General features: G+C 38.5%; 1 protein-coding gene and 1 long non-coding RNA gene across 3 annotated transcripts; both read left to right on the top strand.

Moving 5' to 3' along the window:
* The first annotated feature begins 16,155 nt into the window (after positions 1–16,155).
* LOC113741679 (uncharacterized) lies at positions 16,156–18,037 on the top strand. 2 transcript variants are annotated; one of them, XR_003460685.2, is made up of 3 exons: positions 16,156–16,213; positions 16,677–16,748; positions 17,973–18,037. It is a non-coding gene; the product is annotated as an uncharacterized lncRNA (long non-coding RNA). The 2 variants fall into 2 exon arrangements; XR_003460684.2 differs by having other exon boundaries at positions 17,976–18,014.
* Positions 18,038–18,328: 291 nt separating this feature from the next.
* LOC113740896 (uncharacterized) lies at positions 18,329–40,732 on the top strand. Its single transcript, XM_072047801.1, has 11 exons — positions 18,329–20,804; positions 20,895–21,203; positions 21,295–21,382; positions 21,461–21,721; positions 22,458–22,626; positions 22,736–22,806; positions 22,938–23,114; positions 39,709–39,930; positions 40,021–40,113; positions 40,206–40,292; positions 40,411–40,732. The coding sequence occupies exons 1-11, from the start codon at positions 18,532–18,534 to the stop codon at positions 40,717–40,719; spliced, it is 4,059 nt and encodes a 1,352-aa protein (XP_071903902.1). The 5' UTR covers positions 18,329–18,531; the 3' UTR covers positions 40,720–40,732.
* The last annotated feature ends 31,357 nt before the right edge of the window (positions 40,733–72,089 follow it).

The raw sequence follows: 72,089 nt of genomic DNA, 5'->3' as shown, positions 1-72,089 counted from the left end.
CCGAGGATGATAACACGACTGATGTAAATCAACCATCAAGTGCTCATTAAAGGTTTCTGGGACCTTGGTTTCAAAAATGGATAGAATTGGAGTTGATTTCATTGGGTAAAATGTCTGAAAAAGGAAAAGAAAGCAAGAAGACAGATTTGCTCTAAGAATTTCCTAAATTTGGTAGTTTTGTTAACTACCTTTCCGCGCGAGTTTTTACGTGAAATTTGATAGACGAGTAGTCCTCATGTGGAAGTCGAATTGTAACAAAGTTGGTGTTATTTCGATGACCTTTCGATATCCAAATAACACTCCAAAGTTTGCTTTCCAAATCTGAAAATTTATGAACAGTGTACAGATTTCACCCAACTTTGAGCTACTATATCTTTACGTTCAAAACACAAAATTTAGTTCTGTTTGCCCTGTTTAAAACTCTGGTAGAAAATCGTAATATGTGAGGAATTTCAAAGGCTAGTTCACTTTTTGTGAATTTTGCAGAATTTTTAAAAATTGCCAAAAAACATGACTAAAACTACCTTGCTTGCTCAGATTAGCCACTTTGAGATAAAAATTGAATGCCTTCCGTTTGGAATCGTGGGAAAATGTCTTCCAAGAACTTTTAGTACTTTGAAACACGATTTCAACGGTATAGAGTTTTCCATTTTTGGACATGCTGAACTCAAGATCTGATTTTTCAAAAATTGTCGTGAAAACTGAAATTTTCCGAATTCATAAGAAATGAGTTTTAAAGAACTTGTTACTCTCGCTCGATATTGATAAACTGTTTTAAACTTGATTTCACGAGACTTTAATTCTTCACTTTTGACCTTCGATTTACGAGAAATTTAGGTTATCTTTTAAGACATTGACTTAGTCTAAACAAGTGTACATTCTTTCTTGGTTAATGACACTTTATTTTATACTTGAACCATGGAACATTAGTTTCGACATTTTTCTATCAAATGAGTGGAGTTTTGGATATGTTTGACTCCATTAGTTTGGAAAAAAATATGAATACTCTTTATCTCCCAGAATTTGGACATGAGCTTTAAAGTTTTAGGAAACGATAACCATTTACTCTTTTCTCGATTTTCGTGTTGAAAGTGAATATAGTACTTTCTTTTAGAATTGAAATTTACTTACCACGACTTGAATCGAAAAATGACTTTTGAGTTCTCTTCGAACACTATTCCAATATTTTAGATAGAAAAACTTCTTTAACTTGACTTGGCTTGAAATAATGCATTCTTAGATATTTTCAAATGCTACCCTCGTGGATTGAGTAGTAAGTGATATTTGCATTCGAATTGAACGTGTTATCTCTTGTGTGGGGGTAACGGGAATATTACTCGACCTTGGCTGAATACCTAGGTGATTTGTGATTGTGCATGTCTCAGGTGATCAAGTGGATCCCGAGGAGCTCGTTTGATTTTGCCTGGCCTTGCTTTACACTCTTGATTTTGGTGAGTGTCAAGTGTATAACTGGTTGCCTAATACTTGAAATGCATCTAGTTGAATACGTGAATGTAACTTGTCGAGACGAGTGTGTACTTTATCGAACTTGCTCTCTTTACTTGACGTGTTACTTGATTTACTTGACTCGTTACTCGTTTTACTCGACTCGCTACTTGACTTGTTCGTACTTGAAAATATACTTGTACTCATTGTTGTGTTGTCGAGCGGAGTGAACCTCCTCGACTTATACTCATACTCGGGGGACGCCCAAACTCATCGGCTAACTCTGCGAATCGAGCCAGCTGGTGCGTGGTCGAGGAGCTTAGTAAACCATGAGCAAACATGAAACTTGATCAATTCGAGAGATCTTGCTTGGCATACTCGCGTAGTATTGCCATGATATACTCGAGTAATATCAAACCCTTGACGAGCGGGCCCGATAAGGGGTGTAAAGGAGACGGGTTATGAAGTAAGTGGTGATTCTACGGATTTGTTACTTATGCGGTTGACGGAGTGTCAACATGGAAGTTGATCAAGACAGTGACTCGACTACGTGGAATTTAGTTCCTGAGAGCTACGGTATCCTTGAATTGTTTCTGGTTGCTTTTCCTACTTGAAATGTTAATTACTTGAACTCTATAGCCTCTCTTGCTGTATAATTGTTGTGACTACTTGGACTACGTGCTTGGATACGTGTTTCTTGGCCTCACGAGCATCCGCTCACCCCGTTAGATTTGTTTTCCTTACAGGAGATTGAAATGGAAAGAATGTTGGATAAGATGGTTTGATTACTTTTGATTACTATTTTGGGTTGTATTTGATTAGTCGACTTCTAGTGATTGTACTTTTGGGTAAAATGATGTATTTTGAGAACATGTGATGTAAGATTGAACACTGGTGTATGGAAGCGACTTTGTTCTTCTGTTCGACTTTTATTATTTGGTTATTATACTTTAAGTTTGAATTGGAATTATATCGAGTCCGGGCGAGAGTTGGGCAGGCGTTCTGCTGATACCCTTGGGTTCGCCCTTGGGAGAAGTGGGGGCGTCGCAGTTGGTATCAGAGCTTAGTCATCAGATCTTTGTAGTGTATCTTAGGCTAAAAGTTTAGGATACCGGACTGTGGGACTGGTTTGAAAGTTGAGTGATTGCTTGTAGGGATGAAAATTAGAGCCTAGGTTTGAATTAGTGGACAATTAGGAGTCTTAATCTTGTGAGATGATATGTGGGATAGTACAAAATGATCAAATCTAGTTTATTTAGTATACATGGATCCATCTAATCTTTTAACTTTAAATGTAAGTTATGGAGGGTAATGGTGGTATTGAGCCGTCACGGGGACGCCTTTCGGTGGTCCATTATCGAGAAGAGGCTTGGGAAGTTTGTTTGAGATATAACTCAACACGCCGAACTAGGACTCCATATGACTACTAGAGGACTTACTCGTACCCAAATAACGTTGTGTTAGCGGTAATCGATGACCGGAGGTAGTTATCCGAGGAAATTAGGGTAGTTCGAGGGGATAATCTGTGAGAACCCAGAAAAAAAAAAAAATTTATTTATTTATTTATTATTTTATTCCTGTGCACCCGTTTTTTTTTATTTTCTTTATTATATTACTTTTATCAACATTTTATCAGTAAATATAGTTTTAAAATCATTTTTCTAGTATAAGGTAGTTCGTGAGAAATTTGGAACGTATTTTGGACGTGGGACCCGCTAGTGCATTAAGTGAGAGAAATTCGGCCGATTCGGTTAAATATTGCATATAGGGATTTAAGTACTAGGTGTTAGGAGATAATTGGAGGTTACCTAGATGAATTAATACTGAGGAGACAAGAAGATAACTCTAGCAAGACAAAGTGCCAAGTGTCCAATTTTGGTTGGACCAACCTTGCCTAACTTTTGACCAAACTTACCTTACTTGATTTAAAGTGTAATTTTGACCAAGAGCTCTTCATTTCAGCCTTGTCTTGGCCGAAACTTCTTGGGAGCAAAGGAGAAAAACTCTTCAACCTTTCATCTACAAATTCTTGCCAAATCTTGAAAACTAACCGATTAATTCCCAAAGTAGTCCATAAAATCATCTTCCTAGGAGTGTTTGAAGAACTTAGTGGTGTTGGTTTGGAAGAAAACCTCACAAGCTACAACCTTTCTTGAAGAACTAAGGTATCTTGCTTGGAACTCATCTTTTGGTTTTAATTTTGGCCAATTGGTGCCTTATAGTAGTTATATACGTGATTTTCCGGAAGATTTGGTGGATTGGAGTGAAGTTTCCTAATTTTCTGATTTTTCTTGGAATTTTTCTGTTTTCCATGATTGATTATGATTGAGCTTGAATTGATGGTTCCAAATGGTGTTGTATAGCTCTCTTGTGCGTTAATTGGAGTTAATTGCGGGAAATTTCCGCTTGTGCGGAAAATTTCAGATTTAGGGTTTCAATTTGGGGGTTTTCTAGAGTTGATTGTTGAACTTCTAATTGGCTATCATTGAAGGGTATTGTGACCCTAATGAAGTATATTGAATGGCTTATGACTTGTTTGGGTGCTTGTGGTTGTGTTGGATAGTTTTATTGGTTGTCTTGCAGGTTGGAAAAGCTGAAATTTTAGGGGAAATGCTGTCCGAGTGTCTAGGGTATTAGATTCTTGTGAGTTGGGTTGAGATGGATTAGAAATGAACGGTTTTGGGTTTGTTTCTCCTTTTAACCCTAAATGTTATGTATTTTTCATTTCCAAGCTATATTTGGGTCTTGCCTTAAAAGTTCCGAGAAAAAGGTATTCGACTTGTGTTTGAGTTTTCATTGTACTTTCTTGATTGTTATAGGGCGTGCCGGTGATCCGAGGCTCACGTCGGGCGAAAACTTGTGAAATTTCTTTGTTAAACTTGGTGAGTGTACTACTCACATGTTTGTTATTCCGTGGCTTTCTTGTACTTGAATTCTGTGGTTTGGACTAGTTGTGATGATTGTTTGAGCTAGGTGAGGCGAGGGTGTACTTTACCACTCTCGTACTCTCTAGCCTCCTTGACTGGTTATTATACTAAGCTTACTTGACTGTTTATGATATTACTTGAATATTATTGACTGTACTGGATTTGGTATCGCTTGGATACCAACTTTACTGTTCACTCTGAGCTCTACCTCATTGGAAGTCAATGGACTCGAGCCAGTAAGGACTTGGTCGGGGACATTTGACAAGCCATGGGGACTGTATTTGGGAATCTTTGGGTATGAGACCCTTGATTCCGGTATACTCGAGTAATACCAACTCTGTACTGTCTGGTGTTCGGGCCCGGTAAGGGGAAAGTGAGGTGGACGGATAAATGGAGTAAAGAGGAGTCTACGGTCATGATTACCTGGTATACGTTGACGGAGAGTCAATGAGATGAGATCAAGCATGGCAAAAGAGGAAAAGGGCTCTTGAGAGCCATCCGTATCCTTTTATTCCTGATACTTGGGTGTTGTTGCTTTTGCTTACTAGACGTATGTATTTGGATTGAATATTCTTGTGTTTATGTGATCCCGATCTACTTACGTGACGGTACCTCATTGGGCGAAAGCTCACTCCGTGAATTTTGTTTTCCTTACAGGGATTTACCTTTTGGACTTTTGAGTTTGAAGATGAGTTGCGTAGAGCTAGTTGAAAGATTTTGTATAGCTCCTCAATAGTTGGAAACTTTATTTGTACTTGGATTTTAAATGTTTCCTTTTGGCTTGTAAACCCACGCATGTGGTTTGTAACAATGTGTGTGTACTCCTATTCTATGTAATATATTTGGCTTGTATATATACCTTTTGGGGATTGTTGAAAGTTACCTGTTTTTAGTTGGGCCTTGGTGGTTTGTGACGTGGCAATGCTCTATTTGCTTTACGTTTTGGATTTCCAATTTTTCCGTTTCTCGTTTGTTGGTTTGGTTAAGCGCGCTAGTAGATTCCCGAACGCCTTGAGTTACTGTTTTACCGTTTTAGTAGTCCTGGCGAGAGCTGGACAGGCAGTCCGCTAACCCCTTTGGTACGCCTTAGGGGAAGGTGGGGCTGTCACATAATCGAGAACTGAGGGCAACGGTGGATGCCATACTACTAGAGTCCATGAATTAGAGACGGAGATACTTGAGGGGCGAAAAGAGACTGAGGCTCCTTGTGAGTAGCTTCGGGAGGTTGAGAGCCGACTTACTAGGGTAGTACATGAAGTTAGAGACCAGACGGATGAGTCGATGGCTGGGTATGTTACCTTGGTCGAATAAGTGGTGGATGGCAAGATACTTGATGGGGAAAGTGAGGAAGAAATTCCTAGTGCTGAAAATGCAAATAATTCTACTAAAGTAGTAGAGATTTCTGACTCCGCTAATCACTAAGCTAGTGATCTAGTTTACTTTAGTGGTTCTTGTGTAAGATAGTCGGGGTGATGCTTGTTCAAAGGACATTGTATTTTGTTTAACCGTATTATCTATCTTTTGGAGCAATTGAATGTTACTTATGAGATACTTGACTTTATTGCTCTATGATTTCAAATCTATGCTATGGGTTGTACACATTTGCGATTATTTCGGTGTCTCTCTTGTTATTTTCGTTTTACATGATCAAAATGTCATTTTTAAACTTCGTTTATATGTACTTGAATTACGTCATACCTTTATAAATGTTAAATTCATGGACGGCCAAAAAGGTGAAAGGGGCCGAGAACGAGGGATTAAACAACCCCAAACTCAAGGGGATGATTAGGGAACGACTGTTGGACCAAACCAAAACCCTAGAGATGAAGGGGATAACCAAGGATGATAACACGACTGATGTAAATCAACAATCAATTGCTCATTAAAGGTTTCTGGGACCTTGGTTTCAAAAATGGATAGAATTGGAGTTGATTTCATTGGGTAAAATGTCTGAAAAAGGAAAAGAAAACAAGAAGACAGATTTGCTCTAAGAATTTCCTAAACTTTGGTAGTTTTGTTAACTACCTTTCCGTACGAGTTTATACGTGAAATTTGATAGACGAGTAGTCCTCATATGGAAGTTGAATTGTAGCAAATTTGGTGTTATTTCGATGACCTTTCGATATCCAAATAACGCTCCAAAGTTTGCTTTCCAAATCTGAAAATTTATGAACTGTGTACAGATTTCACCCAACTTTGAGCTACTATATCTTTACGTTCAAAACTCAAAATTTAGTTCCGTTTGTCCTGTTTAAAACTCTGGTAGAAAATCGTAATATGTGAGGAATTTCAAAGGCTAGTTCACTTTCTGTGAATTTTGCCGAATTTTTAAAAATTGCCAAAAAACATGACGAAAACTACCTTGCTTGCTCAAATTAGCCACTTTGAGCTAAAAATTGAATCCCTTCCGTTTGTAATCGTGGGAAAATGTCTTCCAAGAACTTTTAGTACTTTGAAACAAGATTTCAACGGTATAAAGTTTTCCATTTTTGGACATGCTGAACTCAAGATCTGATTTTTCCAAAATTGTCGTGCAAAACTGAAATTTTCCGAATTCATAAGAAATGAGTTTTAAAGAACTTGTTACTCTCGTTCGATATTGATAAACTGTTTTAAACTTGATTTTACGAGACTTTAATTCTTCACTTTTGAACTTCGATTTTCAAGAAATTTATGTTCATTTTTAAGACATTGACTTAGTCTAAACAAGTGTACATTCTTTCTTGGTTAATGACACTTTATTTTATACTTGAACCATGGAACATTAGTTTCGACATTTTTCTATCAAATGAGTGGAGTTTTGGATATGCTTGACTCCATTAGTTTGGGAAAAAAATATGAATACTCTTTATCTCCCAGAATTTGGACATGAGCTTTAAAGTTTTAGGAAACGAGAACCATTTACTCTTTTCTCGATTTTCATGCTGAAAGTGAATATAGTACTTTCTTTTAGAATTGTAATTTACTTACCATGACTTGAATCGAAAAATGACTTTGGAGTTCTCTCCGAACATTATTCCAATATTTTAGCTAGAAAAGCTTCTTTAACTTGACTTGACTTGAAATAATGCATTCTTAGATATTTTCAAATGCTACCCTCGTGGATTGAGTAGTAAGTGATATTTGCATTCGATTTGAACGTGTTATCTCTTGTGTGAGGGTAACGGGAAATATTACTCGACCTTGGCTGAATACCTAGGTGATTTGTGATTGTGCATTTCTTAGGTGATCAAGTGGATCTCGAGGAGCTCGTTTGATTTTGCCTTGCTCTTGCTTGACATTCTTGATTTTGGTGAGTGTCAAGTGTATGACTGGTTGCCTAATACTTGAAATGCATCTAGTTGAATACGTGAATGCAACTTGTCAAGACGAGTGTGTACTTTATCGCACTCGCTCTCTTTACTTGACGGGTTACTTGATTTACTTGACTCGTTACTCGTTTTACTCGACTCGCTACTTGACTTGTTCGTACTTGAAAATATACTTGTACTCATTGTTGTGTTGTCGAGCGGAGTGAACCTCCTCGACTTATACTCATACTCGGGGGACGCCCAAACTCATCGGCTAACTCTGCGAATCGAGCCAGCATGGGCTTGGTCGAGGAGCTTTGTAAACCATGAGCAAAGATGAAGCTTGATCTATTGGAGAGATCTGGCTTGGCATGCGACACCCCCACTTCTCCGAAGAGCGAACCCAATGGTATCCGCGGAACGCCTGCCTAGCTCTCGCCAGGACTCGAGACAGATCGATTCAAGCTTAACGATATATAACAATTAATACTAGTCAAATAAGAAAAAGTCGCTTCCATAATCGAATTTTCAAGTCTTACACCACGAGTTCAAAATACATCAATTACCCAAAATATACAACAGCCAAAATGTCTTGTCGATTACGTTTGAAACCCTAATACAAAAGTATATCCAAAGGGTTCCATCGAGTTTCACTCCTTCCATTCCTGTTAAGGAAAACAAATCTACAGGATGAGCAATTGCTCGTGAGGCCAAGAAAACACACATGAAAACACGTTGTTCGAGTAACAATCCCAATATTCAAGTAAATTACAATTCAAGCGAGAAAAGTAAACAGAAACAATTCAAGGATATAGGAGCTCTCAAGAGCTATTTTCCACTTGCTTCGCCATAGCTCGATCCGGTACCCCCTCGTGATGACACTCCGTCATCCGGGTAGGTATTATATCCGTAGAAACTTCACTTATTACTTCCTCTGTCCAACATTCCGCCCTCTCGGATCCGTAACCAAACACGCACGAAAAAGGTGATACTCGTCGAGTATGCCGAACGAGATCTCAAGAGATCAAGTTTTGATTTTTAGAACACGCACGAAAAGGGCAATACTCCACGAGTATGCCGAACAAGATCTCAAAAGATCAAGTTGTGTTTTGTTATTCTCTTCATTTATCAAGCTTCTTGACCAAGCTCATGTCGACTCGAGTTGCAAGATTGGCTAAGAGAATTGGGCGTCCCCATAAGTCGAGGAGGTTCACTCTACCCGACAACACGACACGCACGACATGCATGACACGCACGTCAACACGACATGCACACGAAATCAAGTATATTTTAGTCGACGAGATTTACTCAAATCGACTTTGAAAACCAAGTTAATGCAAGTAAAGTTCGAGTAAAGGAGAGCGAGTGCGATAAAGTACACACTCGTCTCATCAAGTGATATTAACGTATATAAACAGGTAAATCAAGTAAACACGACAAGTCATGCACTTGACACTCACCAATTCAAAGTAATTCGAGCCAGTAAAATCTTTAGTTGTCCCCTTCAGGATTCTCTTCAAAACTCGATTGAGTACCTGAAGCAATTAACAAGCATTTTCACTCATAATCATGCATTAATCAAGAAAGGAGTTACACTCATCTAGACTAGTCAATACCTCAAACCAAGAATCTTAGCCACTCAAAATAAAGGTTCAAAAGTGAGGTTTTATTAACACAAGGAAAACTGATTTCCTTCATGAAATCGAGTTTAAAGCGACCAATTATCATCAAGAAGGAATAATGAGTTCTCAAATTTTCATTTTCTAAGAAATCGGTAAATTTCAGCTTTGCGTGTCAAACTTAGAAAAATCAGATCTTGCACTCAGTAGGTCCAAAATTGGAAAACTTGGTACCGTTGGAAACTTCTTCCAAAGTAATAAAAGTTCCTAGAATACACTTTTCCATGATTCCAAACGGAAAGTATTCAAAATTTAGCTCAAAGTTGCTGTTTTGGGGCACTTGAGACAGGTTTAGGTCGGTTTTTGGCCAACTTTGAAAATTCGGAAAAATTCACTTGATTTGAACTAACCTCTAAAATTTGGAACTCTATTAGGGTTGTAATCCAAGTTTAAGACAAAACAAATGGAACAAGAGTCGGAGTGTTGAGCACCAAGATATGATAGCTCAAAGTTGGTGAAAAACCGAAACTGTTAAACAAAATTCCAGATTTAAACTTCAAACTTTGGTACTTTGGTTAGGTATCGAAACGAACTCGGAACGGCACCAAATTTGGTATGAATACAATAACATATAAGGGCTACTCCTATACCAAAATTAATATAAAAATATGTATGAGAACTCGGTTAACGAAACCACTAAAATCCCAAGAAGTTCCAAGGCAAATCTGCCTTGGACTTCCGTTTTTCCGTTTTCAAGCATTTGGCCAAGGAAATTCCTTCAAACATGGTTCATTGGTGTAGAAAAGGTCTAATAAACATTCCAAGATAGGTTTGGTAGGTGATTAGCGCCAAGAATCTCGAATTAACAAGTCTCAATCACGTTTAGTAACAATGCTGCCCAAAAGGAGGGTTTTCCTTCAAGAAGTCAGTTTCAAAATACGGCCATAAATCACTCAATTCAACTCGGAATTGGACATAGTTGGTGGCGTTGGAAAACACATTCATAAAGATACAATTTCTCAGAAGAAACCATTTTCAAAATCTGTCCACAACTAGTCCACATTGGAACCTCAAGTTGTAGTTCATGTTCTGCCTTCCAGGGAACTAACGAAACAGGGCAGCCAAGTTCAAACGGCTGGGATGGATTACTCATGTGGAATCCAGATGTGTATTTTATACCATTGGAAAGCTGGGAATGTCTAGTTTCCAGTGCCACAAACGGCACTCAATTTTGACATCGGAGTAAAACGTTATGGCCAAAAGAAATGGACTGCCTGGACAATCCGGGAAAATTTTCCAGTTTTGCTAAACCTTTGAAATCACTACAATTGACCAACCAAATCATGTTATTTTCCAATAAAACTTTCTACACCATTCATATAACATGTATACATCACAAACAAGTCATTAGAACCTCAAAATTTCGCACCTAAGTACGCGAACATGGCAGGGGTAAAATGGTCACTTTTGTTCATTGCACCTTCCTTGAATTTCTACCAACAAGCCAACATTATTCCACTAATTTAAGCACTAAACCAACATTAATAGCATCATCATTCATCAAATCAGTCCATCCAATCCAAGTGGGAGTTCATAGAGCCCACACATCAATTTTCCAACATGAATCAAGCTACCCACATGAATATATATATGCTTATACGTGCAATATAACTTCCATAATGCAAGATTTGATGGGTTGATCGTCCATTACCTTCTTAGATGATCAAGACAGAAATTTTTGGTCCTCCTTAGCCCAAGAAAAACCTTGGAAGGCAAGCTCTTTTGTAGCTTAAGATGTTCTCCAAGTGCTTAGCAAAGTGTGGTTGAATTTTGGTGTGATTTGGTGAAGATTTAGTGGTGAAATAGAGAAGAATTTGGAGCTGTTTTTCTTCCTCCTTGGTTTGGCTGTCTTGAGCAAGAGAGAGAGAGTTGTGTGCCGAGGAAAAAGCTTCTTGAGGAAGTTTAAGTGTGTGGTTAAAGTGGCCTCAAAAATCAACTCTCTCCTCGCGCGCACACGCGCGTTTCGTGCTCGATTCCTCTCAAGTTTGTTGCACTAGTGCACTAAACCTCTAATGCACTTTCATTCATATTATTATTATTCACTCTAAGTCGTCCCAAAATAATGGTCTAAGGTCCCTCAAATAATCGCGTGCGTAAAAACGCTAACTTCCAATTTGTGCGCGATAGAGTGGAATTTTCAAGAAATTCTTATAACGATAGTATAACTATTTAACACTTGAATACTTAAACATAAAAATACCTATTTCAAGACTAATGTATAAGTCTTCAAATCTCCAAGTCACTGTACTCTCAAATCAAATATTATCTCCAAATGCTTATTCACTAAATCTCACTAAACGAGCTTCCGAAACTTAAATTTATTAACGGGACATTTTAAGAATATATGCAAGTCATAGTTCCATATAAAATGGTTCAAAAAGGGTTGAAATTAATTATTCAGAGAAAATGGGTGAATAAATAATTAATTAAGCCATTAAAATGGAATTATAAGTGAGGAAAATTCGGGTCCTCACAACCTTCCCTGCTTAAAAGAATTTCGTCCTCGAAATTCACACTTAGGATAATATCGTTTCCCCTTAATAGTCACGCTTATCAAAATTTTCGAACTCAATTGTCCAAAACCATTTACTAGAATTTGATTTTCAAATTTAACAATTTTGGAAATGGCCTGGTTTCTTTTGTCCCAAACGACCAATCAAATTTTTGTCCAAATCAAGTCAATCATAATATACAAGATAAAATCGAGGGTTTTAAATGTTTTTTTTTCATGATCCGAAACTAAATTTTCTTAGTAAGAAACTTCAAATAGTGTGTTTTGCAACCATCATCAATACATATTGCAAATTCCTCAAATTCGTTTAAGAAGATTACTCATGCAACTCAATGCATGGCATTAAAACACATTTATAATAAAATAACATATACATGGAGGATATTTCAAAAATTCTCTCAAAGTTTCGAGCTAAGAGTTGCGCTTGAGTAAGCGTATATTCTAGAAAACACTTTTAAGAAATATGGTAAACATGCAAGTTCATATATGCATAAACTTCGATCCAACACTTTTATCACTCTTCACCTCTAATTCGAGAGCTAATTCTAACGTTGCATAAATCTCGGTCATTTTACTCTCCAATTCACAACAAATTTTCATTCTTAGTCCTAATAAAAGATTCGAAATTAAGCTCTACCTCATTTTCGATTCTCACGCAGGTTCAAGATGTATATACAAGTTACAAATACATTCAGAATTAAAGTATAATTCTTTGAATATATCAAAGGTCATAGTACAAGTCAAGAGATCACAAACAAGTCAAGTATGCCAAATATAGGACATAGACAACTAAATGTCACAAAAACAAAAGTACATACAGGCAAATTACAAAAGACCTCACGGCGTGCACCACCCTTACTATCATAGGCAGAATCAAAAGGAGAAAAATCATAAACCTAGTTAGGGTAAAACTAGAAAAATCCACGATACCAAGCCACATCATTCAAATAATTATAAATTCCAAATTCCATCCAAAACCTAAGCCACTTTCTAAATTCTTAGTCTAAAACTTCCAACGAATACGAGCTTTCCTTACTAAATTCAAGATGAAAATCCTTATACAGGCTAAGGTAATGAGGCAAACCAAAAGAAATGCAAAAGTGTCTCATTTCAAGCTCAACTACATTCCACTTCTCTCTGGTCAATATTGTCCCACACTCGGTTAAAATATTTTTCATCCGATATCCCACTTCTCTTACTACACGAACTAGACGTCCGTTGACCTCTTGCACTTGCTCTCGCAAAACATTAGTCCGTTCTTATTTTTCATAATGGAGATCTCAAGTCCAATACAAGAATCCTTCGTGCTCTGACCTTTGCCATCAGAACTCATCTCAAAACCACTTATGATTTCTATTCACATTATAATACACGAGGCTATATCCCTTCCGAAGTCACAAGCATTCCCTCAGGAAAAGCATTTAGTACTCAAGTACAAGAATCCAAAACTAAGAGAATTTGCAACTCAGGCCGTACACTCCCAAGTGCAAATCCATAAAGTTTAAGATCCCTACCTGACGTACATATCGATCTACCTCAAGTAGCATGATAAAGGTTTTACGCTTACCACTTTCATAGTTCACAACTTATGCACAAGAAGAACACTTAGTCCTTTATACATATTCACATAATTGGGACCATATCACCACTTGGCCCAAGCTCACTCCGCGCAGAGACCACGCGAAACTGCTCTGATTTTTATCTCTACAAGTAGTCACTTAACTTTCAAACCAGTCCCACAGTCCGGCATCTTAAACTTTTAGCCTAAGATACACTACAAAGATCTGAAGCCTAAACTCTGAAACCAACTGTGACACCCCCACTTCTCCCAAGGGCGAACCCAAGGGTATCCGCGGAATGCCTGCCCAGCTCTCGCCAGGACTCGAGACAAATCGATTCAAGCTTAACAATATATAACAATTAATACTAGTCTAATAAGGAAAAGTCGCTTCCATAATCGAATATCCAAGTCTTACACCACGATTTCAAAATACATCAGTTACCCAAAATATACAACAGCCAAAATGTCTAGTCGATTACATTTGAAACCCTAATACAAAAGTATATCCAAAGGGTTCCACCGAGTTTCACTCCATCCATTCCTGTTAAGGAAAACAAATCTACGGGGTGAGCAATTGCTCGTGAGGCCAAGAAAACACACATGCAAGCATGTTGTCCAAGTAACAATCCCAATATTCAAGTAAATTACAATTCGAGCAAGAAAAGTAAACAGAAACAATTCAAGGATATAGGAGCTCTCAGAAGCTATTTTTCACTTGCTTCGTCACAGCTCGATCCGGTACCCCCTCGTGATGACACTCCGTCATCCGGGGAGGTATTATATCCGTAGAAACTTCAGTTATTACTTCCTCCGGCCAACATTCCACCCTCTCGGATCCGTAACCAAACACACACGAAAAAGGCGATACTCGTCGAGTATGCCGAACGAGATCTCAAGAGATCAAGTTTTGATTTTTAGAACACGCACGAAAAGGGCAATGCTCCACGAGTATGCCGAACAAGATCTCAAAAGATCAAGTTGTGTTTTGTTATTCTCTTGATTTATCAAACTTCTCAACCAAGCCCATGCCGGCTCGAGTTGCAAGATTGGCTAAGAGAATTGGGCGTCCCCATAAGTCGAGGAGGTTCACTCTACCAGACAACACGACACCCACGACAACAACAGGTTTAGGTCGGTTTTTGGCCAACTTTGAAAATTCGGAAAAATTCACTTAATTTGAACTAACCTCTAAAATTTGGAACTCTATTAGGGTTGTAATCCAAGTTTAAGACAAAACAAACGGAACAAGATTCGGAGTGTTGAGCACCAAGATATGATAGCTCAAAGTTGGTGAAAAATCGAAACTGTTAAACAAAATTCCAGATTTAAACTTCAAACTTTGGTACTTTGGTTAGGTATCGAAACGAACTCGGAACGGCACCAAATTTGGTATGAATACACTACCATATAAGGGCTACTCCTATACCAAAATTAATATAAAAATATTTATGAGAACTCGGTTAACGAAACCACTAAAATCCCAAGAAGTTCCAAGGCAAATCTGCCTTGGACTTCCGTTTATCCGTTTTCAAGCATTTGGCCAAGGAAATTCCTTCAAACATGGTTCATTGGTGTAGAAAAGGTCTAATAAACATTCCAAGATAGGTTTGGTAGGTGATTAGCGCCAAGAATCTCGAATTAACAAGTCTCAATCACGTTTAGTAACAATTCTGGCCAAAAGGAGGGTTTTCCTTCAAGAAGTCAGTTTCAAAATACGGCCATAAATCACTCAATTCAACTCGGAATTGGACATAGTTGGTGGCGTTGGAAAACACATTCATAAAGATACAATTTCTCAGAAGAAACCATTTTCAAAATCTGTCCACAACTAGTCCACATTGGAACCTCAAGTTGTAGTTCATGTTCTGCCTTCCAGGGAACTAACACTACAAAAAATTATTTCTTTCGTGACAAATTTTTCATGACAAGAAACCTTTTCGTTAGGAAAACCATGCTTTTTATGACAACCCGTCAAGCAAATATCCTTCAAAAGGTGCTGCTACTTTAAACGTGTTTTTCTATTTATTTCATTGTCTAAAATTACTTTCCCCACATCAATTTGTCAGGAAAAGTTTTCATTCTCCCTCCATTTTTTTCCCACCAATTTTTTTCCCCTCTTGGACCGAAAAGGAATTTAGAAGGACATCTTGTCCTTATGACATAGACACCGGGAAATTCAAGAAGCACTTTTCCCAAATCTCTACTTTTGGAACAACAACAACAACAAAGTACACTTTCTCCAAATCTTCAGCTTGTCTTCATCTCCAACAACAGAGAACACCAACGAACTCCTCCGAACTTGTCTTCATCTCTTTCAACAAGAGAGACAACACGATGGTCTAAGGTGATGTAAAAATCAAATAATCCTTCAATTTTGTCTTGAATCAGCTCCCTTTCTCCGAATCCCCCTTCAATTTTGTCCTTAATTGACTGTGAAATGACGGTCCTACAGATCATCAGTTCAAGTTCGGTGTCAAATATTTTCTCTGCATAAAAATTGACTCATTTGTGATCTAAGTTTTCAGAAATTGTTTTGGAGAACCTCATTTGGCCCCTTAAAGTTTCAAATTTGATTATTTTCATTATTTTGGTTGAGAATGAGGAATTTAGTGCAAATTTGATAGGCTCCCATCTCCCTGATGTTCACAAAGGAACGGTTCTTGGAAAACTTGTTCTTGCGTGTGAAGAGTTGAGAATTCTGCACATGTACATATAAAATTGATTTGCCAGTTCGTTTTTGGCAGTCTGGTGCATCAGCTTTCGGAAAATTCAGGGTCAAGGATTGACTATTCTTGGAGGTGAGTCCTTGACAGGTTCAGTTCCCATTGGGCAGATATGACTTGTAAATTGCAAAATGAAATATTACTATATGAGCAAAATGGGTCCTATATTTTGGATTAACTCCAGAGTAGATCCAAACTTATGGTGCAATGTTCACATCTAGGTGTGCTAGACGCTTGTCTTGTGTCGAACATTTTTCCTGATTTATCCTTGTTATTTGTCTTTCAGTTTTTTGTCATACATGTGATGGGCAACCGGCTTTCAACAATTTTATCTACTACAATTTTCTTTGATTTTTCAATGTCTGAAACCTTGTTAAGGATTCATCTCTGATTGATCATTTAGTATGAGCCTTCAATGTGATGGCAGAGATACATGTTCAGTGTTTCTGGTTTGTCCTCTTGTTTTGTCATGAAAGTGTCTGAATGAAACTGGAATTTGTTTCCTATTTTTCTTCATTATTTGTTTCCTTTCATGCAGACCTTGTTCTGAAAGACAAGATTGTTGTTTATGATTTGGCTGGCCAAAGGATTGGATGGGCTAACTATGACTGTAAGTTCCCATATCAAGAGCATTTTCCAGCCGTTGGCTTGATTTTTACAGTGCCTTCTATTCATCATTTATCTGATTGGATTAAAAGGGGAAACTTGGATTAAAAGTGAAATTGTTTTCTCTGATACAGATACACTTGAAATTCAGTTTTTAGTTCAAGATTCGCAGAATTTGGGGTTATGTATGACATCTGTTTATACATGTACAAACACGAAAATGGGCCAAATGGGAGAGGAAAAAGTGGTGTTGCCGGAAGGGAAGAGTAGGTGCGGTGCGGTATCAAGTGGGGAAGGTAGTGGAATTTTGAGAGGTTTGGGTTTTAATATGGGAATAGTCACATTGACAGATTGGCACAGGTCTAATTTAATATAGGACGTGGGAGCAATTCACGCAATAATGCGACACAGTCAAGTGTATTTTAGATATTTTGGCTAAGGGCCCCTACTTATAAATTTGGAGCTGATCTCATGGATAAATATTTATGGTGAAGTTGGCTAGTTTGATATTATGTCATGGGGAGCATTAAAAATTTGTACCAAACGAAAAATGCATCAGCAACTAGCCTATATTGTTAGGGGCTTTTATCTATTGGTTTGGGTATTTGGAGTCTATGGTGAAAATGGACCATCTGGTTTTAGAGGTTTGGTTGGAATGGGAGCTTTTGGTTCTTTTTGTTAAGAGGACGGCTATACATCCATCGTGTCCAACTAAATCCATGCAAGAAATGTAGGAAGTAACATAAAAAAAAAATAGTTTCACAATCATTAGCTCTTTCTGGTTTTCTGAAGTACTATAATATCCTTGCAAGTTTTATACCATAGGTTTTTTATGCCAGTTTTCAGTTAGCATTAGTAGGCAGGAAAAAGAAGGGAAACGTAAAGAAGTGCAGCACTTGTAAATTCTTTATCTAGTGTGACAACTTGATTATTACTCCTATTGGACAAAAAGTGATAGAATGTGACTGAACCACTACTGTTTGTCTTCCTTGCTATAGTTCCTGATCCATAACTTGACATGTTCCAAAAAAAACTAGCCCGCCATCAATTGCTGAACCTAAGTAACCTAGCTAGCTAGTTGGAATGGATCTTTGAATGTTCTAAGTTTCAGAAGAAATCTTGATGATTTAATGTGGATCCTTATCCAAAGTCAATCCTGTTCACAATAAAATAGTTTTCAGTCTACCTTAGCAGAGAAATATCTAATTTCGCATTTCTTCATATTCAGCAGAACAGACCTGCATTCTCACTACCTTGATAGAGAAGATAAAGAACAACCAGAGAAAAGATTGCATAATTTGAGGTATGTGGTTATTTGGTAGCTTACCATAAAGAATGAAAAGTGTTTATCATGACTGCTAGTTTCTTGCAAATTATGTTATGGTTTACATCCTTATTTGTGTAAATCAAGTTATGGGTTATGATGTTTAATGTTTTCTATATACTATACAAGAGCATATACAATTAAACAATAGGAGAATAGTACAATCAGGAATGTGTTTTTAGTTTTATTGAGTAGTATACCATTTGGTGTAATCAGTGAATAATCTAATGTGTTTTCAGTTTTATTGAGTAGTATCGCATTTGATGTAATCAGTGAATAATCTAAGTAGCTTGGAATTCATAACTAAGCCATAAAAAGTAGGTAAATTGTGAATAATTCTATGTCTTTTTGCCTCCTTTATCTTTTTATAGCTAGAAATTGTCTTTCCTCCTTTTTGAGTTATTCATCTTAACAATGCCTTGAGTTTAGTAAGTTAAGACTTTTCTTATTCTAGGTATCGGAAATGGATAAGAGCTGGATAAATGATCCAAATATTTTGTCAAGTCATTATAAGTCTGGTCTTAAGGATTTTATTGAATTTGCTAAGACCAATGGTATGGGATTGGATGGAAAATTATTTTGTCCCTGTAGGAGATGTAGGAATTCAAAGAGAAAAAGCATTTCTCAAGTTGAATCAGATTTGTCAGAAAAAGGCTTTTGTATGTATTATAAAAATTGGGTCTTCCATGGGGAACCATTTTCTGCACACTCTTATATGTCAAGTGGAAAGAACAATAGCCTTGATGAGAATGGTGTTGGAGGTGAGACAGATTTCATCAATGAAACAGAATATAATGACTTTGATATGAATGAAAATGGTGAATCTGATGAGTTACCTGATTTATTGGATGAGATAAGAAATGCACATGAATCAGGGACATCGAGTGAATGGGATTCAAAAAATTTTGACAAATTGTTAAATGATGCACAAAGAGAACTTTACCCGGGATGCAAAAAATACTCCCTGCTGCGTTTCATTGTTTCCTTTCTCCATATCAAAGTGATGAACCATATGACTAACAAGGCATTTGACATGATGCTAGAATTTTTAAAAGATGTGTTACCAGAAGGAGAAATACTTCCATCTAGTTTTTATGGGGCCATGAAAATTCTATCTGGTATAGGTTTGGGGTATCAAAAAATTGATGTCTGCAAATTTGATTGTGCATTGTTTTGGAAAGAAAATGAAAAGATGGACAAGTGTCCTATTTGTAAAGAATCACGATGGAAAGTCAATAATGGCAAGAAAAAAAAAGTTCCACAGAAGGTGATGTGGTACTTTCCATTAAAAGCTAGGTTGCAAAGACTTTTTATGTCTTCTAAAACTGCTGAAGACATGAGATGGCATGAGGAGAAACGGGTTAAAGAGGAAGGTATCATGAGACATCCGGCTGATTCTATTGCTTGGAAGGATTTTGATAAGCAATATCCTGATTTTGCTAAAGATTCTCGAAATGTAAGACTTGGATTGGCCACGGACGGATTCAATCCATTTGGTAACATGAGCAACTCATATAGCATGTGGCCAGTTATTCTTGTACCTTACAATTTGCCTGCATATAAGTTTATGAGAAAGGAATTTCTTATACTATCACTTCTTATTCCTGGTCCACGTGCCCCTGGAAAGGAGTTAGATGTGTTCTTAAGGCCAGCAATAGATGATTTGAAAGATTTATTTCATGGAATCAGCACTTATGATGCATATAGTGGACAAAACTTTCAAATGCGTGCAGCAATTTTATGGACTATATCAGATTTCCCTGCATATGGCTATTTGTCTGGATGGAGCACCAGTGGGTATAAAGCATGTCCATGTTGTCTTGATGATACTGCTTCACAAAGACTAAGAGGCAAAATATGTTTCATGGGACATCGTCGCTTTTTGAACCATGACCACCGTTGGCGAAAGCAAAAAGCTCATTTTGATGGAACTATTGAAACACGCTCCAAGCCAAAGGAATTTTCTGGAGAACAGGTTTTAAGACATTTAAATTCCTTGGCTGGTGTCTTTGGTGAGTTTGGTAAGAACCCAGTTACTCGGAAAAAAGGAGTTGATAAAATTCAGGGTAATTGGAGGAAAAAAAGTATATTTTTTGAGTTACCATATTGGGAAAAACTCTCCATGAGACATTGTCTGGATGTGATGCATATCCTTAAAAATACATGTGAAAGTTTAGTAGCAACATTGTTGAACATTCCTGATAAGACAAAAGATACTAATAAAGCTCGTGATGATCTACTTGACATGGGAATAAGGCACGAACTACACTTACATGATGATGGTACAAGGAAAACAAAGCCTCCAGCCTTGTATGTGATGTCTTCAAGTGAGAGAAAAGGATTTTGTAATTTTTTGAGTTCAATTAAGTTTCCTGATGGGTATGCTGCCAACATTTCCAAGTGTGTTAAAGATGGTAAACTGATGGGACTTAAAACACATGACTACCATGTCCTCTTGCAACGACTTATTCCAGCCGGCATTCGTGGGTATTTGTGCAAAGAAGTCAATGAGGCAATTTTTGAGTTAAGTGAGTTTTTTCGAGATTTGTGTTCTAAAACCCTTAAGATGGATGACTTGGAAAGGTTGGAGAAAAATGCTCCATTAATATTATGTAAGTTGGAAAAAATCTTTCCTCCTGCCTTCTTTGACATTATGATCCATTTGATTGTTCACTTGCCAAAGGAAGCAAAACTTGGTGGGCCAGTACATCCTAGGTGGATGTTTCCATTTGAAAGGTACTTCTTCCTTATTTGTTTGATTACAAATTTTGTTATTTTACTTAACATTCTGTTTTGGATAGAAAATTAACTCATGCTTTTGAAAAGGTATCTTGGATCCCTTAAAAAGTATGTCCGTAATCGTGCTCGTCCTGAAGGCTCGATTGCAGAAGGATATATTGCAAATGAGTGCCTAACATTCATGTCCAAATATCTCCATGGCATTGAAACAAAATTCACCCGCAAGAGACGCAACTATGACTATAATCAGGATAAGGCAGAGGAGCTGGTGGTTTTCTCACTAAGTGTTCGCCCATTTGGACTTGTTACACCTCCTACTAAATTATCTCAAGTTGAACTAGATGTGGCTCATAAATTTATATTGAATAACTGTGATGAAATAGAAGAGTACAGAATGTAAGTGCAATATGTATTTCAATTTTATATTTTCGATATTACTTCTTGTGGTTTATTTTACTTTATATTGGTAATACAATCTGAATTTCAGTAAGCATAAAGAGATGCTGCAAAGGATTCATCCTGAAAATGTTGATAGCAGACATGAAGATCAATTCACAAAGTGGTTCAAAGATCATGTAAGTTATACATATTATAAAAATAAGTTTATTAGTTATTGAAAACTGACTAATAGAGTCTCGTTTTCTATTTTATAGATAAATCAGTTACACATTGATAAATCATTGGATGTTTCTGAAGAGCTGTGGGCATTAGCAAATGGTCCTATACCTTTCATGACAAAGCATTACTCAGGATGCATTGTAAATGAAGTTCGTTTCCACACAAAAGATCGGGATGATTGCCGTACAACACAGAATAGTGGCTTAGTTGTTGAGGGTGACCATAAAGGAAAACACATTGACTTTTATGGCTTTGTTAAGGCTGTGGTTGAGCTGACCTTTTTTCATGCATACAAGGTAGTCTTGCTTCAATGTGAATGGTATAACACAGGTAGCACAAACACAATAAAGAGTGATAGGCACTTTGTGACCATCGATATTAGATCACGTTGGTATCAAAATGATCCATTTGTTTTACCAAATCAAGTCCAGCAAGTCTTCTATATTGGTGATACAAAGTTGGGGAGACATTGGCGAATTGTACAACGTGTTCAACATAGGCATTTGTGGAACCTACCAGATTTGGAAGAGAACGATGGAGATGTGCTCAATGCAGATACAAGTTTTTTAGATGAATTATTGCAGCAAAATGAAACAAGAACTGTTCTGCCTATTGTCGAAGATGATGAACTAGGCCTCTTAAGCAGACAAGGTGTTGAAATTGAAGTTGTTCTGGAGAATCCTTTGCATACTTCCACTGGTGAAGAAGAGTATGGTGAAGAAGACAATGTTTTTAAAGAAGATGGCATGCTTATTGAATCTTCTGATAGTGATGAAACCATTGACATGGATATAGATTTAGATAGTGCTTAAGAAATAGCATAGAAGTGCCAAGTGAAAAGGTTTTTGGCATTGGAGAAGAAAGTGTTACTTTTTGTGGTTTTACCCAATATTGATCAAATTGATATCTTTTTCATGGTTTTAACTCTTTGTTAAGTTTTTGGTATAACTTAAATTTTGATCTCTGTTTATAATTTGACATCAAAATTTTACTAATTTGACTCCTTTTTTATCATATACTTTGTTATTGCAGATGGCACCTTCCGGGAAACGGTTGAAGAGAAACTGCCCACCCAATACCAACTTGCAATCTGAACAACCACCAACTTCAAACTCAACTTTGGAGCATCAATCAGCTACCACAGGTGATGATATCCAGATTAATTCAAATAATAGTAATCCTACTCAAGCATTGGCGAATGGTAAGTGAAAATGCTGAATAATGATTTACTTATTACCATTCAATGTATGCATCCTTTTTGTGATAATTCATAATAAGCATCAACTAGAATGTTTAACATTTGTTCTCAGAACAAAGAAAGCAAAAAAAAGGCAGGGGCCCAACCACGGGAAAAGTTATCGAGAAGATGATACGAGCTAATGTAAATGCCATTCAGTACTAAGATGTGTACATATATAATATTACTGTCTATTCAAGATTTTTTTTTTATAATCAGTTTCCTAGAATTTCAATTGGGGTATACCTGAATGATGCTTCATTTGTTAATATTAGGGAGGCAAGCCATTGGAAATTGTCTTTCCTGAAGGATGTTGCAAACCAATCAAGTATGCTGCTCAACTTGCTAGTGGTATAGGTTATGTTGTAAGGCACCTCTCTTCACTGAAGGACATACGCACATATGATGACATACCAAATGAGAAAAAACAGAACCTATATGGTGGCTTGATGGTACCAGATTACACCGTTGTCTTTTATAATGACATTTAGTGTGTTAATATTTATTTTGCTGACTTGACCAATTCTAAAAATGATCTATTTCTTAATGGTAATTTATAGGTGTAGACACCAAATTTTTGGTGTAATTTCATTTTTAGTTTTTTATTTGTCGTGTTCATTTTTAGTTTTTAGTTTCCAGTTTTATTTTTATTTTTAAGTTTTATCATAGAATTTGTTAAAAAAAAAAGAAAAGGGAAAAAAAAAGAAAAGCATTCAAAAAATAGGTTTTTAGTTTTCTTGGAAAAATCATAAAAAAAAGGGAAAAAGGGAAATTTGTTCACAAAAATATATTTATTTCTTTAAATGCAACCTTTTTGCACTTTAGTTATTTTTATTAAGTTATTTTGAAAAAGAAAATGATGAAAAAATGAAAAATTGGAAAATTTAAAAATGCCCATTTTTGTTTAGTTTTTTTGTTTGTTTAAAATTACTTTTGTTTTGTTATTATTATTACCTGGTTTGTGTAATTTTGTTATTATTGTTATTTATATTTTATTATTTATATTTTCTGTAATCTTCAATTAATTTTCTTGAAAAAAAAAAAATGAAAAATGATCGCGGCCTGCAAGCTGCATTTTTGGCAGCTTGCAAAGGGCTAGTTTCGTGCGTGCCACTGAAGGGCAGGATGAAGGCAGAGGCTGGCCTTCATCCTGACCATTCAGTGGAGGGTTTAAGGGCCTTGGAGTTCCATATAAAAGCAGACAAGAAGCATCAGCCGCAAGGGGTTTTTGCTGGAGAGGGCATCGACAGGCAAACAGAAAAGGGGAGCAAAGAAAAAAAAAGAAAAGGGTAGGGAGTTTTTTGGAGTTAGCAGCTGGAGAGCAAAAACAAAAGTACAGAGAGCTAGTGTGGAGGAGAAGAGTGAACGGCTAAGGGGAGAGGAAAAGAGAAAGACGAACTGTGAGAGGGCAGTGTTTGTAGGCAGCCGAGAGCTTTGAGAAAAAGGCTAGAGCTTTGAGAGGAGGTTGACGGCTATAAACCAGAGAGAAAGGAGGATTGCTGGGGGAGGGGTTGCGGATTGCTGAAGGAAAGCAAGACCAGAAAGTTTTGATCGAATCACCTGAACCTGTTCTCCATTACTCGATTCAGGTATTGCCCTTTTCCTTTTAAGTTGAAAGCTTTTGCCTTTAGTTGTTTGATTGCATTTCTGTGTTATTACTGGTTTTGGTCTTGCTTCAATATACCTAATGGTTCTTGTTTGGGTACTGCTAAGTTTGGGGGTTTGGGTAAGGAGTCGGCCTCCTGCATTTTGGTGTCTTGGCCGAGAGGAAATGACCGAAAGTTTCTAACTTTGATTGGCGGTTTGTTTTAGCTTGTGTTTAGGGCCTTTCTCCGTAAGCTAGTGTCATGGGTTTGTATATTTTTCCCTCATGCTGTTTTCATGAATTTTGGGTCATCCTTATTGTTTTAAGCCTGGCTCATATCATGCTTCATCATTAGATGTAGGTAAAAATGGAAATCTGGAATTCTGGTTTGAATGATAAAGAGCTGCTGCATTTTTTTCGGTGCCTTGGCTGAATTTCATGGAATAATTTTGGGGGAGAGGATAGCCATGTTGAACCAGTGGTAGACTGAAATTTGAAGTTATGTATGAGTGTGGTAGATAAATGGTGAGTCCGATGCAGTGATTCGACACTTTAATCTACATGAATTGATAGCTACTAAATTTCGCCGCAACAACAAGGGCCGTTGCATTTTTCTGTGTTCGTCTTCTTCTCCGTGGCTGGGTTGTTGATTTTTCATACTTAACCTGCATGCCCAATCTTATGTTTGAATAGAAGGAAAGAAGGTTTGGTGTTGGGTTTGCATTCTTTGAATCACAGGAAATGTAAACTAGCTGGAATGTTGGCTAAGTAAAATAGATCTCCCTAAAAATTCTGAATGGTGGGTGAGTTGTCTTGGACCAATCTGAGTCATGAATTCGTTTCTCGTTCCAGATTTCTCTTTGTCTTTTGTATGTATGAAAGGTTTTTTTTTTAGAATGAGTTTGCAACCTTTAGCGAGTGCTGGGAAACTGGATTTTCTTCTTGGTTAAAAGCTTCTCTCTTGCCGCATAAGGCTGCTGAAGTTCCAAAGTCTTGGCTGGTTCTCTTTGGCTGCAGAAATGTTTCCTAAGCTTTGCATGAAGTCACCTGAACTGTTCAGATTCTTGCATGTTTGTTGGTTGACTTTTGGTGTTTAAATCTACAAATTGCATGTTGCAAAGTGAGAGGATTGTGTGGGAGTTTTGTTTGGATTTGATGGCATTTGAAAGCTGGAATTTCATAAATTGTAGCAAGTGCCGAATTGCAGAAATTTTTTTGCAGGAATGTTTCCTACGTGAGTTGCATGCTACTGTATGGAAATGTTATAAAAATTACTTTTGGCCCCCCAAGTCTCCCCTTAAGCTACTAAGGCCCAAAAACTTTGGAAACTTAATCAATTGGATCCCTTGTATTTTGCAGCAATGCATGATGGCCCAATTACATTTCACGTTCTTGCAATTAGGTTCTAAGGTGTTTGCATTTGAATCAAATTGATCTTTATTATTTACTTGGGGACCTTTGAGTTCTTAAATGCCTCAATTAAGTTCTAATTTTTTACAAATAGGTCTCAGAATAGTTGAATTTCGAGCCATTACTTGACTTTTTTTTCCTTTGCCTTTGGACCCTTGAAGTTCTTAAAAATGTTTGATTAGGTTTGAGTGCTTAGTTAGCGTTCGCAATGGAGTCCTTGGTAGCCTCAACTTTGCAATTCGATTGCTCGTTTGCTTTCATTTGTTTGGGTGGTACTTATTGCATGAATTTGTGAACTTTGTGTCTCAATGAGCTTGTGTTTGCCTATTTCTTTCAATTTTTCCAAATAAATTGGTACCTTGACCATTTATTTTATTTTGGAGGGTAAATTAGTAATTTCACTACGTTAGGGCGTCGCTTCAAGGGAGGTACACCCTATCCCTCATTTTGCACTTCATTTGACCCTATGTGCTCCTACGTGTTATGTGAATATGCATGCCTACTCCGCTTTCCTTACCTCCATGCATGCATTTACTTGCTTTTACTTTTATTTAAGTTTTATGGGGTATGTGTACACCTCTTGGCTTGTAATAGATAGTGCTCGGAAAGCATCTGGTCCATGTCCCCTTTCCCTTTATGTTTTCATGGGGTATGTGTACACCTCTTGGCTTGTAATAGATAGGGCTCGTAGAGCATCTGGTCCATTTCCCCTTCCCCTTGGTTGCTTGCTTTTGTTGTTACATGTTAAATTGCTTTAGTAGGCTTTTGCATCTAGTCGAGCATGCTAAGTGCTACGTGCTACGTGTTTACGAGCGTTTTGGCATGTCTACGTGCTTTCATAACCATGAATGAATGGAATGGATGAATGTACGTCACCACACTAGTCCAATGCTAGTTGTGGCTCATTAGGCCATCCCTTTTCGTTAGCACATCATTTGCTTGTTCACTACATATCATGCATTTTTCCTTAGTTTTATCATCTGGCATGCTCCTCGAGCCCCTTTTTCCCCTCATTTTAGGATTTTTGCATCTCATACTAGTTATAGGGTACATTTGTGTGAGAGTCCCCTTCCGATAAGGGAAACGAGCGAGTGTGGCTACTCGATAGCCCTAGCACGCTAGTTTTGCCTTCTAATCAAAGGGAAAATTAAGTCACGATTTAGGTCTCCCCGTACCCAATATGCATGAATTCCCTAGGCTCATGCATTCTCAATCCACTCTATCGTTACACTTTCACTTTTGTCTCATTTGCACACATGCACCTTTTTATCACTTTCACTTGCTTTTCTATCTTCACTTGCACACGAACACTTTTTTATCTCCACTTGCACACGAACCCTTTTATCTTCACTTGCGCACGAACATTTTTATCTTCACTCGCACACGAGTACTTTCATCTACATTTGCACACCTTCACTTATATCTTATTACTTTTATCATTTTTCTCACTTCACACAAACTCACACTTTCACATGGCATGCATTCCACTCATTTTTCACGTCATTTAGGTGTAGGTGTGACCTCTCCAAAAGGATCATTATTGGACTTCACAATTAATGTGATTGGCACCACTCAACCTTTGAAGAGAAATTTCCCCCAATACCCCTAGGTCTAGGTTTTTGCATTCATATAGACATATCCAATACGCGATACATACCTTGGGTAGAAAAATTAGGAAAAATTGGTTTAAGTCACGCAACTAGCCTTGGCTAGGTCGAAGGGGTGCCTTGGATTTTTATCCTTGCCTTCCCCTTCGTCAAATGTGACCCCCGATCCCTCTTTTTGGTTACGCAGACCCAAAAATTCTCAAAAAGGGTTTATTTACTTTTTTATTCAAAAACAAAAAAAATCATTTTTGGGTGACTTGGTACACCCTAACTCTATACCAAGTGGCGACTCCATTTTTGATACAAAAAACCCTTTTGAACTTCACTTGGCCAAACCGTCGCATTCTAAGTCCCATGGCCTTTTACTTTTCATTTTGCACACGTTCACACATTACACACCACACATCACACATTCACCCATATCGAAAAGTGGGGCGCGACAGTTGGCGACTCCACTGGGGAACTTCCTAAGTGGGTCCAAGCTTTTTGACTTAACCATTTGTTTCCTTTTTCTACCCTTTCTATGCATGGCATGTGGATATTAGGATTGCATTTTTTCATTTTTAGGACCTTTTGTCTTGTGTACGTAATCAAACCAATCCCTCGACTCACGAATGTATGTTTGAATGAATGTTTACTTGTTATCTCGCGCTTGCATTGCATTTTGGGAGGTATGGGTCACCCTAGAGCCTCGCGTTGGTTCTTGACCCTTCCCCTCCGAACGAGCACTAGCATACGAGCATACGCTTTATTTCTTTTATCCCTTTATTTTTCTTTTAGTGGCTTGCCACGCCACTCTACCCTATTAGGATTAGGTGACTCACTTGGACATGTGATCACGACACGATGTGTGTGTAGCATGTTCCAATGGGTCACTCAATCTTCCGCTTAAAGCTATTGGTTTATAGCCTTTAGCTTTTGGTCGAAGATTGAGGTTTTGATAGATTCACTCAAGCACGTAGCCGCGACACGATGTGTGCGTAGCGGTGTTTGGGGAATCGCTCGAGCCACCGACAAAGAACCTTGGGATTGATGACCCTTGGTTTCTAAGTCTGAAGGCTCGGGGACCTGAGCTTATCGAGTCTAGATGCATTAGCGAACCCCAGCCTCATGCATCCATATTAGAATTGTCTTAGAGTAGAGTCGGCCTTGTCCTGAGCTAGGGACACTATTCACGAGGGGAGGGGTCCAACCCCTTTTTCCTTTTTATTGCTTTGTTTCTTTGATTGCTTTATCTTGTTGTTACAATGTGTTATGTGTATTATCAATTGCACTAACCATTTTTTTTTTGTTTTCTTGACTTGCATTCATATGCCTTAGCAATAAGAGGCCTCTTTGGCACTCTTTTAGTGACTTACCCGCTAGATAGCTCACATGTCTAAATTTCAGTCTTTGCACTTACCTTTCAGTAAATACATTTCGTGTTTAGACTTTTGTCCCCCCATTGCATTATTTATATCCTTTAGGCCATATTTGTCACATATTTACATCGCTTTAATAAATGGCATCATGCATAAACCATAGAAAGGGAATGCCACATAGGGAATCCCATGTTAGGAATGAACCACCCCATGTCTCGGATAGATAATCCAAATGAGACTTTCACGTTTACCTTTCTCGTACCATCCGAAAGGGTAGTGCACAAGGTAAGGTAAAGATCCGATCATTTTCATAAAGTGATCCTTGGAATATGAGCATCTAATAATCACTTTTTGGCCGTTTTATCAAAATTGGTAAAAATCCCTTGCGTGAAGGACATTAATTTGAAGAAAATTCACAAGTGATTCCTCATGGTTGAGATGATAAATATGGAGGCCAAATTTTGATTTTAGAGGCTCATAGACCAAGGCATTGTAATGATTTCTTGAAACCACCCAGTGGGCGAATAATTCAATCGATTTTTGAACAAATCATCCATCTTATCCAATCCATTTTTTCAATTCATTCAATTTTAGTACACTCTAATAATTTTGAATAAATTCACTTCATCCAATTCATTTGGCCAATTTACCCTTTTTAGGGTCATCCGGTCGATTTTTGAATAAATTATCAATTCAATTGACCAAATTACCCTTTTTAGGGTCTTTTGACCAATTTACCCTTTTTAGGGTCATTCGGCCGATTTTTGAATAAATCCCTAATTCAATTTCATTCATTTGACCAATTTACCCATTTTTAGGGCAACCGAGCCGATTTTGAATCAATCAAGTTTTGTTCAATCTATTTGATCAATTTACCCTTTTTTAGGGTGATCTGATTAATTTTGGATAAATTTCATTCAATTCATTTGACCTGTTTCCTTTTTTGGGGTAATTCGGTCGATTTCAAATAAATTGTCAATTTCATTCAACCCATTTGCCCTATTAGGGTTTCATTGTCAAATTCCAAATTGGGAAATCTAGTCAATTTTGAAGAAAATCGTCCATTGCATCCAATCACTTGATCAATTAGGGTTTTGACCCGTAATTCACTGAGAAATTTTATCAACGAATTCCAATCTCTTTGATAGGAAGTTCGTCAAGGTCAAACCCGTGCGTTTTTGCAAAATCTTGTACCGATCAAAAGTGATCAATCCCTTCGGACGAGATCCTCATTTTGACAAACGTCTCTTCTCATTCCAATGGGCCAATTTTTTTTTTTTTTTTTTTCAAATTATTTTTCACTCCATAAGCTGATTGGATCCATCAGGTATGGTATAGTGCTTACCCTAGAGGATTGCATTTTCATGCTAGGCCTACCCTTGGCATAAAAAGGGCTCCCCAATAGGACATGCATCCGAATTTTTTGGATATTTTACTAACTCTTGCCTTTTTCTTTTCCTTTTCTTTATTTTCTTTGGAATAATTGAGCGAGAGTTGAATCTAAAGACAATTCCTTTCAAAATTCTCAGGTAATATTTAAATATAGCTTCTCGTCGAAACCCCATCATAACGCGATCCCGTAGTCAAGCCCAGAGGAGTCGTGTAAACATGAGTTCACAACCGGAACAGTCAGATAGGTCTGCTACTACCGCTCAACCCGAGACTGTAAGTTCGGGGATTCAGTTGACTGAGATGCTTACCAAGTTTGGAGAGATGGCGTATGAGATGGCCGCCCAAAGGAAGTTGAATGATGAGCTAATTAGCAGCGGAGTTCAACCCGAACCTGTACCCGCCAGACAGCCTGAGCAAGGGCCATTTGTCCTACCTTCGGTCCATGCCACTGTTACTCCATCATTTTCTATTGCACCCGAAGAAATTTTCACATACCCTACCATACATTTGCCATACACTTACCCTCCTCATCCTTCATTTTTTCTTACTCACACGCGAGGTCCACCACCCCAAATCACTTCACATATACCACCTGAGCCACATACCTTTTATCACCCTGTTGCTGAGCCATTCCTACCAGACCATATTGTTCAAACCAAGGCAGAAATGGGGGAATCTTCTGCTCCCGTTGATATAAAGCTGCTCAAACGCCTTGACCGTTTTGATGAATTCATGAGAAAGAGTCAGGGTTTGAGCAAGCAAGGAGTGCTGGACTATGACGAGCTGTGTCTCTTTCCAAATGTTCAATTGCCTGAGGGATTCAAAACTCCGAAGTTCAACAAATACGATGGCACGGGCAATCCCAAAACGCACCTCCGTCTGTTTGCCAACAAATTGGGAAGGCCCATAGACGACGAGAATTTGCCTTTACGGTTGTTCCCGGAAAGTTTGGAGGGGGATGCACTCGACTGGTATTCCAACCTGAAGCTCGAGGAAGCGAAAACCTGGTTTGATTTGTCCAAGGCTTTTGTGAGGCAATACGAGTACAACTGCGAGCTGGCTCCAACACGAACCACGTTGGAAGGGACAAAGAGGAAACCATCTGAGGACCACAAAACCTATGCTAAGAGATGGAGGACAATAGCTGCCAAAGTCGAGCCATCGATGACTGAAGACGAAATCATACGGACTTTCATTAAAGCACATGATCCCCCGTATTTTGAAGAAATTTTCCGCATGACTGGATGCTCGTTCGCCGCCATTGTTAATAAACTTGAGGAGTACGATGACTTCGTGAAAGCTGGGAAGATTGTTAATGTCTCTGCCCTCAAATCCCAGTTGGATGCTTTGCAAGAACAGGGGACTAGTGAGAAAAACCCGCAATTTAAAAAGAAAGAGGGGGAAACTGCCTTTACCTGGAATCAAAACCCTGTCCCAAGACCCAGACCTCGACAATACCCTACCAACTCAAACCCTTACCCCTACTACTCAAGTCCTCATCCTGTTTACCACACCAATATCACTCATCCTCGACCTCGCTCAAATTATGCCAACCCGCCTACAACCCCTTTCCAAATATCTCAACCAAGCTTTCAACAAGCTCGTCCTCGGCCTCCTTACCACCGAAGATTTCCCCCACCAAATAGACCCACCTACAACTATCCCCGACCCACTGAAACTTACAATCAAAGCCGTACCCGAACATTCACCAACCTAGGCAGGCCTTTGGACCAAATGTATGAGCAATTGAGGGTTGCCAACAAAATAGGCGTGATTCCCCCCCCAACTTACCTTCATGGCATGCCTGCTGGGTACAATCCACATGCTATTTGTGCCTATCATTCGGGAGTACCTGGCCACTCAACCGCCGATTGCAGGGCACTTAAGCACAAAGTCCAAGACATGATCGAGGCAGGAGAAATAGTGCTGAAAGGAATGGGTGGACAAGGACCAAGTGTAAGCACAAACCCCTTTCCCAAACCTGAGGACACTTTAAAGGCATCCACCTCCAGTGACGAAATCTGAGAATCTTGAAGGCACGTTGCACAATTTGGATGGCCGAGTATTTTCCCTCTCGAAGGGATTTTTGGTAAATCTAGGGGTTGTTATTTTACTAAATTTCACAAAAACTGTTTTTTGCATATGTGAATAGTTTAATGAAAGCATCTTTTGCAATTGAGTTTATCTTGTTTCCACTTTGATTTGGAGTTGCATGAAATGCATAATTTGCTTGATTTGATTATTGTCTTGATTCTTTTAAATTCTTTTAAGATGGCCAAAGTTGAAATTATTTGACCCTCTGAATATCACTGTTCTGGAATTCGATGAAGCCGCACATTGAAAATCCCTTCATTTCAAAATCCCTGCATTAAAACTCCCTCCCTTGAAAAACCTTCATTGAAAATCCCTTATAAAACTTTCTTCATTGAAATCCCTCCATTGAAAATCCATCCCTTGGAAAAACCTTCATGAAAAAGGCCAAGATCCCTTCATTGATAAAAATTCCTCCCCTGCCAAGCTCGAAGCTGATTGGTCAGAGTAGGGTTACCAATGATTGATTCTAATTGATGAAAAACAGCTGAATGTCATAAGCATGACCTATGTCCGCCACCGATCTTCTGAAAAGGAAACAAAGTGCTAAAACGATGAAAGACGAAGTCGAAGGCAAATTTGCTTCAAATTGACAAAGCTTATTGGGTGTTCAAAGCAGAAATGGAAGGACAGACGTTCCCTCAACCTATCAACTCGGACATGTGTAAGAAGTTCTTTATTTGATTATGCAAATTTCTTTTTGGAAATCGTGCAAGGGACGAGGCACAAGTCAGGCCATCTTCCTTTCCAATCAAAACATTTCATCCCTAGTCATCCCCTTTGAGCTATCAGAACAATAATTTTCGTTTGGCAACCCCTGAGAACTGCAAACCCCACACTGGGGCAAATTCATTTTGAAATTGATCAGAAAGGAAAGAAAAACCCCACACTGGGGCAAATTTATTTTTGAAAAAGAAGGAAAAAGAGAAAAGGGGAAAAACCCCACACGGGCAAATTTAGTTTTTGAAGAAAAATGCAAAAGTGAAAAGTGCAATGAAAAGCACGAAGAGAAAAATCCAATCAAACTGGGGCAAAATTTTCCTCAGTTTCGTTCAAAATTGGAAGTAATTTCAAAATGATGCAATCTCAGGCTATTTCACACCCCCCTCATCAAAATTTGCTTTCAAGCCTCAACGTTTCTTGAAAAACACCCCACCTGACTTCATTTCAAAAGCCCAAAGTCCTGGCTTTCGTCATTTGTCGTATTTTCTATTGGGAAGTTTGCTAATCAACTGGCAAGTGATGTCCATAATGCCTTCGCCTAATCTTACAAGGGAAGCGCATTTTACTGATGTCAGCAACCTTCAGTTCATGCTCCTGAGTCGATTATGGTTTAGTTTTTCCATTGTTCTTTAGGTGAAAACCCGAAAGGGCACCTCAAAAGAAAAGGAACACAAAAAAAAAGAAAAAGAGAAAAACAAAAACAAAAAACAAAGCAAAAGAAAAGGAGTGGGGGCAACCTTGGTGAAAACCCGAAAGGGCGCCAAGGTAGGATTTTGCAGCAAGCGAGCACGAGGAAGAACAGCTGGTGATTTGGTTCATTTGGATTTCTCCTCATTTTGTCATACTTCTGTCAATTTTGAATTTCAGAACAAAGATATCCAGAGAATTGAATATGACATTTGTTGGCCAAAACTGTGTCATTTTGTAAAACATTCTTTTGCAAAGCTCATTTTTTTTTCAAATTACTTGCATTCATGGCATTTTTTTTTTTTGTAAAATTTAAGCACAAATGGTTACGTGTGCATTCTTGTATGACATGTGAATTTTCTTGCATACTTCATTCTTTATCTTTGAATTTTGGTGAATAACAATCCCCGTGGTTTATTCGAAACATACTTGGGTTCAGTCATCCCCTGAAAAGTGTTAAGGTTCAACAAAGTCAGTTACGCAGACTTCACAATATGGCAAAGCATGTACCTGACCAGTTTGTAAATCGGAAAAGCCTTAGGGTGAAAAATCCAACTCAGTCGGCTGCCGCAACAAGAGTTGATAAAGGCATCGAAAGACTCATGTTTACACGATTCTCAAAGGAAAACGGATCAAATGATGGTGGCAATTTCTTTGTTTTCTTTTCTTTTTGCAGAAAAACTGCATGCACAAATGAAAGTCATCACACCTCGCACTGGAATCGGTGTCGGAAAGAGTCCTCCGGTGAACAAAGGCAGATTGAAAATGTCGCAAGCAAATCTCATCAAAAATGCAATAGCATGGCGATATGGAATTAACTCTGGACTCACATTGCAAAAATTCATCATACTGGGGCAAATTAATTTCTTGGAAAGATTTTCAAAAGTCAAAAGAAAAGCAAAAAGAGAAATCATCAATCAGAAATCAACACAAATTTTATCAAAAGCATTTCCGGGTCAGTCCCATGATCAAAAGCATTTCCGGGTCAGTCTCATGACCAAAAGCATTTCCGGGTCAGTCCCATGATCAAAAGCATTTTCGGGTCAGTCCCACGATCAAAAGCATTTTCGGGTCAGTCCCACGATCAAAAGCATTTCCGGGTCAGTCCCAAGATCAAAAGCATTTCCGGGTCAGTCCCACGATCAAAAGCATTTCCGGGTCAGTCCCAAGATCAAAAGCATTTCCGGGTCAGTCCCACGATCAAAAGCATTTCCGGGTCAGTCCCACGATCAAGAGCATTTTCGGGTCGGTCCCACAATTCAAAGCTTATTCGGGTCAGTCCCGTGATTAAAGCCTGTTCGGGCCAGTCCCATGATTTGAATTTCCAATCTCTAGTCTATCCCAATTTTAAATTTCTGTCCGGGTCTATCCCGTGGGTCTATCCCAATTTTACATTTCTGTCCGGGTCTATCCCGTGGGTCTATCCCAATTTTACATTTCTGTCCGAGTCTATCCCGTGGGTCTATCCCAATTTTAAATTTCTGTCCGGGTCTATCCCATGGGTCTATCCCAATTTTACATTTCTGTCCGGGTCTATCCCGTGGATCTATCCCCAATTTTAAATTCATGTTCGGGTCAGTCCCATTTTAGAATTCCTGTCCGTTCAGATCATTTTTGCAACCGAATAACACTGGTAAGTATTTGGTGTCTACTTCTTTGTCTCAAGTTTTTTCAAAACTCGGACAAAGAGGGGCAAACTGTAGACACCAAATTTTTGGTGTAATTTCATTTTTAGTTTTTTATTTGTCGTGTTCATTTTTAGTTTTTAGTTTCCAGTTTTATTTTTATTTTTAAGTTTTATCATAGAATTTGTTAAAAAAAAAAGAAAAGGGGAAAAAAAAAGAAAAGCATTCAAAAAATAGGTTTTTAGTTTTCTTGGAAAAATCATAAAAAAAAGGGAAAAAGGGAAATTTGTTCACAAAAATATATTTATTTCTTTAAATGCAACCTTTTTGCACTTTAGTTATTTTTATTAAGTTATTTTGAAAAAGAAAATGATGAAAAAATGAAAAATTGGAAAATTTAAAAATGCCCATTTTTGTTTAGTTTTTTTGTTTGTTTAAAATTACTTTTGTTTTGTTATTATTATTACCTGGTTTGTGTAATTTTGTTATTATTGTTATTTATATTTTATTATTTATATTTTCTGTAATCTTCAATTAATTTTCTTGAAAAAAAAAAAAAAAATGAAAAATGATCGCGGCCTGCAAGCTGCATTTTTGGCAGCTTGCAAAGGGCTAGTTTCGTGCGTGCCACTGAAGGGCAGGATGAAGGCAGAGGCTGGCCTTCATCCTGACCATTCAGTGGAGGGTTTAAGGGCCTTGGAGTTCCATATAAAAGCAGACAAGAAGCATCAGCCGCAAGGGGTTTTTGCTGGAGAGGGCATCGACAGGCAAACAGAAAAGGGGAGCAAAGAAAAAAAAAGAAAAGGGTAGGGAGTTTTTTGGAGTTAGCAGCTGGAGAGCAAAAACAAAAGTACAGAGAGCTAGTGTGGAGGAGAAGAGTGAACGGCTAAGGGGAGAGGAAAAGAGAAAGACGAACTGTGAGAGGGCAGTGTTTGTAGGCAGCCGAGAGCTTTGAGAAAAAGGCTAGAGCTTTGAGAGGAGGTTGACGGCTATAAACCAGAGAGAAAGGAGGATTGCTGGGGGAGGGGTTGCGGATTGCTGAAGGAAAGCAAGACCAGAAAGTTTTGATCGAATCACCTGAACCTGTTCTCCATTACTCGATTCAGGTATTGCCCTTTTCCTTTTAAGTTGAAAGCTTTTGCCTTTAGTTGTTTGATTGCATTTCTGTGTTATTACTGGTTTTGGTCTTGCTTCAATATACCTAATGGTTCTTGTTTGGGTACTGCTAAGTTTGGGGGTTTGGGTAAGGAGTCGGCCTCCTGCATTTTGGTGTCTTGGCCGAGAGGAAATGACCGAAAGTTTCTAACTTTGATTGGCGGTTTGTTTTAGCTTGTGTTTAGGGCCTTTCTCCGTAAGCTAGTGTCATGGGTTTGTATATTTTTCCCTCATGCTGTTTTCATGAATTTTGGGTCATCCTTATTGTTTTAAGCCTGGCTCATATCATGCTTCATCATTAGATGTAGGTAAAAATGGAAATCTGGAATTCTGGTTTGAATGATAAAGAGCTGCTGCATTTTTTTCGGTGCCTTGGCTGAATTTCATGGAATAATTTTGGGGGAGAGGATAGCCATGTTGAACCAGTGGTAGACTGAAATTTGAAGTTATGTATGAGTGTGGTAGATAAATGGTGAGTCCGATGCAGTGATTCGACACTTTAATCTACATGAATTGATAGCTACTAAATTTCGCCGCAACAACAAGGGCCGTTGCATTTTTCTGTGTTCGTCTTCTTCTCCGTGGCTGGGTTGTTGATTTTTCATACTTAACCTGCATGCCCAATCTTATGTTTGAATAGAAGGAAAGAAGGTTTGGTGTTGGGTTTGCATTCTTTGAATCACAGGAAATGTAAACTAGCTGGAATGTTGGCTAAGTAAAATAGATCTCCCTAAAAATTCTGAATGGTGTGTGAGTTGTCTTGGACCAATCTGAGTCATGAATTCGTTTCTCGTTCCAGATTTCTCTTTGTCTTTTGTATGTATGAAAGGTTTTTTTTTTAGAATGAGTTTGCAACCTTTAGCGAGTGCTGGGAAACTGGATTTTCTTCTTGGTTAAAAGCTTCTCTCTTGCCGCATAAGGCTGCTGAAGTTCCAAAGTCTTGGCTGGTTCTCTTTGGCTGCAGAAATGTTTCCTAAGCTTTGCATGAAGTCACCTGAACTGTTCAGATTCTTGCATGTTTGTTGGTTGACTTTTGGTGTTTAAATCTACAAATTGCATGTTGCAAAGTGAGAGGATTGTGTGGGAGTTTTGTTTGGATTTGATGGCATTTGAAAGCTGGAATTTCATAAATTGTAGCAAGTGCCGAATTGCAGAAATTTTTTTGCAGGAATGTTTCCTACGTGAGTTGCATGCTACTGTATGGAAATGTTATAAAAATTACTTTTGGCCCCCCAAGTCTCCCCTTAAGCTACTAAGGCCCAAAAACTTTGGAAACTTAATCAATTGGATCCCTTGTATTTTGCAGCAATGCATGATGGCCCAATTACATTTCACGTTCTTGCAATTAGGTTCTAAGGTGTTTGCATTTGAATCAAATTGATCTTTATTATTTACTTGGGGACCTTTGAGTTCTTAAATGCCTCAATTAAGTTCTAATTTTTTACAAATAGGTCTCAGAATAGTTGAATTTCGAGCCATTACTTGACTTTTTTTTCCTTTGCCTTTGGACCCTTGAAGTTCTTAAAAATGTTTGATTAGGTTTGAGTGCTTAGTTAGCGTTCGCAATGGAGTCCTTGGTAGCCTCAACTTTGCAATTCGATTGCTCGTTTGCTTTCATTTGTTTGGGTGGTACTTATTGCATGAATTTGTGAACTTTGTGTCTCAATGAGCTTGTGTTTGCCTATTTCTTTCAATTTTTCCAAATAAATTGGTACCTTGACCATTTATTTTATTTTGGAGGATAAATTAGTAATTTCACTACGTTAGGGCGTCGCTTCAAGGGAGGTACACCCTATCCCTCATTTTGCACTTCATTTGACCCTATGTGCTCCTACGTGTTATGTGAATATGCATGCCTACTCCGCTTTCCTTACCTCCATGCATGCATTTACTTGCTTTTACTTTTATTTAAGTTTTATGGGGTATGTGTACACCTCTTGGCTTGTAATAGATAGTGCTCGGAAAGCATCTGGTCCATGTCCCCTTTCCCTTTATGTTTTCATGGGGTATGTGTACACCTCTTGGCTTGTAATAGATAGGGCTCGTAGAGCATCTGGTCCATTTCCCCTTCCCCTTGGTTGCTTGCTTTTGTTGTTACATGTTAAATTGCTTTAGTTGGCTTTTGCATCTAGTCGAGCATGCTAAGTGCTACGTGCTACGTGTTTACGAGCGTTTTGGCATGTCTACGTGCTTTCATAACCATGAATGAATGGAATGGATGAATGTACGTCACCACACTAGTCCAATGCTAGTTGTGGCTCATTAGGCCATCCCTTTTCGTTAGCACATCATTTGCTTGTTCACTACATATCATGCATTTTTCCTTAGTTTTATCATCTGGCATGCTCCTCGAGCCCCTTTTTCCCCTCATTTTAGGATTTTTGCATCTCATACTAGTTATAGGGTACATTTGTGTGAGAGTCCCCTTCCGATAAGGGAAACGAGCGAGTGTGGCTACTCGATAGCCCTAGCACGCTAGTTTTGCCTTCTAATCAAAGGGAAAATTAAGTCACGATTTAGGTCTCCCCGTACCCAATATGCATGAATTCCCTAGGCTCATGCATTCTCAATCCACTCTATCGTTACACTTTCACTTTTGTCTCATTTGCACACATGCACCTTTTTATCACTTTCACTTGCTTTTCTATCTTCACTTGCACACGAACACTTTTTTATCTCCACTTGCACACGAACCCTTTTATCTTCACTTGCGCACGAACATTTTTATCTTCACTCGCACACGAGTACTTTCATCTACATTTGCACACCTTCACTTATATCTTATTACTTTTATCATTTTTCTCACTTCACACAAACTCACACTTTCACATGGCATGCATTCCACTCATTTTTCACGTCATTTAGGTGTAGGTGTGACCTCTCCAAAAGGATCATTATTGGACTTCACAATTAATGTGATTGGCACCACTCAACCTTTGAAGAGAAATTTCCCCCAATACCCCTAGGTCTAGGTTTTTGCATTCATATAGACATATCCAATACGCGATACATACCTTGGGTAGAAAAATTAGGAAAAATTGGTTTAAGTCACGCAACTAGCCTTGGCTAGGTCGAAGGGGTGCCTTGGATTTTTATCCTTGCCTTCCCCTTCGTCAAATGTGACCCCCGATCCCTCTTTTTGGTTACGCAGACCCAAAAATTCTCAAAAAGGGTTTATTTACTTTTTTATTCAAAAACAAAAAAAATCATTTTTGGGTGACTTGGTACACCCTAACTCTATACCAAGTGGCGACTCCATTTTTGATACAAAAAACCCTTTTGAACTTCACTTGGCCAAACCGTCGCATTCTAAGTCCCATGGCCTTTTACTTTTCATTTTGCACACGTTCACACATTACACACCACACATCACACATTCACCCATATCGAAAAGTGGGGCGCGACAATAGGGATGGTTTGACTTCAAAGATTGGGAAACTGATCCTAATGTGGAAAAGTATATGGATGACATGCTTCAGAATAGCTATAGGCAGTGGAGGAATACTATGCACATAGATTATAAGATGTTGAAGGCAACTGGAAAAGATCCACTTACCTCATGTCCTTATGACTGGATTGAGCAAGATGAGTGGAAAAGTATGTGTGATTGGTTCAAAGATCCTATATTCAAGGTGATTGGTTCTTGTTTTGTTTACTTGCATGATCTTAATTCTTTTGTTGCCTTTTATGTTTTGTCTAACTATCTTTTTGGTATTTAATAGAAAAAATCAGAAGCCAATACAAAGAACCGTGCCATGTTACCCTATCCGCACACTGGCGGTTCAAAATCAAATCATGTTCGAGCACAAGAGATGGTATATTACTGATTTTTTATTTCCATTTTGGCTTATATTTATACTAGGAAGAAAACTAGAGCTAACTCGTGATCTTTTATGCTATAAAATAGGTTCCACCAAGTGCAATTGATGCCTGGACTGCTGCTCACATAAAAAAGGATGGCCAATTTGTGAATAATACTGCAAAATCTCTCGATGTAATTTTCACTATAGTCGGCTGATTCTAGTAACTTTGTTTTTTATTAGTAACAGGACATTTACATATATATTATACATTTAATGACTCTTTGAGTTATGTGAATCTAATATGTACAGGATGAGTTAAAAGAAGAGAGAAGGCAATGCATCGAGAATGGAGAAATTGTCAATGAAGTTAAAATTATGGAAAATGTCCTAGGAAAGAGGGCTGGTCGTGCCAAAGGGTTGGGTATGGGGGTCATACCACCCCAATCTTCTCGCAAACCCGAATCTTCAGCTAATAGAGCACTATTTGAAGAACTAAAACAGTGCAAGGAGAAGATTCAATGCTATGACGAGCGAATTCAAGCACAAGATACCCAAATCCAAAATCTTGTACAAAGCCAGCAAGGGATACAGGAAATGCTGCAAGAATTCCTCGTTTAGAAACAGAAGCAGTGTGGAGGTTCTTCCTAGTAATGGTGAGTTTGTAGATCTTTATTCGAAACAAATATATTTATGTGCAGTTACTTACTATTGTGGAACAACTTGGTTACTTCAGCATAGTAATTATTCTTGTATTGCTTGTCCTCATGATTAGGTGGTCCTTAAGCAATTTGTAGTGATCATCCATGCATCATAACAAAAATACATCTTTTCCATGCCATTCTATTGTTTCTCTGATTTCAGATTTTTCTTGGTTTTATTGTACAGGTTTGGGATGAACGTTTGGGACTGCTTTTGGCTTTTGGCTTTTGAGTTTGGGATAAACTCAACATTATGGACTGCTTTTGGCTTTTGGACTGCTTTTAGCTCATACTGAAGAATTCCTCTATTTTGATATCATCCATCTCTAGTATGTTGTTGACCATGGAATTGAAGTCCATCTTTTGATTTTAGCACATGTTAGGTATATGGCAGTTATCTAGGGAGAAATAGCAATATATATATTGGTTTCAAATCATGAAATGTAATGATATGTCAATGTTTGACATGGTTAACTTTTGTGGTTTGACATATTATGGTTGCCTACTAATGAAATTTGTGAAGTTTTGGTTGATATTTTGCTTGCATACTTTTATATTTTGATTGGGTGGAGTGTTTTAGTAGATGATATTATTACTTTGTTGTCACTAAAATTGCTAGGCTTAAAAATGCTAAATGGTGAAATTAGAAACTAATATATTATAGTGATGCAGCTGTCGTCAGGAAAAATGACATTGAATTGTCATTAAAGTACGTCCAGCAAGTTTCAATGCATGACTTTTCTTGACAATAGAAAATTTAGTGACAAAGTTCAGGGTCTTTCCTGACAATGGTTCGTCAAGAATATGAGGTCTTTTCCTGACGACTGAATCGTCACGATTACCTTTCTTGATGACACGTCACAGAAAATGGAACTTTTCCTGACGAGAATTCCACTAGTTGTCAGGAAAACCTTTTGCCGATGGCGTATAGGTGACCAATCTTCTCTGACGACATTAGCGTCACGAAAACTTTTCCCGACGATATACGCAACTTTTCTTGACAAAGATTGTTGTCACTAGAAATATTTTTTTTTGTAGTGTAACAAAACCGGGCACCTAAGTTCAAACGGTTGGTATGGATTACTCATGTGGAATCTGGACATGTATTTTATACGGTTGGAAAGTTGGGAATGTCTAGTTTCCAGTGCCACAAACGGCACTCGATTTTGACATCGGAGTAAAAAGTTATGGCCAAAAGAAAAGGACTGCCTGGACAATCCGGGAAAATTTTCCAGTTTTGTTAAAGCTTTGAAATCACTACAATTGACCAACCAACTCATGTTATTTTCCAATGAAACTTTCTACACCATTCATATAATATGTATACATCACAAAAAAGTCATTAGAACCTCAAAATTTCACACCAAAGTATGCGAACATGGCAGGGGTAAAATGGTCACTTTTGTTCATTGCACCTTCCTTGAATTTCTACCAGCAACCCAACATTATTCCACTAATTTAAGCACTAAACCAACATTAATAGCATCATCATTCATCAAATCAGTCCATCCAATCCAAGTGGGAGTTCATAGAGCCCATACATCAATTTTCCAACATGAATCAAGCTACCCACATGAATATATATGCTTATACGTGCAATATAACTTCCATAATGCGAGATTTGATGGGTTGATCGTCCATTACCTTCTTAGATGATCAAGACAGAAATTTTCGGTCCTCCTTAGCCCAAGAAAAGCCGCGGGAAGGCAAGCTCTTTTGTAGCTTAAGATGTTCTCCAAGTGCTTAGCAAAGTGTGGTTGAATTTTGGTGTAATTTGGTGAAGATTTAGTGGTGAAATAGAGAAGAATTTGGAGCTGTTTTTCTTCCTCCTTGGTTCGGCTGTCTTGAGCAAGAGAGAGAGTGAGAGTTGTGTGCTGAAGAAAAAGCTTCTTGAGGAAGTTTAAGTGTGTGGTTAAAGTGGTCTCAAAAGTCAACTCTCTCTCACACGCGCGTTTCGTGCTCGATTCCTCTCGAATTTGTTGCACTAGTGCACTAAACCTCTAATGCACTTCATTCATATTATTATTGTTCACTCTAAGAAATCCCAAAATAATGGTCTAAGGTCCCTAAAATAATTGCATGCGTAAAAACGCGAACTTCCAATTTATGCGCGATAGAGTGGAATTTTCAAGAAATCCTTATAACGATAGTATAACTATCTAACACTTGAATACTTAAACATAAAAATACCTATTTCAAGACTAATGTATAAGTCTTCAAATCTCCAAGTCACTGTACTCTCAAATCGAATATTATCTCCAAACGCTTATTCACTAAATCTCACTAAACGAGCTTTCAAAAATTAAATTTATTAACGGGACATTTTAAGAATATATGCAAGTCATAGTTCCATATAAATGGTTCAAAAAAGGTTGAAATAAATTATTTGGAGAAAATGGGTGAATAAATAGTTAATTGAGCCATTAAAATGGAATTATAAGTGAGGAAAATTCGGATCCTCACATGGCATACTTGTGTAGTATTGCCATGATATACTCGAGTAATATCAAACCCTTGAGAGCGGGCCCGGTAAGGGGGTGTAAAGGAGACGGGTTATGAAGTAAGTGGTGATTCTACGGATTTGTTACTTATGTGGTTGACTGTGAGAACCCGTAATTTTCTCATTTTCTAGGTTTTATTCTCTTATGGCATGTTTTCTGCATTTTCTTTATTAGGAAAATTTTTTCCGATAATTTCCGATAATTTTAGATGATTTTTCTAGTATCGGTTAGATTTTTAGAAAATAAGATTGTATATCGGACGTGGGACCCGCTAATGCGAAAAGTTCAGAAAATTCGGCCAGTTAGGTTAAGTTTTGGATACTGGATTTAATTTATCGAGTGTTAAGAGATAATTAGAGGTTACCAAGTGGATTGGTGTGAGAGGGACAAAGAGATAGAGATGCATTAAATAGGGTGACAAGTGTCACCATAAGATTAATTCTTAAGTTTGACTACTATTCATACTTTTACACTTTTACTAAAATAACTCAAAAATTGACCAAAATTCACTCCAAATTTGCAAGCTCATAGCCGGCCCTCTCCAAGAAAGAAAGAAAGAAAACTCTTCAAGTTTTTGCTTAAATCTTGCTCAAATCTACCAAATCAACCACTCAAACTTGCTTTTGTTCCATAGAAAACCTTAAGTGAGTGATTGTGAGGTGTTTAGTGGAGTTGTTTGGAAGGCTAAGGTGATTAGTTGCTCCCTCTCTTGTGTTTCTAAGGTGAGTAGTGAAGGAACCCCTCTCCTCCATCTAATGATGTTTAATTCATGATTTGTGGTAGCCTAAGAGGGAATTTTGTGGATGATATCGTGATTTTGGTTGAATTTGGTGAAGTTTTATAATTATTGATGATTTTTCTGTTTTCATATGATTATTATTATGTGGTCATGTATGATGATTGGAAATGATATTTAAGGAAGCTAGCAGGTGAGAAAAGTGGTTTATTGCAAGAAATTTCTGCTTTGGAAAGAATTTGGAAAGTTAGGGTTTCATTATTTTACATTCTGCCCGGCACAGTACCTCATAGTTAGAGGCATAATTGGCCTTGGGTTAAAACAGGAAAGTTGTATAGAATTATATTTTAGAGTTGCCTACAAAATTTCAGACCAATTGGAGTAGCGTAACTTGTGAAAAGACCGAAATAGCCCTGCTGCCCTGTTTTCACCCGAACTTGAGAATTGCTTCTGTAATGGGTTATTTTGGTTGGGAATACTTCAGAATTGGTTGTTTAGGTCTTCTGAATAAATGTATCCTGATGTCTTAGCTTTCGAATGGCTTTGGAATTACTTGATTTGGACTTAGGTAGCCTGACTTATGATGTTTGAACCAGAATGCGGTTTGTGAACCTGTTTTTGCGGTTCTGGTGTAGTATATTCCATTTTTTACCTGGTTACACTCGAAACTGGACAGAGTAGCCTTCTTCAACATTGTAGCCCTATCTCTTAGCTTCGAAACGGTGTATCTTGTACCTCCATCCGATAATCGTAGTGCCAATGGTGCCAAAACCGTAAAATGATGTCAAAAACTATTTTTTTGGGATTAGAGCTTAATTCCATTTCTGGATTTTCCTGGTTTACTCTAGTGCTTATACATTCTAGTGGAACCTTATTTTGGTGGTATGTGGATTTGGTTATGAATTGTAATTGAGTCTTATTACGCTTATTTGAATGTTCTAGGACGTGACGGTGGTCCAAGACGCTCTTTGAGCGGAAGTTGATGAAATTTCACTTGCTTGCTTGGTGAGTGTACCACTCACTTGTTGTTTACAATGTGGCTTTGGTATATGTGAACTTGATGCCTTGAAGGCTTATTTGCTCCGTTGAACTTAATTAAGTGAGGGTGTACTTGATCGCCCTCACCCATTTGGTATCTCATATGACTGTCTACTATTTTACTGTAATGATTGAATGATACATGAAATACTGAATTGGTTCATGAATTTGGTGTCGCTTGGACGAGTATCCAACGACCATTACTGATACGACTGAGCTCAACCCCATTGGTAGTCGATTGGATCGAGCCGGCGAGGGCTTGGTCGTGAAAATTGACGAGCCATGGGGACTGTTATATGGAATCTTGTAGTAGTGAGACTCTTGATTCCGGTATACTCAAGTATTACCAAATTTCTACTGTTTGGAGTTCGGGCCCGGTAGGGGTATGTTGGGTGGAAGGAATGGAAGTAAAGTGGAGCCTACGGTTGGTTACTCTTAAACATTGACGGAGGGTCAATGAGGTTCGATCAAGAATGCAAACGAGGAAAAGGGCTCTTGAGAGCCGCCCGTATCCTTTATCACCACTATTGATGTGTGCCTTTGCTTACTTTTGATGAGTTGGAATGAAAAGCTTTATGCTTATGTGAACTTTGCTGCTTGAGTGGTATTATCTCACTGGGCGTAAGCTCACTCTATTCCCTTTTGTTTTCCTTACAGGAAAATAAATACTTTTGGACTGGATTTGATAGTTGGTTGCCGAATTGAGCTAGATGGACATATCTTTTGTATAGCTCCTTGATCGAAACCCTAAATGTACTTTTGGGTCCGTTTCTCTTTTGATTTGGCAAACCGTACATGTATCCACTTTTGAATCACTTTTGTATGCCACTTGGATTGTATATGCTTAATTTCAACATGTAAATATTTGCTTGATGTTTGGTTGGGTTTTGACGTGTCGGTTTCTATTCATGGCCGACTCCGGTTTCATTTTTTTTTATTTTTTTATTTTGACTTGTTTACGCGCGGTTGTATGTTCCGGAACGTATTAAATCGCTCTAAACTGAACCGTTAGTCCTGGCGAGAGCTGGGCAGGCAGTCCGCTAACCCCTTTGGTTCACCTTAGGGGAAGGTGGGGCTGTCACATTGACGGAGTGTCAACATGGAAGTTGATCAAGACATTGACTCGACTACGTGGAATTTAGCTCCTGAGTGCTACAGTATCCTTGAATTGTTTCTGGTTACTTTTCCTACTTGAAATGTTAATCACTCGAACTCTATAGCCTCTCTTACTGTATAATTGTTGTGACTACTTGGACTACGTGCTTGCATGTGTGTTTCTTGGCCTAACGAGTATCCGCTCACCCCATTAGATTTGTTTTCCTTACAGGAGCTTGAAATGGAAATAATTTTGGAGAAGCCGGTTTGATTACTTTTGATTAGTATTTTGGGTTGTATTTGATTAGTCGACTTCTAGTGATTGTACTTTTGGGTAAAGTGATGTATTTTGAGAACTTGTGATGTAAGATTGAACACTGGTGTATGCAAGCGACTTTGTTTTTCAGTTCGACTTTTATTATTTGGTTATTATCGTTTAAGTTTGAATTGGAATTATATCGAGTCCTGGCGAAAGTTGGGTAGGCGTTCTACCGATACCCTTGGGTTCGCCCTTGGGAGAAGTGGGGGCGTCACACAGCCCCAGGCTGTATTGACTCTAGCTGGGGGCTGGGCCTAGGCCTGATTTGGATAAGCAATAAATCATTGGTAAGTGTCTCCAACTACATGACCAAACTTGATACTTGAATGCAATATTTTTTTGATGTGATTGGATATTTCTTGACTTGTTTAGTCGGGCAAGAGTGTATTTTATCGCACTTGTGCTAATGTGATTTATTACTGTGCACTGGTTACAAATGGTTTGATGTAAACATGTATGACTTGAATACTGCCTGGAATCCCAACCCTACTAGTTAGTTGGTCAAATCGAGCCAGTAAGGGCTTGGTCGAGAAGACTGGCGAACCATAGGTACTGTTTGTTGTTTATTGCATAATCCACTGGATTCGATATACTCAAGTAGTATTACCACCACAGTTAATATTGGAGTTCGGGCCCCATAAAGGGTTTGATTGGTGGATGGTGATTGGAGTTAAGTGGTGCTCTACTGGACTTGTTATACTACTTTGAAAGTTGACGGAGGGTCAACTGCTTCTTGTCAGGCTACGGCCAAATTAGCTCGCAAAGGCGACCTGTATCCTTATATTTGAAAATGTTGAATCCCTGATTAACTGGTTGCTTGTAGTGTTATTGCTTACTTTCGTGAACTTTTGTGCTCACTCACTTTGAGATTTCAAGTTTTCTATAATAGCCAACTTACTACTTGTTTTGCATGAAATTTTGGAACCTCACCGAGGTTTAACTCACCCCATTAGTTTTATTTTCCTTACAAGGGGTGCGAGCATAGGTGTAAGGCGAGAAAAGGCTGGTTTTGGCTAGACTTTTGACTTTTATAATTATATTAGCGCTAGTGCTCGATTTGTGAGGCCCCTACTTCTCCTTAAGGCGAACCAGAGGGTATCCGCGGGACGCCTGCCCAACTCTCGCCAGGACTCATGGCAATATCCGATCAAGCTTAGCACAATACAATTCAACAACACTAGATAAGTAAGAAAGTGCTGTAAACTTCCAAACTTAACAATATATATATATAACGATTATCCAATCCTTATATCAAATTCCCAAAAGTTACATCAATACCTGAAATATACAACATCCAGGTACATCAAATATCCAAATCATATATTAGGTTCCCAAAAGTACAACCAGTAAGAGGTCTAGCCCAAAATACATTAGAAACCCTAAGCCAAAGGTGCATCAAAAGGGTTCCTCTAAGTCTCATTCCATGCCCAATCCTATTAAGGAAAACAAATTTATAGGGTGAGCAAAACGCTCGTGAGGCCAAGAACATACATGCAAGCACATAGTCCAAGTAACAAGCTCAAATAACAGGTCAATAGATAAAGTACAAGTAATTAACAATTCCAATAAAATGTAAACAGAAACAATTCAAGGATATGGTAGCTCTCAGGAGCTAAGTTCCACTTGCTTTGCCAGGGTCATTCGTATACCTTCCCACGATGACTCTCCATCAACCGGGTTGGTATTTCCAATCCATAGATCTCCACTTACTTCTCATGTCCGTCCACCGTACATACCACTCCGGGCCCGCACGACATTTATAGGGCAATACTCCACGAGTATGCCAAGCGAGATCTCTCAAATAGATCAAGCTTATCATGTAATCTCATGGCTCACCGAGGTTCCCGACCAAGCCCATGCTGGCTCGAGTCCCAAGGTCGGCCTATGAGTTTGGGCGTCCCCCATGTAACATGTGTGAGTCGAGGAGATTTACTCCAGCGATATATGCAGCCATAGCATATTTTCCAGGTCAAGACATGTCAGGTCAAGCAAGTCAAATCAGGTCAAGCATGAATCATTTATTTCAAATGAGAACGAGTGCGATAAAGTACACCCTCGCCTCTATTTTTTCAAAATCTCAAGTCATTGGTAACAGGTAAGCATGTATCAAGTTCACAGGAGATCAAGTAATCATACAATTGACACTCACCAAGTAAACAAGGAAGAAATGTCACTTGAAGTTCAGGCGTTCACCGTGGGATCCTCTTGAAGGTCCTCGTGCGAGCCTGAGCAATTAATAGTGAACTATCATTCATAAACCCCAATTATCACGCATGATTGTACGCTTGTACAATCCAAGAAAATTTCATGAAAGCGCGCCTAAATTACTCGCAAATCAAGCCTCAAAAGTGGGGTTTTTAAAGCACAAGAAAATCAAGTTTTCATCTTTGAAATCAAGAGTAAAACGTTCAAGTGATATCGAGGGAAGAAGGAGAATTCGAAAAACTCCATTTCCTTAAGTTTTGAAAATTTCAGCTTTGGTATGAGATCTTTGAAAAATCGTATCTCACTCTTTACAAGTCCAAAATTGGAAAACTTGGTACTGTTGGAAACTTCTTCCAAAGTGCTAAAAATTCCTAGAATACATTTTTCCACGATTCCAAACGGAAGGTATTCAAAAATTGGCTCAAAGTCGCTGTTTTAAGCTTGCTAGACAGTTTGGGGGTTGGTTTTTCGCCAAATTTGGAAATTCGATAAAATTCACAGAATTTTAACTATCCTTTCAAATTCACCGTGGAAAACAGCCCCTTTTTGTAGCTTAAGATGGTCACCAAGTGTTTAGCTAGGTATTGTTACAATTTGAGGTGAAATGGGTGATGATTTTGTGAAGAAATGGAGAAGAAAAAATTGAAGAGCTCCTTGGTGGTTTCCTCCTCTTGATGGCCGGCCAAATAAGAGAGAAAGTGAGGGAGTGTTTGATCAAAGGAAGCTTCCAAGAGAAGCTTTAATGTGTGGCCCAAGTTCACCCAAAAGTCAACTCTCCTTCGCACGCGCACGCGCGCGTTTTGTGCTCGATTTCTCTCGAGTTTATTTCACTAGTGCACTAAACCTCTAATGTACTTGTATTCATATTAATATTATTCAATCGTAATAGTCTAAAAATAATGGTCTAAAGTCCCCCAATTAAATCGCGCGCATAAAAACGTTTACTTCCAATTTAAGCGCGATAAAGTGAACCTTCCGAGAAATTCTTATAACGATAATATAACTAACTAACATTTGAGCACTTAAACATAAAAATACCTATTTTAAAACTAATGTACATGTTTCCAATTTTTCAAGATCATAGTATCCTCAAATCGGTTATCGTTTCCAAACGCGCAATCACTATTTTCACTTAACGGGCTTCCAAAAATTAAATTTTGAAACGAGACACTTTACACATATAAATAAGCTATAGACCCATGTAATTAGGTCTAAAGAGGTTAGAAAATAATATTTGGAGTAAATGACCAAGTAAATAATTAAATAAGCTAGAAATAGGAAATTAAATAAGTAAATTTTGCGAGTTCTCACATGAGTCGAGTATTAATTCCTCAATTAACCTTTCTTAATCTTACCATTGATCATTCTTAACTCTCCAATATTAATACACTCCCGATTCAAGTATAGCCTCGAAAGACATGCACTCATTGTTCCGAACTAAACGAATTTTTGAAAAGTGAATTTTTTCAACAGAACGCTTTCCATATAAATACATTTTAAATAGTCGCAATAAATAATTCGGAGAAAATGAGTAAATAAATATTTAAATAAACTAGTAATATTCGATAAATAAGAAAATTTTCGGGTCCTCACATCCTCCCCTCCTTAAAAGGAATTTCGTCCTCGAAATTCACACCTAAGACAATATCATTCTCTTAATGGTTAAGTCTACCAGATCAATCACTAACTTACGTTTTTTCAACCCATGCTTCACAATTTCTATTCATTCAACTAGCAATCAAACCTTGATTTTCCTCATTAGATATTTTAATTTCCAGGTCATAGGGCAACATAATCGGCCTTATGTCTACCTCACATAGATAACGCCTTCACTGTTAATGCTACTATTACCGCCACTAACTCCAAATCATGAGTTGGCTACTTTCTCTCGTGATATATTAACTTTCTAGAGACATACACAATCGCCTCATCATGTATCGTTAGTATAAATTCTAATCCATCCTTTAAAGCATCTGGATAAATCACAAAACTACCTCCTCCGCTTGGTAGGACTAACACAAGTGCATCAGTTAAACACCTTTCACTTTTAAAATTCTTCCTCACATTTAGAATCCCAAATAACTTGCCAAGTCTTGCACTCTTAGAAAATTCCTTGATCAAACCAAAGGAAAGGTTCGACTACCTCCAAGAACTCCAAATTTCGGTAGGATTTTCTAGTCGTTTCCTCTTAAACAACTTCCACCGTAACTGAGTCAATAACAATTCCTTCGTTAGATATTGTATAACATAGAAAGGCTATTTCCTTCCAATCGAACTCACATTTATCGAACTTAACGAAAGTTGGCGCTCTCTCGAGGTTTGTAAAACTATCATCAGGTGTTTTTCCATGATTTTTTTCTAAACCTTAGAGTTTACCGGTATATCATCAATAAATGCCATCACAAATTAATCCAATTACGATTTAAAACCTTGATGCATTAAGGAAATAATTGCTGCTAGTGCATTAGTCAACCCAAAGGGCATAACTGAAAAATTCAAGCATCCCCATCTGGAATTGGAAGTGGTCTTAAACACATCAGTTCCTAGGATTCCCGATTGGTAGTAACTCTACTTTAAAATCCCTTATTCGCTGCTCCTGGCCCTTGATTATAATTCTCGTTTACGTGAGGCTACGGAGTATTTGTTCCTAATAGTCACATCATTCAAGTCTCGATAATCTATATTTATATAGCCTCAAGCGTCCATTCCAAATATGATATCCGGTCCTTAATCGTTAGTCTCATTCAATCCATCAAATATTTCCTTTCACTAACCCAAATCTCACCACTTTTAATATCTCAAATTGGCGATCAAACATTGGATCCCAATTTCAATACCAAGTTCTCGATTTGGTCACGATCCCTGGTCGCCTTCAAGACCTCAGGGTGGTCTATATTCTCAAGCAGAATCTCGACCACGTCTAACAACGTTCGTTTCTTATTATAAATCTAAAAGTGTAGGGCAAGATTTGAACATACATGTAAGTCATAAAACCAATCAAAAGCGGAGCAAAGTTTCATATGTTATAAAGATCATAATAGGTACATCAAGTTGGGATAGGTTTATCAAACCATTTCAAAAGGGGAAGGGAAACAACAAGATTCTAGCAAAACATGCCGAGTTACCAAGATACAAAATAACAAAAGACTTTCCCTTATACAAAAGATTAAATCTCTAAAAGTGCCAGTCTAGTTTAGGGTAAAGTTACAACCTCTATCTCTCGAGTGGAGTTATCTACCCCCACTCGAAAACTTCTAGCACTTAGACCCCTATCTGACACTCGATTATTTTGTGGCGAATCTAGCCAGCCGTTGAGTATTTCCTCTTTTTAGATGCACTGGGGCAATTCGAAATCTTATACTCGATACTACCGCACCTCAGACACTTTCCTTGCTTTATCCAGCACTTGTCCTCGGTGTGATTAATCTTGCCACAGTATCCACAATTTGCGTGAGAAGTGACGGCTTGACCTGTTTGAGGATTTTACTTGTATTCCTTCTCTAATTCTACATTCTTACGTAGCAACTCAGTTTTCTCTGAATATTCTTGTTTCCACCGTCCTTCCCAGTAGCCAGCCAATTTCTTTTGAATTTCTACCTCATTTCGAAGAATGTTCATCTTTTTACGCATTTCTTCCAAAGTTGTCATCTTACCAATTGACTTAAGTTAAATACTAACCTGCCAGGCAAATCAAAGGATCAAAATGAATAACTATTCATAATGGAAGCTCGAGTCATATTACTCTTGCATTCTTTCACTTATAGGTTACCTCGGCATATAAATCTTAACTATTCTCTGCTTAATACGGGCAAGTTCTTAGGTTTCCACGAGATTACTATCATCATTTACAAACATAACAAGATACGGGGCCTTATTCCTTATGATGGAGGTTCCATGTCTTAGTTCACTTTCCAATACTTATCTACAAAGTTGTTTGAGAAGAAATCATAATCTCTTGCTCTCACTTGTGCCTTATTGTATCCTTTCAAATCAATCTTACTATTTCGAAATTAGGTTCTCCGTGAAGCCTAGATAGGCAAACTTCAAGAATCATTCCATTTTCACATCTCGCTGGGTCCCCAGGTTGGTTGATTGGTTTAGAGCTTTAGTGCTCCACTAATCGTGCTAGGGCATCAATCGTCCGGTTAATAGGAATAACTACGCGATTATTTCCTTCATTTCTAGGGTTTTGGTTCAGTCCAGCAGTCGCTCTATAATCGTGCCCTTGAGTTTGGAGTTGCTTAACCCCTCGTCCTCAATTCTTTTTCACTCCTTTGGCCACCCATAAATTTAACATGTTTAAAGGCATGACATAAAGTGAGTGCACATAAACGGAATTTGAGAAGTGATACCTTTATCACGCCAAACAAATACAAGAATAAAAGGGAAGACACCGAAATAATCGTAAATGTGTACAACCCAATCATGGATTTGAAATCATAAAGCAGTAAAGTCAAGCATGTCACAAGTAACGTTTAATTGCCTCAAAAGGTAGGGAACATAGTAAAACAAGATACAAAATGCAATGGCTTTTAAGCGAGCGCCACCCCATCTATCTTTGGCAAAACTATTAAAATGGTTTAAATCACTAACTTAGTGATTGGCGGAGCCAAAAATCTTCACTACCTCCGTAGGATCATTTTCATTTCCAGCACTAGGAGTTTTAGATCTCATGTCCCTTATCTAATATCTTGTCATTTTCCACTTGTTCAACCAAGGTAACACACCCAGCCATCGACTTATCCATCCTGTCTTTAATTTTAGGCACTACCCTAACAAATCGGGTCTTAGCTTTTTAAACCTTCTCACAAGGAGCCTTTGTCTTCCTCGCTCCTTAAGTATCTCAATCTCCACTTCAGGAATTCTAGTAGTTTAGGGATCCGTAATTGCCCTCAGTTCTCGATTATCCCCTCGAATCACCCTAATTTCCTCGGATAGCCACTTTTAATGATCGACCACTATTAACACCCCATTATTTGGGCGCGAGCGAGTCCTTGGAAAATCACATAAAGTCCTAGTTCTGTGAATTGGATTATCTCTCCAATGCTCCCTTAGGTCTTTCTCGATAATGGACCACTGGAAGGCATCCCGAGACCATTTAATATCACCCTTACCTCCTATAGCTTACCCTTAAAAGTAAAAGCTCATATAGATCCAGATATATTCAATAAATTAGATCTGATCATTTCGTACTATCCCACATGTATCACACAAGATCAAAACTCCTTGTCATCCACTAATTCAAACCTAGGTTCTAATTTTCTTTTTCACAAGCTGTCACTTAACTTCCCAACTAGTTCCACAGTCCGGCATCTTAAACTTTTAAACCTAGGATACACTACAGAGATCTAAAGCCTAAGCTCTTATACCAACTGTGACGCCCCTACTTCTCCCTAAGGCGAACCAGAGGGTATCCGCGAAACGCCTGCCCAACTCTCACCAGGACTCATGGCAATATCTGATCAAGCTTAGCACAATACAATTCAACAACACTAGATAAGTAAAAAAGTGCGAAAAACTTCCAAACTTAACAATATATATATATATATAACGATTATCCAATCGTTACATCAAATTCCCAAACGTTACATCAATACCCGAAATATACAACATCCAGGTACATCAAATATCCAAATCATACATTAGATTCCTAAAAGTACAACCAGTAAGAGGTCTAACCCAAAATACATTAGAAACCTTAAGCCAAAAGTGCATCAAAAGAGTTTCTCCAAGTCTCATTCCATGCCCAATCCTGTTAAGGAAAACAAATCTACAGGGTGAGCAAAACGCTCGTGAGGCCAAGAACACACATGCAAGCACGTAGTCCAAGTAACAAGCCCAAATAACCGGTCAATAGATAAAGTACAAGTAATTGACAATTCCAATAAAATGTAAGCAGAAACACTTCAAGGATATGGAAGCTCTCAGGAGCTAAGTTCCACTTGCTTTGCCAGGGTCATTCATATACCTTCCCGCGATGACTCTGTGACAGCCCCACCTTCCCCTAAGGTGAACCAAAGGGGTTAGCGGACTGCCTGCCCAGCTCTCGCCAGCCCCTTAATGCGCTCAGCCTGTTTCTCATTGGCCGCCCTAAGCTGGGTCACCTCGGCCTCAAGCCTAGTATTATCCGCGACCAACTCCTTCCGTTCCTCGGCCACGGCCAACACCAAAGCGTTAGGGTAAGCGTACGTGTATCGACACTCGCAACGTCGGAGGCGGTTAGCCGGGCTCTAACGCACAACGGCCCCTCTGGGCCGGTTCTGGTACGGAATCACCGAAAGCACCCCACGGGGTAGCTCTCCAGCAGGGGGATAACTAGGCTCACCAAGTCCGGCCATCCTACACCAAAAGGGTAAGTAAACGTAAATAACCTTAAGGGATATAATCAAAATAATCCTCAAATCGAGCATTTCTAACAGGCCCAGGCCAATTCAAACCTAGGCTCTGATACCACCTGTGACAGCCCCACCTTCCCCTAAGGCGAACCAAAGGGGTTAGCGGACTGCCTGCCCAGCTCTCGCCAGGACTAACGGGACCATTTAAAGCGATCTAAAACATTACAGAACATACAAACGCGCGTAAACAATTCAAAATAGCATACAAAAGTTATCTCATAAGTTTATACAAGTACGGTTTGCAAATTACAACTCCATATTTTGGTTGGATCAAAATACACTTAGGGTTTTGCCCAAAAGGAGCTATTTCAAAATACATTTATATAAGCTCAACTCGGCAATCAACATTCATGGCCTTTCCAAAAGCATTCAATTTCCTGTAAGGAAAACAAAAGGAATAGAGTGAGCTTACGCCCAGTGAGATACTACCACTCAAGCACAAAGTTCATATAAGCATAAAGCTTTTCATTCCAATTCATCAAAAGTAAGCCAATAGCACGCATCAATAGAGTTAATAAAAGGATACGGGCGGCTCTCAAGAGCCCCTTTTCTCGCTTGCATTCTTGATCGGACCTCATTGACCCTCCGTCAATGTTTAAGAGTAACCAACCGTAGGCTCCACTTTACTTCCATTCCTTCCACCCAATATACCCCTACCGGGCCCGAACTCCAAACAGTAGAAATTTGGTAATACTCGAGTATACCGGAATCAAGAGTCTCACTACTACAAGATTCCATATAACAGTCCCCATGGCTCGTCAACTTTCACGACCAAGCCCTCGCTGGCTCGATTCAATCGACTACCAATGGGGTTGAGCTCAGTAGTAACAGTAAAAGCCGTTGGATCCTCGTCCAAATGACACCAAATCCAGTTTTCCATGTACATTTCAAGTACCACAGTGAAACAGTAGACAGTCGTGTATAATACAAAAGGGGGTGAGGGCGATCAAGTACACCCTCACTTTAATCAGTTTCAACAGTGCAAATAAGCCTTCAAGGCATCAAGTTCAATATAATAAAGCCACATTGTAAACAAACAAGTGAGTAGTGTACTCACCAAGCAAGCAAATGATATTTCATAAACTTCCGCCCAAAGAGCGTCTTGGACCACCGTCACGCCCTAAAACATTCAAAGAAGCACAATAAGACTCAATTACAAGTCATAAACAAATTCCAAATACTACCAAAATAGGGCTCCATAAGAATGTATAAGCACTAGAGTAAACCAGGGAAATCCGGAAATGGAATTAAGCTCTAAACCATAAAAACAATTTTTGACATCATTTTACGGTTTTGGCACCATTGGCACTACGATTATCGGATGGAGGTGAAATACACACCGTTTCGAAGCTAAGAGGTAGGGTTACAATATTGAAGAAGGTCACTCAGCCCAGTTTGTAGTGCAACTAGGTCAAAAGTTCAGTATACTAAACCAGAACCGCAAAAACAGGTGAACAAACCACACTCTGATTAACGAACCGTAATTCAGGCTACCTAAGTCCAAATCAAGTGATTCCAAAGCCATCCGAAAGCTAAGACACCAGGATACATTTCTTAAGAAGACGTCAACAACCAAATCAGAAGTATTCTCAACCAAATTAACCAATTACAGAAGCAATTATCAAGTTCGGGTAGAAACAGGGCAGCAGGGGTATTTCAGTCTTTTCATAGGTTACGCTACTCCAATTGGCCTGAAGTTTTGTAGGCATCTCTAAAATATCATTCCCTACAACTTTCATGTTTTAACCCAAGGCTAATTCGGCCTCTAACTATGATGAACAGTACCAGGCAGAATGAGGGGAAATGAAACCCTAACTTCCAAAATTTCTTTCCAAAGCAGAAATTTTTTGCAATTAACCATAATTTACACCTTCTAGCTTCATTCAAGATCATTTCCAATCATCATCCATGGCCACAACATATGAATCATATTAAAACAGAAAAATCATGAATAATTATAAAACTTCACCAAATTCAACCAAAATCATGATATAATCCACAAAATCACCTCTTAGGCTACCACAAGTTATTAATTAGACATCATTAGATAGAGGAGAGGGGTTCCTTCACTACTAACCTTAGTAACCAAAGGAAAAGAGCAACTTGGCACCTTAATCCTCCAAACAACTCCACTAATCACCTCACAACCACTCACTTAAGGGTTTTTATGGAGTAAATGCAAGATTAAATGGTGGGTTTGTTGGATTTGAGCAAGATTGAATCAAGAATTTGGAGAGCTTTTCCCTTTCTTTTTGTTTGAAGTGGCCGGCCATAAGAAGCTTGGAAATGAAGAGTTTTTGGTCAATTTTTTGGGTTTATTTAGTAAAATGGTAAAAAGGTGAATAGTAGTCAAAATGCAAGATTTAATCATATGGTGACACTTGTCACCCTATTTAATGCATGCATATCACTTTGTTTCCTCTCACACCAATCCACTTGGTAACCTCTAATTATCCCTTAGCACCCGGTAAATTAAACCCAGTATCCAAAACTTAACCTAACTGGCTGAATTTTTCTGAACTTTTCGCACTAGTAGGTCCCACGTCCGGTATACGCTCTTAATTTCTCAAAAACTAACCGATACTAGAAAAATCATCTAAAAACTATATTTACTCATAAAAATTATCTAGAAACTTTTCGAATAAAGAAAATGCAGAAAACATGCCAGTAAACCGAATAAAACCTAGAAAATGAGAAAATTACGGGTTCTCACAGACTTTCCGTCAACCGGGTTGGTATTTCCAATCCGTTGATCTCCACTTACTTCTCATGTCCGTCCACCGTACATACCACTCCGGGCCCGCACGGCATTTAAAGGGCGATACTCCACGAGTATGCCAAGCGAGATCTCTCAAATAGATCAAGCTTATCATGTAATCTCATGGCTCACCGAGGTTCCCGACCAAGTCCATGCCTGCTCGAGTCCCAAGGTCGGCCTATGAGTTTGGGCGTCCCCCATGTAACATGTGTGAGTCGAGGAGATTCACTCCAGCGACATATGCAGCCATAGCATATTTTCCAGGTCAAGACATGTCAAGTCAAGCAAGCCAAGGCAGGTCAAGCAAGTCAAATCAGGTCAAGCATGAATCATTTATTTCAAGGGAAATTTGCCAAATTGGTCCCTAACATTTACCAAAAACACTTTTTTAGTCCTTTACATATAAAATCAGCCAAAATGGTCCTTCACATTTAAATTGTGAGCCAATGTGGTCCTATTGCTCGTTTTTGCTCATTTCTCCGGCTAAAAATAGCACGCCTCTCTCACGTGATCATATTTTTAGGGGCAAAACCGGAAACACATTTCATTACCTGTTAAAAGTAAAAGGTGTGGACAACCACCAAAATACACATTTCACCTTTGGTCCTCAAAGTTTCAAGAAACCCTAAATTGCATCCCACCGCCACGCCCTCAACTGACTCAGCCGCCTCCTCCCTCGCTATCCCTTCTCCTCTCTCCACTGTCCGTCCTCCCCCTCCCCCTCCTCATCGCCAGCATTTCTCCAACCTCCGGCAAGCTCTCTCCTTCGACGATGATATTGATGCGAGGGACTCGCAAGACGAGGGAGAGGATGAGGAAGAGCACCAGGAGGACGAGGAGGAGCTTCTCGAGCTGGAGCCCCGAATCGGATCTTGCCGAGTCCGGGAAGCTGCCGATGAGTTGTCTGTGGGAGGTGTTGAGGAGGCTCCTGCCTCCAACACTGTTGTCGGCGGCCAGGGTTTGCAAAGGATGGAGGGACACGAGTAAGCGGCTTTGGCGGGTGGCGGAGGAGCTGAGGCTTAGGGTTCCAGCTAAGGCCCAAATTGGATTCGTGGGATCGATGTTGCACAAATGTCCTGGACTTGTTAGACTCTCACTTAGAATGGAAAGGTTAGGACTTTCGGATATAAGTAAACAAGAACCAGATCTATGGATTCATCAAGCACATCACTTATACAGGAGAATTACAAAATAATTTTCGCCACCATTCGGGGATGCAATTCCGGTTTCTTGAAACTTTGAGGGCTAAAGGTGAAATGTGTATTTTGGTGGTTGTCCACACCTTTTACTTTTAACAGGTAATGAAATGTGTTTCCGGTTTTACCCCTAAAAATATGACCACGTGAGAGAGGCGTGCTATTTTTAGCCGGAGAAATGAGCAAAAACGAGCAGTAGGACCACATTGGCTCACAATTTAAATGTGAAGGACCATTTTGGCTGATTTTATATGTAAAGGACTAAAAAAGTGTTTTTGGTAAATGTTAGGGACCAATTTGGCAAATTTCCCTTATTTCAAATGAGAACGAGTGCGATAAAGTACACCCTCGCCTCCATTTTTCAAAATCTCAAGGCATTGGTAACAGGTAAGCGTGTATCAAGTTCACAGGAGATCAAGTAATCATACACTTGACACTCACCAAGTAAACAAGGAAGAAATGTCCAAAAGAAGCTTTAATGTGTGGTCCAAGTTCACCCAAAAGTCAACTCTCCTTCGCGCGCGCGCGCGCGGGTTTTGTGCTCGATTCCTCTCGAGTTTATTTCACTAGTGCACTAAACCTCTAATGCACTTGCATTCATATTAATATTATTCAATCTTAATAGTCTAAAAATAATGGTCTAAAGACTCTCAATCAAATCGCGCGCGTAAAAACGCGTTCTTCCGACTTAAGCGCGATAAAGTGAACCTTTCAGGGAAATTCTTATAACGATAATATAACTAACTAACATTTGAGCACTTAAACATAAAAATACCTATTTTAAAACTAATGTATATGTCTCCAATTTTTCAAGCTCATAGTATCCTCAAATCGATTATCGTTTTCAAACGCGCAATCACTATTTTCACTTAACGGGCTTTCAAAAATTAAATTTTGAAACGAAACACTTTAAAAATATAACTAAGCTATAGATCTATGTAATTAGGTCTAAAGAGGTTAGAAAATAATATTTGGAGTAAATGACCAAGTTAATAATTAAATAAGCTAGAAATAGGAAATTAAATAAGTAAATTTTGCGAGTCCTCACATGAGTCGAGTATTAATTCCTCAATTAACCTTTCTTGTGACGGCCCCACCTCCCCCTGGGCGTACCCTAGGGTTTAGCGGACCGCCTGCCCAGCTCTCGCCAGGACTCACTCACTCGCATCAATTAAAATAAGGTGCAACCTCAATAATAAACGAAATAACGGTTCCCAAGTTTGGAACATACGAATACATTCATTTCTATCTCAACCATCCATACAGTCCCAAATACATCAAAAGATTTAAGTTCTCAGTACATTCAACCCTAATCGAGCGACTAGTGCGAGTACAATTACAAAATTCAAAATAACTAGACTACGCTAGTCTGTACACGTCTCACGCCTCGCTCATACCCCTGTAAGGAAAACAAATTACGTGGAATGAGCTAAAAGCCCAGTGAGGTTCCAAATAGCAAATTGACCATTATTCATAAGTACAAGTTTTCGATATAGCAAAGTAACGAGCATGAAGAGCTCATAAAAGTGAGCAATAACACGTCAAGTAGCAATCTCAAAATGAGCGAGTGTAAAAGTTTTTCAGAAGAAACAATAATCCAATAAGCAATAATCATTCCAAAGTATAAGGATACGGAGGGCTCTCAAGAGCCAAATCCCCATTGTAACACCAGGAGTTTGATCATGTAATAGTTGACACCCCGTCAACTTTCAAGTAAGTAACCAATCCAGTAGAACACCACTTACACTACTCTCCGTCCACCATTCAAACCCCCTACTGGGCCCAAAATCCTCAATAAACACGGGTGGTAATACTCGAGTATATCGATTAGTCGAGGAGATATCACTCCACTCGACAAACAAGAGACCCAGGGTTCGTTACCCAATCGACCAAGCCCTTGCCGGCTCGACTCGAGTAACTTGCCGCAGGGTTTCAGGAATTCCAGGAAGTGCGCACATCATAAACAAGTATATCAAATCAATTTCAACAATAAACAAGTATATATCAAATAAGGGCAAGTGCGATAAAGTACACTCTTGCCCGATCAAACCAATCATATATCATTTAATCATATTGATCAAGTATTGGAAACAAGTGTCCAGTTCAATCAGCTATTTGGAAGCACTCACCAAAATGAAGTGCCCCTAGTAATCACGTCTGGGTTATACTCCGGGTTCGGAGTCCAAATCTGCGATAAAACTTTGTTTCAGAACTTTAAAAATCAACTAAGGTTCGAAACGTAAACTTTTCGTTCAATAAGAATCAAGACATGGAAATTTACTTGGAGAATATTCGTGAAATACTCGCTCGCTTTGCAAACTATATAACTTTATAACATTTATACTTGGAAATGCCATTTGAGTCGAAAGTATAAGGGAAACGTATTCCTAGTAGTCATAGTTGTATTTCTCAAGGGTACAAGTTCGGCCAAATCCTTACTTATATACTTCAGTAAAAGAAGACGCAAATATCCTAGATGGTTCAAGTAGTAATCACTCTTAACCCTTACTCAAGTCGCAAGTATATTTCTCTAGTCTTCGAGCGTAAATTTGGGCAGCATGCCCTTTCTATTTACCTAATTTTCCAGCCATTTACGGCTTCATTCTTTTCCTCAATCAAACCCAAAGTTACACACAGCACAAATTCATTTCAATAGCCGTTCAATAGGCTTAAGGTAATACAAGTACAAAAATCAAGCTAATGACATGTGCGGAAATGAAGTTTAACAAAAGACAGATTTGACGGGTTTTTGCGGAATGGACACATCCGAGGTTACGCTTATCGGATTGAGGTTCAAATTATACCGTTTCGAAGCTAAGATAAAGGGATACAACTTTGGTGAAGACCACCTAGTCTAATTTCCAGTGTAACCCAGTCAAATTCCCAATTCACAGAACCAAATTCCAACTAACCGGCCAGTTAACCGTACTACCTCCAAATGGCCATATCTCAAGCTACCAAAGTCCATTTAAGGCGTTCTTGGAGGTGTTGAAAAGATAAGACAAAGTACTAAAACTTTCATGTTTTGGAAAATGGCTAAATCAGCACGGATCATAGTGAATAGACACGGTCAATTGGATGAACTGTCTAAAACTGATCACTGGATGCATCCTAGGGCAGTGAGGGTATTTTGGTCTTTTCACAGGATACGTTGCTTAGATTGGGCTACAATTTTGTAGGAAACTATAAAACATCATTCTATACAACTTTCATGTTTTATGCTAAGTGTAATTCAGCCTCTAACATCACGAATTGGAACCGGACAGAACTAAGCTACAGTTTTCCAGAAATCTGAAATTTTACGGTTTCAAAGGAAACTTTCTTCATTTCTTGCTTCAATCACTACCACAACCTCTTATATAAGCTTAGATACAACATATACTATCCATACAGCAAGTATAGGCAGAAAATCATTCAAACCCTAACTCATGTAACTCAAGAACATACACTATATCCATCCAAATCATTATAATAGCTATCATCCACCACAAATTTAAGGTGCTATGCCAAGTTAAGCAAGATTAAGAGTAAGAAATGGTAAATTAGCATTATTACCTTACTAAAGTTACTTCCAAGAGCAGCCCTAGCTTTTCCTTCCAAACTTTCACCAACACACCACTAGCTAAACACTCAAAGAAAGTTTTAATCGGATTAGTTTCTTGTTTCCTCACTTAAGTGACACAAACTCAAGATGGATTGGTGTATCTGTCCCTTGGTTTTTCTCTCCCTCTCTCTCGGCCAAAGCAAGCAGAAAATGATGAAGAAAGGAAGCTAAATGGTGATAAGAAGGCAAGACAATTTGGTTTTGATCAAGGCCCTAGATGGCCAACAAGTGGCATCACCAATTTCCACTCATTTTTTTTTCTTTTCCTTGCAAATTTGGTCAACATTTTCGGCCAAAGCTAGCTGAGAATGAGGGGATATTTTACACAAATATTAATGAGCTTATATGGTAAGAAAGTGGTGGTCAAGTGGTGTGTTCAATCGGTAGTGCACGGTATACGTCGGTTCGCACCGTTTTCCTTAAATCACACGTACTAGGGTTTTTATCTTCTAATCACTAACTTATTATTATCACTTCAAATCATATAATATTTCCTCATCCAAAAGTCACTCTTACCTATCAAATTTGATCCTTACTCCGTACCGAATAATCACACTACGAAAAAAAACGCGAAAACCCTAATTCGCGCTAGCTTGAAAATGAAAAGTGAAAACCTTTACTTTCATGTTCATTTGCACTTATTGTGGGGTGATTGAGTAGTAGGGCCATTAGAAAGTAATAATTTCCAAATAAAAGGAATTTTAAGAAAAATGTGCGGGATTTTACAATTCCATTGATTACAATTAGGGTTCCGATTAAAAATGAGAAATTTAAGAAAATCGGTTAGTCACAAGTAAACTAGGTTTTTTTTTCTTTTGATTAGAATTTAGGGTTTAAAGAAGTCGGGGTATCACATTTCTTAATCTTACCATTGATCATTCTTAACTCTCCAATATTAATACAATCCCGATTCAAGTATAGCCTTGAAAAATGTGCACTCATTGTTCCGAACTAAATGAATTTTTGAAAATTAAATTTTTTCAACAAAACGCTTTACAAATAGACAAGAGGTGTCGTTCCATGTAAATAGATTTTAAATAGTCGCAATAAATAATTCAGAGAAAATGAGTAAATAAATATTTAAGTAAACTAGTAATATTCGATAAATAAGAAAATTTTCGGGTCCTCACACGATTAGGGTTAGAAGTGCAACTAGAACTTGAATCTTTTGTTATATCTGGGTATGTATGAACATTTGAGATAGACATGTGTATGGATGTACATTCTATGTTTGGAAACTGCTGTTTCATGTACTTTTGAAGTTATAACTTATTTTCTTGAAATTGTGTGAGTGAGTCCTGGTGAGAGTTGGGCAGGCAGTCCGCTAAATCCTGGGGTATGCTCTGGGGAGAGGTGGGGATGTCATAGGTGGTATCAGAACCTAGGTTTGAATTGGTCTAGGCAGATAGGGTGATTTGTGCTTGATATGGCTTATGTACGAATGTCTAAGTGTGAACCCCTAGAGAATAGGTGACTAACTTAGTGTTACTTGTTTAAATTGCTTATTCTCTTGATTCTACTTGTAATGTAGGGTATGGAAGGAGATGGTGAGAATGGAACTTCCGAACGACCTCGGTGGGTACTTAGCTATCAGGAACGTCGAGGAGGGCCGGTATTTCAATGGGCTCCGGGGCACAGGGTCAGGCACTGTGATTGATGGCAGACCTACTCATATCCTGATAGGGTAGTTCTCGCCATAGCAAATGAGAAGAGGAGATTGGGTAGTGCCAATCGTCGAGATCAGATAGAGATTGAGCATCTGAGGGCAGTGCTAAGAATGCAAGATGATAGAGTTCGAGAGCTTGAGGCTTCTATTCTCGAGAAATAGGAGCGAACCAATGCTTTTCGAGAACAAGAACAGGAGGCTAATGGTCACCTTGCTCGAGTGGTAAGGGAAGTAAAGGATCGAACCGATAACATCTCAATTGAGTGTGGGGCACTCATAGAGGAATTGGTGCAGGTGAATGTAGTCAGGGGAGGTCAAGGGAACGTGACCCCTAATGAATCTGACCTAGAACCTGAGGAGGACCCTAAGGAGGAGCCAACTGCACCTGAAGAGATGGTGGAATTGGTTGGGTCAGTGACGAATTAAGCTAGATATCTAGGGCTTGAGGGTTGTGCATGGTGGCGAGGACATAGTGTAGGGTGGTTGGGATGACACGTCACCTTTCTTGTTCTGCTTTTGATATTGACGTGTTAAGGTTGATGCATATGGTGCCTGCTTTTGTTCTATGTCCTTTGGTTGCTATAAGTACCTGACTTTGTTAGGTTGATATATACAGTGCTTTGTGACTCGGTATATGGGTTGTTATGATATGTATTTAAATAGCGTGTTTTATTTTGAATGTGTCCCATTATTTTCATTTTATGACTTGGAAATGCTTCTATTGAGCTTTATAACTACTTTATTTTATAGTTACTTCATTTTGCTTATACCTATATAGTCTATTTTTCAAAAGAGGTATGGAAGGTAGGTGAAGTCAATGACGTGGGACTAGTCAAGGTCGCAGTTCTAGCCATGGACGTGGGGTTAGACAGGTACAAGAACCGAGGGAAGAAAGAGATGCCACGGCTGAGCAACAACCTGAACCTAGGGCCAAAGGAAGAGATCAGGTAGCAGCGGCAATCCAACAAATGGCTAATATTTTAGCTCGGTTGGTAGAGCAACAGGGTCAAGCCCCTGTTAACTAACCTAGGGACCTTGAAATAGGGGAAGATAGGGCTTTAGAACAGTTCCAAAAGTTTTCTTCTCTCAAATTTCTTGGAGGTCCAGACCTGGGGGTAGCGGGGAGATGGTTGGAGACAATGATCAATATCTTCGTTGCCCTGAATTACACGGAGGAAAGGTAGGTGAATTTTGCCATAATTAGCCAGAGTCTGGTGGAATGTAATTAGGGCTAAGTAGGAGAGAGAGCGGACAGCATGGACTTGGTTGAATTTTGTGCGAGAGTTTAATGAGAAATATCTTCCACCCATAGTCCAGGAGAAAAGGAATGACGATTTCATTAGACTATGTCAGGGAGCCTTAAGTGTATCTGAGTATAAGACTCAGTTTACCAAGTTATCCAAATTTGCTCCGGAATTGGTAGTTATGAAGCAAAGGAGGGTAAGGCGGTTTATACAAGGGTTGAATGTAGAAATACAAGAGGCGTTGACGGCGGTACATATTAATACTTTCGCGGAGGTTCTAAAGAAAGCCCAGAGGATTAAGATTGCAAGGGCGGCAGGTAAAGGCTTTCCATGCAAGAAAGAGAGGTGCGCCTAGTGGAGGCCAAGGGCAGGGACAAGGTGATCGGGGTATGCCACCGCCTAAAGTGGGCTGAGGAGCTGGTGGTGGGAGAATTTTGGGGACATTTAAGGGAGTTACTCCGAGAGGAGTCCCAGGTGGAAGAGGATAAGTGAGAAGTGTCTCACAAGGAGGGCAAACATCCACCCCTCGATTATCTTGTGGGTATTGTGGAAAGCCCAATCATACCGAAGATAATTGTTGGTGGAAGGCACGGAAGTGTTTACGGTATGGTAGTGTTGAGCACCAACTCACAACCTGCCCACTCACCAGTGATATCCAACAGGTCGATAGATCAAACCCAAAACCGACCACTGTAGGAGGGACCAAGCCAAGGGTGCCAGTCAGAGTGTATGCTTTGTATCAACAACAAGTGCCTAACTGGTCAGAAGTAGTAGAAGGTACGATCCCTATTTTTCATTGTTTGGCCAAGATTTTGATAGACCTTGGTGCAACACATTCTTTTGTCAACCCTACTTTTATGTGTGGAATTGATGTGAAGGTCGAGAGGCTACCATATAATTTAGAAGTGAGAACACCTACGGGTGACCAATCTTTACTTGCTAACGAGGTGTATAGAAACTATGAAATTTGGGTTGGTGAGCGAAAATTGGTAGTAGACCTTATAAGTCTGACTATTAAGAGGTATGACGTTATTATAGGAATGGATTGGTCAGCTCACTATCATGCTTGGTTGGATTGCCGAACAAAAGTGATCGAATTTTGTATACTGAGTGAAACAACCCTAAAACTAGATGTGAGGGGTATTTTAGTCTCATCTGCCCTTATTTCAGGAATTAGGGCTATAAAATTGTTAAGTATTGGGGCACAGGGTTATATAACCTTTCTAGTCAACACCCCAGGAGAAAAGGTTAAACTAGAAGATATGCCAGTGATAAATGAATATTCGGATATATTCTTAGATGAATTGGTGTCATTGCCTCCCGAAAGAGAGATCGAGTTTAAGATTGATTTAGCACCTAGAACTACTCCTATCTCAAAAACCCTTTATCAGATGGCGCCCGCTAAGTTTAAGGAATTGAAATTGCAGTTGCAAGACTTGTTAGAGTGGGAATTTATACATGAGAGTGAGTCGCCTTGGAGCGCTCTAGTACTTTTTATTAAGAAGAATGATGGGAGTTTTCGATTGTGCATTGATTATCGAGGGTTGAATGCGGTGACCATTAAGAATAAATATCCTTTGCTCCACATTGACGAGTTATTTGATCAGTTATAAGGGGTTGTGGTGTTTTCTATGTTAGATATTGGACAAGGATATTATCAATTAAGAATTAAGAAGGAAGATGTGCAAAAAACTGCTTTTAACACTCAATATGGGCATTAAGAGTTTGCGGTGATGTCTTTTGGATTAACTAATGCCCTAACAGCATTTATGGATTTAATGCATCGGGTGTTTAAACCCTATTTGGACCGATTCGTGGTAGTATTTATTGATAATATTTTGGTGTATTCAAAGACTAAGGAGGAGCATGAGCAACATTTAAAAATGGTATTTCAAACCCTAAGAGAGCACTAACTGTTTGCCAAATTTAGCAAATGCGAGTTCTGGTTGGAGAAAGTGTCATTTCTAGGCTATATAATCTTAAATGACGGACTCACTGTGGATCCGGCTAAAGTAAAAGCTGTTGCCAAGTGGAAACGGCCGGAGAATCCTATTGAGATTCGTAGTTTCTTGGGTCTAGCGGGGTACTGTAGACACCAAATTTTTTTAAATCATTTTTTATCCTAATTTTATTTTTTGTTTCAGAAATAGTTCTTGTCTATTCTTTATTTGTTAATTTCATGATTTTAGTTTTAGACTTTTAGCATACAAATTTGTCAAAAGAGAAAAATATTCGTGAAAAATATGTTTTATTTCTTTTTACTATTTATTAATTGAAAAAAAAAAGAAAAGAGAAAAATATCATTAATCAAACACAGGAAAAATCTGAGCCTTTTGTTTTATCTTTATTCCTAGTTTTGTTCATTTTATCCGATTTTATTTAAATTGTTGTTTTTTACTTATTATTATTTTCATTTTTGTATTAAATTATTATGTAAAAAAAAAGGAAAAAGAAAAGTCGCACATGCAGCAGCGTGGAAACAAATTCATTTTTCACGGGAGATTTTCTCTGGTTTTTCCTTGGCTCCCAATGCATCGGATGGCTGAGATTTTTGGTAGAAGCCAATCCTTCATCCTCACCTTTGAGGTGAGGGTTTAGGGGTTATGGTTCTCATATAAAAAGGAGGAGAGACAGCAAGGAAACGAGAGAGCGAAGGAAAGTGACGGCGGGGAGGAAAAAATAGAAAACGCAGCTAGCAAAGGAGAAAAAGAGGAACGAGAGGAAAAACAGAGAGCTGGGGATGACGGCTGGGGTTTTAAGGGATAGAAAAAATCAAGAGAGCATCGAGGGGGATTGGCGGCTGTAGATTGAGGAGAGAGGGAGAAAGCAGAAAGTGACAAACTAGAGGGAGAGACCGAGGGAGTAACAGGCAGAAAAAAGAGGGGAACTGAAAAAGGGCAACGGTAAAAGAACCAAAAAAAAAAATAATGAGAGCTTGAGGGAGGAAAAGAAAGGAAGGTTGTTGGGGTTTGTTTATGGATGAAGAAAAGCTAAGTAAGAAGGGTTTCGGCTGAGCAGAAAGGAAGAGGAAAGGAACGGACAATAGACGAAAAAACGGCTGGTAAACCAACTATGAAGGGATAAAGTCTAGGAAGCAAGGAAAACCGAGGGGGTGTCTGCGGCGGCAGAGCAAGGAGAGCCACTGGAATTGCCAACCTTCATGCCACCAGTAGTTGCGGATCTTCATCAAGAAGGCACGAGTACTGTACGTTGTTTTTCTCCTTTAAATTCCAGTATTCCTTCAAAACACAGGCATCTTTAAATTTTCAAAGCATGTATTTTCGTGACTTTGCTTATGGGAAATTCACTGTTTTTGTTGTCTACTCTTCCGCTCCTTCTGTTTCATGTTCCCTGAGATTTTGTTTCTTTGTTTATGAGTGAAAAAATCAAGTCTTGTGGCTGAGCGTGGGTCGTGTTTTGAATTGGTATGGTTGAAAATTTGTGAACCTAAAAAGCCATCAGCTTTGCATTTTCCTTCCCCAAAATCAAATAGATGTGATCCGTGGGTTTGCTCTTTGGTGATCCCTGATGTTCTAAAGATTTAATTTTTGATGGTTAACAATGATTGAATCCTTGTTGCTGTTAAAATTTGTTGTTGTCGCGTGAGTTTGCTAAACGTCAAGGCATCAGATAAGCTTTAGAAATTTGCTAAGGTCGCATGGTTTCCCTTCTGATTTTCGTGTGGGAAAAGTAGAAAGCATGTTTGGTTCATACTGGAGTGTTTGGTTGCTTGAAGTTTGTACTCTCTTTGGCATTCGTTTGGCATGATAGTGGGCTGTGGGCATGCTTGCCGTGAGTGTCATTACGCCTCTGCTGTAATTTTACGTTCAGTTGTGTTATGAAGCTACTAATGCTTGTAGTGTTTTCTTCATGCATGAAATCTCGGGTGCCTCTTGCTGTTCTGTGCTTTGGGTCATCTCTACCGCTTTAATCCACCCCATGAAATGTTTTAACATTGGAATTTGTTAAGATGACATTTGGAATTCTTGGTTGAATGACGAAAAGCTGCATTTCGTTCTCATTTTCTGATGTTCTTCCTTCTTCACGCAACAACCTACAAAGCTGGACTTTCATCATCTTGTTTGCATACTCCATCTTGTGTCAATAAAGGTTGTAGAAGAGTTAATGAAGCATGAGTTGTATTTAAACTTTTGCCATCTTGTTGAGTTGCTCAAGAGGATTGCAGAAGAGCAATTTCAGCCTGCCGAAATCTATTGCAGAAAGTCTCTTTAGCTGCTGCATTGTTTTTTTATTTAGCAGAAAGCTTTGCCTGAATTCTTGTTTGCATAAAGATCCTCAGTGTTCCCGATTTTGTCATTCCCTTGCATACATGATAAGAACTTGAGGTTGGTTTTCGGTTTGAGAGGCTTGAGCGAATCTGCCATGCGATAATGCTGTAGTTTAAAACCATTTTCGCATGAAAGTCTCTTTGGTATTGATTTAATTCCCTAATCCTGGCTTGTTTGAATGTTTAAGTTATGTACCTTAGTGCTTAATTCAAAGTTTGGAGGTTTGGTTTAAAAGGTTTTGATCAAATTTGATGTTCAAATCTGAAGTATCCGTTGGAAACAAAATTGCAGCAGCAAACCTTGACTTGAATATAATTTGGGCTGAACCTGCAACCTCAAAATTTTTTCCTTGTTCTGTCTCTCTCACATAGTATCTTGGTAATGAATTCCTAAGGTCTAGTGTGAAGTTGGAAGTTGAATCTTGCTCATTGTTAAAATTTTTGTTTGCCACACGAGGTTGTTGAAGTTCCTAAAGTTTTAGCTGGCTGTCGAAAGTCTCTTCTTGTTGCAGAAATGTTTCGAAAGCTTTGCATGAAGTTGCTTGAATTGTTCAGATTTTGCATGCCATTTTGGCCAACTTTTGGTGTTTAAATCTAAGTTTATATTTGCAAAGTGAGAGGATAAGATAGTGGTCTTGTTACTCTAAGGGTGAATCTTGTTAAGAGCTACGGAAAACTTGCCATTCTAAAAATTGCAGCAGAGATGTTTAGCTGGAAATTGCAGAAGCATTCTCTTCGTTGTTTTGCATGAACTTGCATGAAAAACTTTCGAAAAATTGTACTTTGACCCCTCAAGTCCCCCTTTGTTTTACTATGACCCAACCAATTGAATAATGTCCTCAATTTGGTCCTTGACAGCTTCAATTTTTTCAACTCAATTGCTTGTTTGCTTCAATTAATTACCATGCTTTGTTTAGATTGCACTTAATGAATGAATTTAAGAACTTTGTGTCCAAGTGAGCTTGTGTTTGCCTATTTTCTTTAATTTTTCCAAATAAATTGGTACCTTGACCTTTTCTTTTATTTTGGAGGATAAATAAGTGATTTCACTCCATTTAGGGCTTCAACTCAAGGGAGGTACACTCTATCCCCTATTTCCACTTTATTTGACCCTATGTGCATTATGTGACTTATGTGCTTAATTGCATGCCTTTTGAATGTTTTCGTTTTATTTATCCATTTATTTATCCACTTTATTTGTTTTAGTTTTGTATAGTTATTTTCAATTTCGATCACTTGAATGCCAAAGTTGTAATAGCTAGGCTATTATTTTATTTATTTTATTCCGTTTCCCCTTTTAGATTGTAGTAGGCTTCCCCCTCCTAATGTAATAGTTAGGGTTTCTTTGTTTTGTCTTTGTGTGATTTGCATGCGTATGTGCTATGTGTTTAATTGCTTTCTTAGGGTTTGGCATCTAGATATGCATGCTTATGTGTTATGTGTTATATGAATTACGTGCTCACATGTCTACTCGCTTTAATTATGCACATTTACTTATATATGTATGATGGATGTAAATGCACGAAACCGTGGCTAGTCCAACGCTAGTCATGGTCTTACCCTCGAGCTCTTGCAAGTCCAATGCTTGTGAGAGAGCGTAGATGTGGGCTAGTCCAACGCTAGCCCTTAGGAGTCCTCCGCGCATTAGATCATGATTGTGTGTGATGAGAACATGAAGATTTGGATTCCCTTCAAATTCAAGGAAATTCAATTGATGGTTGATGGTGCAATCGGGTTCAAGAATCATTGAAGATTTGTCACGCTTATTTCTTGTTATTTATTTAAGTAAGTTTCCAGCAATACTTGTTAGTTAGTCTTGAGTTATTAAGGGAAATAAAGGCTAAGGTCATGTTGACCATAGTTAAGCCAATTGAGTCAGTTAGTTTCTTATTCTAATTGAATTATAGTTTTAGGAAAGTAGTTAATTGTTTCCAAATTTATTTAAGAAGTTGTGTCAAGTCAAATATGGAAGTTTGTATTATTTCCAATTTAGATTAGGGTTTTGAGTCTTGTAAGGTTATAAATAGCCAACTTTATTTAACTATTGAGGAGATGATATTGAAGATGAATTAGTAAAAAGAGAGTTGTCTCCTTTTATGGAGTTCCTTGATGGAACTTGAGTTTCTTCTTGAACTGTATCAAGTATTTAGCTTGGATACTTGTGGTGTTCAAGGCAAGATGATTACGTCATCTTGTTCTTTCAAGCCAATAGCCAATCCACTAGGTTTCTAGAGACGGGTTCTCT

This window comes from Coffea arabica, chromosome 4e (genome assembly GCF_036785885.1).
Source record: "Coffea arabica cultivar ET-39 chromosome 4e, Coffea Arabica ET-39 HiFi, whole genome shotgun sequence".
Taxonomy (NCBI): Eukaryota; Viridiplantae; Streptophyta; class Magnoliopsida; order Gentianales; family Rubiaceae; genus Coffea; species Coffea arabica.
This window is presented reverse-complemented; position numbering and strand designations above follow the sequence as displayed.

What these genes read in the sequence shown, in the direction of transcription:
- LOC113740896 (XM_072047801.1), top strand. Translation starts at nt 18,532, where the DNA reads ATGGATAAGAGCTGGATAAATGATCCAAATATTTTGTCAAGTCATTAT. An exon ending in TACTCAAGCATTGGCGAATG is followed by an intron (nt 22,627 to 22,735) that starts GTAAGTGAAAAT and finishes ATTTGTTCTCAG; the next exon opens with AACAAAGAAAGCAAAAAAAA. An exon ending in ACCTATATGGTGGCTTGATG is followed by an intron (nt 23,115 to 39,708) that starts GTACCAGATTAC and finishes GCGCGACAATAG; the next exon opens with GGATGGTTTGACTTCAAAGA.